The sequence below is a fragment of the Adiantum capillus-veneris genome, chromosome 30 (assembly GCF_014529385.1).
Source record: "Adiantum capillus-veneris isolate H3 chromosome 30, ASM1452938v2, whole genome shotgun sequence".
Lineage (NCBI taxonomy): Eukaryota > Viridiplantae > Streptophyta > Polypodiopsida > Polypodiales > Pteridaceae > Adiantum > Adiantum capillus-veneris.
Window position 1 is genome coordinate 42,901,173 of NC_140960.1, and position 72,089 is coordinate 42,973,261.

Below are 72,089 nucleotides of genomic sequence, written 5' to 3' on the forward strand. Positions count from 1 at the left end.
TACATAATATATACACACATACACATGATCAGCAGCAAAACCTCGTTTATTTTCAGAGGTTGGGCTGTGCATTTGAGCTTGTTGTTGTATCTTGAACTTTCTGTAAATGAGTTGTGCTGTACAGGAGAGGCCAGTTTTGGTAATTATAATAAGGCTTCATTATTACCATGGAGACAGTTCATTAGTACCATGAAGACATACTACCATAAGACAATTCATTACTACCATGAAGACAGTTGCATTCGATTTCCTTATAATCATTCTTTAGGGGTCATTTCATAACCCCTACCAAAGCATACCTTTTCATAACCAATATAAATAACATGCAGATGAAGGATATCTATCAATGTGAAATAGGAATGTCTATACGGTAACTCTTCAAAAAGAAGCACCTCTGGGGCTGATTTGATGTTCATGAATGTGGATTAGTGGAGATTGCTATTATGTGGAATACATCCGCTTGAAAGGTCAGACAAGAGGAGAGTCCCCACCTAGACATGGTAATCCCACTTCATGCCTGGTGATCTGCAATGCAACACTCGAGGGTTAAGGGGATGCTATGCCCCTTCCATTTACTTGCATATTTTTGCAAGCTTATAGAAATTTCTTTTTAAATCTGAGATAAAACTGTGATAAAACCTTTTCAAACACACCATACTTTCACAAGGGTTGATTTACTAGAGAGGAATAACTAGAACAAGAAATATTGATGAAATAGATTTGTCAATGGACAATGTCCCTTCAATGGAATCCTATCTTTATACTCTTACCACAAAAACCAAAGATTAAATTGATGGGGGTTTTAAGTATTTCCTTTGCCTTTCTAGATACATGTCATTAGTGGTCAAATAACTCAATATATAATATGATGAGTTGTAGACTGAAATCATCATCAAGGTAGTTGTTACAGATGAGCATGTTACAACATCCTAGAAAAAGATTTGTTTGTGTTTACAAATTCCTGTTGCATAATTTCCAATGATTTGTTCATGGCCATGTTTCCTATGCCATCATCAATAGGAGCAAACCCCTCTCAATGAGTTCTGTGTGCATGTGCATGCCACAAACAACTCACAATGAAGAGCTAAATGCGAGGCTTACACAATCAATTGCATCAGGCAACAAGTATAATGTGTTAGCATTTAGAAGAGAGCTATCTCACTTTTGTTATGTTAGAATTATTTTAGCCTTTGGTCAAATTATTGCCATATGCTAGATGTGGATAGATATTGGAAAATATCAAGCACATTCTCTTGCTATTGACTTGTTGTCCTCCACATTCTATAAGTTGGTTCATGCAATGGTTAGTATTGCACAATTGCTATGACAACATACTAACAATGTGCAAAAGTTGTCGATGCCTTTTGTTTTTTAGAAAGAGGCTATTACTTGTAAGAATATTTAAAACATGTTAGAGACACATTGGAGAGATAGATAAAAAAAAAAAAGAAATATACTACACTTCACGTGCATCTCACACAACCCTTCAGCTTTGAACCTAGGGGAAAAAAAATTTAAAGTGGAAAATTCAAGAGAAATTGGGCATATTTAAACGTTTTAACAACTTTCCTCAAATTTTTGTAGGAATTTTCACCTCTTGATTTGACATTGAAAGATTAACTTCAAAATCTTGGGCTACACATGGTGCACACAAAGCTTCAATGTCGGCCGATTAAGGATGACTTTGCAAACTTTCTTGGTAAATCCCATATGAGGACCTGCATTGTAAGGGTGCTTTTAGCTTGATAAAAGTAGCAAAGCAAGTCCTCCAAGTTTAATTCAATCAAGCAATAATGATATCAATTCCTCTTTAATCGGAGATTATTGAAACTAGTCCTCATAACACTTGTGAGGTTATGCAATAGAAGAAAACTCATTCCTTACCACACACAACAAATTAAATACATGGTTTGTAACTTTAATGTTGATCTTGAGGACCCACAAGTTGGGATCTTTCTTGCTTGCTCACATTGCCTATACTAAGTGGTTCCGACCGGCCTACCAACCAGTTTGTCCCTCTCTATCCCTTGCGACATTGTCATGATGGTCCGCGTCCACTAGGAGAAAGAAAAAAAAAAGGGTTCTTTTTTGGCAAAAGAATATCATTTTGAATATGGTGATTGTAGGTAATGTTGATATGAAATTGGGAGAAGGGATATTTAGTGGTGCCTTGCTTGCTTGTACGCCAAATGTGTGGTCTTAAGATGCAGTGCTATGCTATAATTTAGTAAACATGACGACGCTGTTTGGAGTACATTGAATGCGGGAAGTGCCAACTTGGAAGTGACAAGAAAGCTTTGAGTTGTTTTTTAATGGCGCTGTGGACCGCGGTGCTTGGGTCTATAAGCGAGCTAAATGTAGTACTCTCATGAATCCACAAAAAGTTCGGCCGCATTCAGTTTCTCTTGGGATCGTTCCTACGACTTAAAAACTTTTATATTATTATTATTATTCTTTCCTCTTTCAACCTTTGACCTTGGTGCCAAAAATGTGAGGTACAAAATGTTAAATGAGATCAAAATCTCAACATTCAAGTATGGTATGATGTTTAGAACTTGCAAAGGACATATTGTGCATACATGAAGGGACTCTTTCTTAGTGCCCCAATGTCTTGTCTTGCATTCAAGGAAGTGTGAGCTAAAACCTAAGTTGGATCGTCACTATGGTGTAGATTGTATGTGAGGAAATAGACCAAAAAAATATCTAAAACATACATGCTATTTGAAGGTATAGACAAAGCCATGCATAGAGTGCCTTGTGCAACCCATGCAATACACAAATTCATGTCAGTTATTACCACATACACAAAGAGAGAGAAAGAGATAGAGGCAACCAAAGAATGTAAATATAAGTATTCATGGAACATGATCACATTTTGAGAAACCAAAAATTTCATATTCTACATCGCTATATCATCATTGTTTTCTCTAGGCCATTCACTTTTTTTGCTGTCGAAGATGGCTCTATACCCTTTTGAAGCCTAAAATTTTAGTGGTGATGCTCATGGCACTCTTTTGTGCATGAGGGTTTGTTGTTGTTTATTTTATCTCATATATATATATATATATATATATATATATATATATATATATATATATCCCACAATATGTGGGAACTAGTTAGCTCAACAACCTATCCTCAAAGGCTGTCTTTTCAGACCCCAGATAGTAGCTTCACGGCTAAATGCCCTCTTCTAGCTCAACACAAATACCATTTTGAGTTTCATTAGAAAGTTGAGAGCAATCTTCTTGGCTGCTTGGAAAGTAAACCAATTCAATGTGTTCTGCCCTTATTATGAGTAGTGTGCCTCCAACCCTTCAACTCCAGCCAATATCTACCCTGACTCACCATTAAAGCCATGATAAACCATGTTGGTGCCGGGTTCAAGCCCGTGGGAATAGTTTAAGTAAGAACACACACACACACACACACACACACACACACACACCACACACACACACATACAAACACACACACACACACACACCTCCTTTTTAAGGAGCCTGCATGCAAACCATAATGGTCAGTTTTAGTTTATATATATATATATATATATATATATATATATATATGTAAAATGATTCATCAACAATAATATAACATGATTTTTCTACTCTCTCTCTCTCTCTCTCTCTCTCTCTCTCTCTCTGATCATAGCTTTGAAGCTGCCGTCGACTCTGTGTGTGTGTGTGTGTGTGTGTGTGTGTGTGTGTGTGAGAGAGAGAGAGAGAGAGAGAGAGAGAGTGTTAGCTTCATCCTGGCGCTACTCCCCGCTCGTTCATCACATTATAGATCCGACTTCACCATTGCCCTAGCCCCAGCAAGAGCTACGCGACAACGCCAAGCATTCCTTGCGGAACGGAGTGAACGCGCTCACGTATCTACGAGCTATTTGCAGTTGTAAGTATATCAAACGATGTCCGTTTTCTGCTTGCAAGTAGCCGTTAGAATCGTAGCGACATAAGCTACACATAGGCACTCATAGATTTCAGTTTCGGGTACTTCTTCAAATCTTCTATCTTATATGTGACTTAATGAAGCCTAACAAACAAAAGGGACTAACAATACTGACAAGAACAAAAGGGACAAAGATGAGAGTTCAATCATCTATTGTGATAGATGTCTGCAGGAGCAACCAAGGGTCAAGCCAAATTCTAGTCATCACCATTGGTTCTACATGTAATGTACAGCTAAAAGGTGCCAGAGATATCTATCATCCTTTCTTGAGACTAAAATCGAAAAAGTTAGCTTGGACAACCAAATACAAAGCCAGATCAAGCCAAACTTTGTCAGGAGGCTATGAAAAGAGGTTACAAGCTAAGGGCTTAAAAAAGAAAAAAAGGAATCTATCCCTTAGCCAAAGCTACAATTTTTTCAAATCTAAATCCGTGATAGCCATCCACATACCCTGTACATCATGTATATGAGTTTTGGGGACAAATGGACAATGATAGCTCATTGATAGTCATCTATCGCGAATCATGTCAGATAAATCCCTTTTGATGCAAGTTACTAACTTGGGAAAATAACTGGGTTTATTGGGCTTTCATTAAGTCATGTATCAAGTAGAAGCAATATAATGATTTACAAATCACACAAAAGCTCACAGTGGAAAATGCAACTTTGATCACCTTGATGCAGGAACAAAGGAGTCGCCAACGAAGAAGAGCAAACACAGAAGTAATCAGCGGATCTCAAAAGACTGTCCTTGATGAGACAGATTGAATGCTGGACATGGGTCTTGAACCTCAAATCAGAAAAAATTATCTACCAGATTCGGCCTGACAGACAGACTTTGCACTGGAGTGCAACTTGGCCTAAAGAAGTTGAAGGTTTAGACAAACAATTTCTACAGAATCCTTACAAAGTTGTCATTGGCTCACAAAATCTGAAATCCAATCACTCAATTCTACAAATCGTAGAAGTTGTTTATGAGAATCACAAATACTCAGAATTGACAGATTTGCTGGAACAAGTGATAAATGGAGCTTTCTCTATCCATGATGATAAGAGTCAAGCTGAACGAGATTGTGTTCTTTCTGAATTTAGATCTGGCAATAGACCTATAATGACAAAAACACATGCTGTATCTGAGCATGGATGTGAAGGACATAAAGTTCGTCATCAATTATGACTTTCCTGAATTATGTGAAGACTATGTACATCGGATTGGACGAACAAGACTAGCTCGTGTAAAGGCTACAGCCTATACTTTTGTTACATCAGTAACATGGCAACAAAGACCGCACCGACATTGACAACCAGGTCATGTCAGGTACGACGTGAACACGGAAGGGGGGAGTGTTGACGGCTGGGTCAACAGAACGACATAACTCAACAAAGCTTTATTCTCTGAGAGTTATGGAATGTTGAGGATTATGGTTATAAACATCATTTGTAATAAGTAGGTAGTCTAGTTGCAGAAGCCGGGGTGCAATGGCACTTCCAGATTGTAAATACAAAGCCATTGGACCCCTCAAACTCTATTTTAGGTTTAACCTAAGGTGACCTTAGTATATAAGGTACCTAGGTCATTTTGTAAAAACAAGTTTTATCATAATCATAAGTTTAGCGCTGCCATCTACTATGTGTGAGAGAGAAAATCTGAAATCTATGAGTATCTATGCGTAGCTTATGTCGCTATGATTCTAACGACTATTTGTAGGAAAAAAACAGACATCGTTTGATATACTTACAGCCGCAAATAGCTTGTAGATGTGTTCGCACGTTCGCTTCATTCCGTGAGGAATGCTTGGCGTCGATGCTGCATAGCTGTTGTCGAGGCTAGCGCAATGGTGCAGTAGGATCTACAATTTGATGAACGAGCAGGGAGTAACGCCAGGATGAAGCTCACACTAGGGACATGTGTATCCTAGTGAGGGGATGGTGTTCCTTAAGTTTCGTATGATTCTGGCATGGTTTAGTGAGTTTCCTTCCGTTTGTGTGTATGTGGGTTGGGTGGTGTAGTTGAGAGCTGTGAGACTCTAGATTGTGGTTTAGTTGGCCTTCCAGAGTGTTGTATGTGTAGGATGGTCTCAACCTCACAAGCTAAAGAGATTTCTTTCGTGTGTCTATCGTGCCATCTGTGTCCTCGATTGACATTATGTTGATCTAGGTTGTGTTGCATGCACTTTATGGATGGTGTGATCCGCTCTTTTACAAAAAATACATACAAGACCAGAAGACTAGCCCAGCTATTTATGCCCCAGAAATCCAGCAGAGGTAATATCATCATGGAGTATCATCATCAGCTCTGAGTTTAAAACCAACCCATTGAAGGTGGAGAACTCTCTCTCTCTCTCTCTCTCTCTCTCTCTCTCTCTCTCTCTCTCTCTCTCTCTCTCTCTCTCTCTCTCTCTCTCTCTCTGTGTGCCCGTGCTCCCGTTGTGTGTTGCCCGCATGCGCTTCCCCCCTCCCTAGTGCTCCCTCCCACTCTGTGCTCCTGCTCATGCTGCTGTGCCCGTGCCCCCGCTCCTTGCTACTCCCTTGCGCTCTCCATGCAACTCCCTAACCTAGCGCGTAGAAAGAGAGAAAAAAATTCGGTAGAGAGAGAAAGAGGGGGAAAAACTATGTAGAAAGAGAAAGAGGGGGAACAAGTAGCGTAAAGAGGGAAAGAGGGGGAAAAACTATGGAGAGAGAGAGAGAGAGAGAGAGAGAGAGAGAGAGAGAGAGAGAGAGAGAGAGAGGGATGGATGAATAGCATAGAGAGAGAAAGGGTAGAGAGAGAGTCTCTGCCCGTATAGAGAGAGAAAGAGAGCGAAAAAAGCGAGCATAGAGAGAGAAAGAGCTTGCACGCGTAGAGAGAGAGAGAGAGAGAGAGAGAGAGAGAGAGAGAGAGAGAGAGAGAGAGAGAGAGAGAGAGAACCTCTTCTTCACTTCTGTACCCCTCTCCCTCTCCTATTGCGGGCTTTCAATCATGAGTAAGCAGAATGGCAAGGATGACCCGGTGGAGGATGCCATCCAAAAATGCAAAGAAGAATTGAACATGTCCACAACAGCAAGATCAACCGCCACCTCCTAGGTACTATTAAGGTACTCGATGCGTGCGTGGCAGCACATGAAAGCACGATACATACACTTGAGGATCGCGTGAAGGCCGAACATAAGAAAATTGCACTACTCAAGAAAGAGCTTGCAGAGGTGTAATTGCAGAATGTCCTCAAAGAGGGAGAGCTTCACCCCTCGGTAATTGAAGAGCTTAACATGATTAAGGAACAAGTGTGGGCCATCGAAGAAGGTGGGGAACAACAAAACAATGACGACCTCGTGGGTAGATGTCATCACACACAAAGACCCAACAAAAAGCAGAAAAGGCCAAAAATGGATCGAGATTGTCAAGAAAGGAAAAGGCAAGGAAATAAGCCCCACCCCCACACCAACGATCATCAACTTGACACTAGAAGAGTAGCAAAGGAGATGTGTGCAAGCCTTACACGTAAGGATATGTGGCCTCAGAGACCAAGATAATGTGGATGAAGAGGTGAAATAACTCATGACTGTGGTGGGGGTCAACGAGCAGATGTATACGAGGGCTTGGAGAGTAGGCACTAAGAAAAGTGGGAGCAACGGAGAAACCTCGAAGGAAAGGGCACTCATTCTTTGCTTCCCCTCCATGGAAGCGAATAAGGACTTCTTGAAGGAGAGACTGACTCTAAAGAAGACTGGCATCTTTCTTGGAGATGACCTCACCCTCTCGCAGATTGCTCATATGCAACAAGTAATGCCGGAAATTAGAGCAGCAAGGGAAAAGTGGAAGATTATGTTTTACAGGGATGGAAAGTTGGTGATATTGCAATGATGCCCCGCATGACGGTGTGAGACCTATAGGACCACACTAAAGATGGCAACTTGGAATTGTAATGGGTCACTCCGTCTTGATGTAGGGGCCTTTGAGGATAGATTCACAAGGAGAGACATTATTTTCTACTCCGACATGCATCAAGCCCCTGGGCAATCCATGCCACAGGTGAGCGAATATAGATGGGGGACAGCCTGCAGACAGAAGACCAGATCGGAACATTGAGGACGGGGCTCAGGGGGAGTGATAGTTCTATTCAGGGAGGAGTTGCAACCATTGATATATATAGCATGCAAAGATGAACATGCTAGGTACATGTGGGTGAGGCTCAGGGCAGAGACGGGTAGATACCTCTACATTGCTATCTATTACTTTCCTTCCGAGTATGTCAGTATATGCATCACCTAGAGGACAATTCCCGTTTTCTATTTTGGATAATGACATATGGGAGTTTTCCAAGGATGGTGACATTATCATACTAGGGGATTTCAATGCTAGGACTGCTCACCACCAGACAGTATTTTACGATACTTCCAAGGAGATGCTTAGAGAGCTGGATGTTACAGAGATGGGTCTATCTAGACTATCACAAGATGAGGAATAAAATGAGTATGATAGATACTTGATAGATATGGGAACCGCACATAGATTGGTCATTTTGAATGGCCTACAAATATTTTTGACAGCTGGAGGTTTTACTTGCGTTCCACACCGACATGGTGCCAGCACAGTGGATTATGTTATGGCCCGCCAGGTCTCATTCCATTCTTTCAGGATTTCATGGTGGGCACTAGGCAAGTTGGAGTAGTAGTTGATCATGCTATCTTGACTTTCACCCTGACATTTCAGTTCAGCACAGATCCATTAGGAGAGGTCCCCACACACTCTCGGTATACCTTCATGAGGGAGACGGATTCTGTGTATATGGATGAGATATACAGGCAGCTATGCACCCAAGAGCTGGGACGACCACTAGATGAACTCACTCAGATACTGACAGAGACGGTCCATGATGCAACATCAGAGGCATACCCCCACAACCAACCTACACGAAGATGATCTGGGAGCATGCCCCATAACAACTCGTATGATGAGGAGTGTAGAGAGATGAGGATCAAATTACAAAGGGAAGTGCCCATGGGAATTACCACACATAAATAGTGGGCTATAGTCTTGTGAGACACTACTGGCTCCAATGCCAATCAAACCTTCATCTTGTAGGTCATCAGAAGCTATATGCATTGCTTCTAACATATTTAAGGGTACGAGTGATGGCATTTGATCCCCCTCAGGTGTTACCCACGTTGTCTCCCTGTTTTCCCAAGTGTCTATGGTTGCTGCTAAGTGGACCCAATCCACATTGTCCGACTCAGTCATCCCAAGTGGTACATCCATATAAGGAGAATCTTCCCCAACATCAGTGTCCACTTTACATGTGTATTGCAATGGGGCCGAGTGAACTATCTTGTTAGATCTATGATCAATTATAAACCTGTTTCCTAGAGGATGTGCTCGACCAATTACAAGATCCACTCGAATGACAAAATCTTGGAACTGCAAGTAGACATGGTTTTTAGACCAGTCATGCACCATTTTTGCTTCCCTCATGAAAGGACGTCCTAAGATCATCTCAGATGCCATAGTGTGCTTAGAGAAATCCATAATAATGAAGGTGTTTCTTATCTTATGTCCAATCTTGAGATCTTCTAGCATCTCAATAGGTTTAACAATAGACCCATTGGCCATCTTTACTACTATGGTTGTGGTCCCAAGGTGAGGTCTTCCCATAGTTTCCCATCAATTTTTAGTCACAATGCTAATCCCAACGCCACCATCAACAGGTGTCGGCCTCTCTTCGGCTTTGTTTCCCTTCCACCACTTTTTATAGATGATTTTGACTTTTTGGGACGCTTCAATCTTCGCAATCTCACTTCGCAGTCTTTTTTGCTTGAGTCAAATTTTTGGGGTTCTATGGGCCATCTGGCACCATTGCAACTTCTTGATGTTTTCAAGGGATTGATGTTGCCTATTTCCTTATTTTAAACTCTCACTTGGCCAAGTGTTGCATTTCACTTATGAGGTTGGGGATATTACTCTTGATGCATATATGATTAACTTTGACTGTTTCTAGCCCTCTGAGCATCGTAAAGCTCCGCTTTTTGTACTTATTCTTTTCCATGGGTTTTCCTCGGTTTAAGGTTTCCCACTTGTAAATTAATCAAATCCGATTTTTCTATTTAAAAAATGTGTGTGTGTGTGTGTGTGTGTGTGTGTGTGTGTGTGAATCTAAAAAAGAAGATCATGATTAATCTAAGATTCATGACAAATATTTGGTTTTACCAACGAAGACCCTTTGCATTTTGCCTACATACAACCTTAGTGAAGTATTATTGAGCTCTTGGGAGCAATTGCGGACCATGAACACAAGCAGCTGATTAGAGCCATGTGGCAAGGTTAATGAAAGCAATTTTTTAATAAGGGGCATTAACGTTACATCATCTTATTTAGGCCATTGTAGTTGACACGTTTTTCACGCATAAGCAAATAACCTTACTGTGTGAGATGCCAAAAATAACCTCAAGCTTTTCAAATGCCAAATGTCATGAAGCATTAGCTCGACTATCAACTTCCTCTATTAATCAAGCACTCCTTTGGTTGAGTCTTTTTTGGACAAGCTGCTTTATTAGTTTTAGAGCCTTACTGGTCCATCCACAGATAAAAAGATGGCAATATACGTTTTTCACATATGGAGGTTGGAACGGAATTGGGTGTTCTGTGTTTTACGTGGATACCTGGACGAAACAAACATCCATGCCTAATCTTGATAACCATAATCTTCATAATGACAACACATACCTTCAACTCAACGTGTTTTAGAGGAAAGGGAAGGACACTTTCCTCATGATTATATATTTTGGCATAACCATATATTCCAAGCACACTTGCAAAAAACAAGATCACGCTGCAAAATACATCATAGAAATACTTAAGAGTGACATTATTTATTCAAATGACGAGGAAAATTAGGTTTTAGGAAACATAGTTGACCAAACATGCCAGCTCCTGTGAGGCCATTCAAGCAAGGTCGATTTTTGCCAGGGACCCTTGCCCTTTAAATTTTGAAAATTTAACGATTTTAGTATCATTTTCTGTAATTTTAAAAAGAGTATCACATTTTTACCCTTAAAGATGGGCAAAGTACTCCACTATGGGTTAAATGCCTGACAAAGGGGACAAAATTCACGATCTGCAAAGAACCCAATCTAAAAGATCCAAGCATGCCTGACAAGATTTAATGTGTGTCAAATGGCTGAGGCAAAAACCTCGCAGTAGCCGATAACCTCATGGCGATGAGATATGGAGTAATGCCAGCCTTGAGTCAAACAGAACTATGCTTCTTGTGAAAACCATAATAAAGGCCACTGCTGATATTACTATAGGTTGCTACCGCCGGCTGAATTTTGATAGGAATTTGAATTGAATATACATTACATTAGCACCAGCTCTGATAAATGTTTTGTGGATCGATGGTAGAGGTGTTATGAAAAGGGAGGAAGTGGTTTTAGCTAACGTCGTCAAAAAACCTCAATGATCTATCCAACATGAGAGATGACTCAAAACGCCATTGCCCTCAACTTTCCTATGGGCTAGCCTTAATATAGGCCAAACATACACTTTCATGAATATTACCATGTGATACAGAGACTTACGTTTAAGTTCAACTTCAATGAATAGTTTATATGACAAAGCCCTTGGCAGCAAACAAACAGTATATCTTGAAGGAATCTAAATTACAAACTATCCATGCCAATATCAATAAATCGCCTATCACCAGCACTAATGGCTAGTTTTCTACCAAAATCCTCGTTAAGAAAAGAGAGATGCTCATTCCGAGAAGTAACTGTAACCCTCCAACATTCTAGACCAAGGCTTGTGTCTTGGAGAGCACTCCTCCGTAGTCGAGCATGTATCTGTGTCAAAACCTAGAGCCGAGGTCCTCGAACAGGCATCCTGCTCCACAAGGGCTACTCATTGCCCAAATGACTTGACAGTCCAGGAGGCCCAACAGATGCATTACTTCCACTTTTCTCTAAGCTCTTTCCTTTCCGCCAAGATCCATGTGGTTACAATGGCAATAATTAATGCGAAAATGGTAATTAAAAGCAGTGCATAATTGAATTCGTCGGTCAGGGAATCATAAGTTTTAGAAGGAGCTGTATGTGTGTAGAACAAATCCACACCATAAGCAAAAACTAAGCTTGTGGACTCCAGACGAGCAGGCACCGAGATAATCCCCCGCAATCCTTCAACTTGATGAGCATGACTTAAGTAGAACTGCAATGACAATACAAACGGATGAGAATTCGAGGTCCAGCAGGTACCTTTGCCATCAAACCATACCTTCCATACAGCAAATCATATGGCAAACGCATATGGGTATGGTAGTATGCAAAACGTATAGTTAAGACCCCCCAAGAAACTCCATGTGTGAGATATCATCCCGTACCCAAACGAAACATGCTAAATGCAACAACTATACATACTGTTTTTTGCAATTCAAAATCTTGATAACCACTACTAAAAAAATCTTGTGCACACTATTGGCTATTGACCAAGATTCAACAGAGAATTTTTTTCAATTAACCACAGAGCCTAATAAGTATGCTTGATGCTAGCATACGCATATCATTCCGAAAAAAACATACGAATTTACCATAAAAGCACCAATAAAGCTATACACCAGCCATGATCATGCAGGCAAGGAGAAAAACGCACCTGTGGGTGGATGGGTATCGCATCAGTCAACGGTATAATGCCATCTTCTTTCTCCACTTGTGTGGGTTCTGGGGTTCTGCGAGGATCGAAGAACCGCTTGTCAAGAGCCAGAAGCTGCAGCCAAAATACAGAGACATTAATCAAAACCATACATACTTATGCACAACAAAAATGAAATCTACTTTGTAGGACGGAAACAAACCTGATCCCCTACATTTCCAACCAAGATTTGCTTTCCTGTGATCCCACGGGCAGTTGTAGTGACGGTAAGCGCCTTAACAGAATACAAAAAGAAGTAACTCTGTGTCTTTATGTCCAAATCCACACGAGAATATGAAGACAAGGGAGCAGTTGCATTATGCTTGCCCAGCATAACTTGTAGCACATTCTTATTATCCTGAAAAAGACAATTTGCACAATAGGAGTTTTATGAGACGTATGAATCTACACGAAGTCCAATGGTTAATACTTGAAACAATGAAATCTTCAAAGTCTTACAACACGATTCCTGTCATACATCTCTATGACAGAAAATTCAAAGCGGTGAGCTCGAACGTTGAAATAATGGTAAATGATCCAGTTTTCACTGCAAACCTGAAAACTTGCAGGTATACCAACATTATACATACAAATTTTTCTATCAAAATTGAAAGATATCTGTTAAAAATTACCGCATGTACAGGGCCATGCATGCTGGGATGCTTCAAACGGTACAATATGCGCCCTGTGACTGTATCTATGACATAGGCCACTAGCCAATTTTCTTCAGGGGAGGTCTCACCAAAAGTTCCAGACCCCCTTGGTGCCACAGTTGCCACAAAAAGAGTATTTTTATTCAAATACTTGTATAAAACATCCTGATTGGTCAGGACTTTAGCTTGAGTATGCACCGCCTGACCAAAGCCATCAAATCAATTTCAATATCAAGCAAATTACCTTCAACTTGAGCACAAAAAGTTTACTACAGAGAGACTCAAATATAAAAATCATCATAAATACTGAAGCAGGCAGCTGAGCACATACAAGCACACGCACACCCCACCACTAGGTTAACTACATAAGACTTGTTTAACTAAAGCTTAAGTTCTATAAAGGTACATATGCACAAGCAATAGCTAGTCAGAACTTTGTAAAACGCGTCAATGGTGCCGAATGAGCATGGACCAGCACCAAAACAAAAACCACGACATGAGCATCACTTTTTTCTTTGTTCTGAGTTACATCAGAAAAAGATAACAGAGGAGCACATAGACATGGTTACAAATATGAGAGACACAGAGAGAAATGAAATGAAATGAAAGGTTATATTAACGTCTTCAAAAGGCCAAAGTGACCTATGAGACCAGAAAGTTACAATGTGGTGGATCTGATACAAAGTCAGAGTAACAAGATGACAAAATGACAAAATAAAATATTATGGAATCCTAGACTGCTGGGTGTGGACTAAGCAGCTAAAACAGCTAGCTGGGATAGCTAGATCATAGGAGATCCAGCATCGGTCGCTGGCAGATCTCATCGATCTCCTCCATGGTCAGTAGTCTGACCGGGCGTTGTGCATGTCAAGCCAAAGTGACCTGGATCCTCTGATGCAGCCTCTGTCTATGTTGTGTAGTCCTCCGCAGTCGTGGGCGTCTAGATCTCCCCAGCTCAGTCGCTCGTTCGATCAGTATGCCTCTGGTGTAAAGCGATGAGCTCTGCTGTGGTAGTAACTCCTCCGGGTGTCCAGTGGCAGCTCTAAAGAAGTCTGTGATCTGTCTCTGAGACTGGCTAATCTATCCTCTCATCAAGCTCTCTCTGTGTCTGCGCAGCTCGAGCAAAAACAAACCCAGGCATCTCTGATCCTCATACCGCATGACTCTAGAGAATGGTCCAAAGCCCTCTCTGAACAAGCAATGGAAGCGGCCTCGTATCTCGTAGTAGACGGGGCAGTGGCATGTGTAGTGCAACTCTGTCTCAGGCTCGATGTCACACAAGGGGCATGTCCTAGCCTCTGCTGGTACTCCGCTGTATCTCCCAGTCTCGATCCGCAGCTGGTGTGAAGATGTGCGTATCTGGCCAATAGCACATCGTACCCCATGAGACAGGTGAGTGTCCATGTATCTTGGCCTCGTCACAAAACCATCCTCCGTAAGCTGGAGGAGATGCTCTCTGTAGAAAGCCATCTTCGTGCCTAGCTCCTGTACTGGCTGTATCCATGTCCTCTTGGTGTCTAGCTGGGTCAAGTCCTGGCGAATGAGCTTGGTGATCTCGGGCTGCGTAAGAGTCAGAGAGGGCGCATCCAATGAATACTGGAGAGGAGGCAATCTGTCTATGCTGAACCCATGCGCCTGAAACCATGACGTCATCTCCCCATACCAGCATGTTGCATCTCCCTGCACGGCTAACTGTCGAGAGGACTCAAGTCGTGCATATCTGTCTCTGGGGAGTTCCCACATGCGGTGTATGAAGGAGACCGATCTTGTGAGCACCTCACCCACTAGTGGGGAGGCAGCTAGCTATGCTCGTATAATAGCACGTGGTACTGAAGTCTTTGGCCCTAATGAGCCGCAAGATCATAGAGACCAGAGGCTTCTCCATGTCCCCCCATCCATCACTGCGGCCTGTCCTCCCGTGATGGTCAAGTGAAGGTCCCCAAATCTCAGCTCCATAGAGCAATACAAAAGCCACCAAAGTGTCAAAGAGCCAGAGCTTCGTCCGAGGCTCCTGAAACTGGACCTGTGAACACATCCTTTCCAATTTACCCAATGCTGCATGGGCTCTGGTCAATCGAGTCTCTGCTGCCCTCCTCAATGAAAATGCTGGCCCACTAAAAACCACTCCAAGGTAAGTGTAAGCATCTGTATACTCCACCTTAGAGAGAGAGAGAGAGAGAGAGAGAGAGCGAGCTTTATTAACACCTTCTAATGATTCTACCTATGAGACAACACGGTGTACATGTGTCTTCTTGGGTATCCAGCAAAAAAGACAAAAAGTGCTGAAAATACAAAACAAAATAGATTGACATGGAGGTGTATGTATATGTATATGAGGGAGGTTCGAGCTCTAACTTTAATGGATGTGGAGCTATATGCATAGGGGAGTACAACCATGACATGCCGAGGGCCCTTGGCTAGCTAGCTCCATCCGGTAGTAAACCCTTTTCTTTTTTTTTCTTTTTTCGCTTTTTTTTGGGGTGGGGTGCGGGGAAAAACATTTGAGTTGGTGGTAGGATTTACCTGTCCTTGCATTCTCCCTTCAATTTATCCTCCCACATTAGCACAAGGTGCTTGCCCTCTCTGCCTCCCTCTCTTGCTAGCCGCCCAGTGCCCACAACCTGCCACCCCCCATTTTGATCTTTTGTTTCGTTTGAGCTTTAGTTTTTCGCATTGTTTTCTTCCGTATATATTTCTCTCTTTTGGCACTTGTTTTCTGTGTGCCAATGTTTGCCTGCACGAGATGGGTGAGTGGTGTCTACATGTGGGTGGGTGTGACAATGCGGCGCATGTGTGCTTACATATAGGGTGTGAGGGTGTGGGTGAATGGTGTGCATAACGTGCAATTTCCCCTATTGTTTCTTAGTTTAAATGGTTGTTTGATTACCAATTTATCGAGTACGTCTCTACAGTTTTCTATTAGCATGCTCATCTACATGCAAAACCTATGGAGCCGGCCCCATAGGGCTGTTGATTGCTGCCAAGGAAAGTTGGCTGACTTGTACGAGCAGTGTTCAATGTTGCTGTTCCTCGGGCCTCTCTCACATGGTACAGATTTGTCATATTCCACAGTTTGGCCATTTGGTGGTTTGGTGCCTTATTCAAAGAGATATAGTACATGATTTGTAACTTGTAATTGTGGTGTTGAGCAGGCTGTTTCCTTAAACCGCACCTTCAGTGTTGCACTTTCATCCTTTTTTATATATGTGCCGGGTACCTGCCGATAGGGCCCAAGGGACACAAGAGATTAAAAAAACGCTGACTGGACAGATGCACGGACGCCTAGAAATCGAGTTGACATGCTGATGTGGCAAGCTGTACGGTAATCCGGAAAACGCGTTGACTGAGCCGATGTGGTAGCCGTACGGAATTCCGTAATTTGCACTCACTGGATTCAGCCCCCAGGGCCACTCTCTAGCTCAGATTGCTGATGAGCTTTCGTTCATAGAAAACCCGCAGGCATTGTAACTTTGCTCAAGCATTAATATACAAATAAATACCGAAAGAGGGACACCAATCTTTGGGGCCAATCTCTCTGGGCACGGAACTACGCGGGCCGTGTCGACTCAATTGGATTGTGATTAAAATGTGAAGTATTTTTAAGTGATTCTCTCCTGTGTCGTGTCAAATTCTCGACTTGGGGTGCCAAAGTCTATTACAGTGGTATTAGAGCAAGCCGATTTCTCTTCTACTGGGAAATACAATCCCCTTTCCCGTGACACACATGGATTCAGGTGAAGATTCTCGCAAGAATCAGACGAACCCTGTCACGAGGACGTGGCAATTGTTAACTATGTCACGAGGACGTGGCAATTGCTAACATTAGTTGTTGGTCTCTTTCCAAGGGGTTTTGTTTTATTTTTGAGACCCTCTTCTTGAAGTAGCAAACGGTCGGACACCAATGTGAACGGTAGTTTCACCCTGAGATGGGTAGTGGTCGGCACTGGAATTCGTATGGTAAGAGGATGTCTAGGCTCAGAGCAAGATCATATAGGTCCCCCCGTCGCACTTAGCAAGTTGGTGGATACTAGGAAGTGAACTCAATAAAGGCCTAAAGTCAAGGTATGACTACCAATAGAAAGTATCCGACAATTGGGCCACATTACACTTTTGGATGCGGTCCCAATGAGGATAGATGGTCAGATGACCACAGGGAGCCCAACGGAATCATTTCCTAAAATTTAGGGAACTGCTATTTTGGGCCGTGAAATGTGTTTGCGTCATTACCTCCGGTATGACTAGGGGAACACTTTACAACTCTACCGCGAAGTCAACTGGGCGACCAGTGGGGATATTTTTAAGCGGCAAACCCGAAACGGGCAAATGCTTGTAAACGTGCCAAGTGTCATTTTTTCATGAACCTGCCTCATGCAAAAAAAAGGGCGCTGAATTTTATGCAAGGAAGGGGCTTCATTTGCAATCTGCCCCACAGGTTAAGAGCTATGGAGTGCTTCCTTTCCCCCTTATGTACAGTATGGTGCCAAGAGTGATGCCCTGCAAGCTACACACTGCTCTCTCTCTCCCCTACGAGCAGTATGTTATGCCCCACTAGTGGGCTTTTCATTTGACCAATGTACAGTTATGTGGGTTCATGCGTGATTGCCGAGGCAAGAGCCTCTTGCACAGGCACTGGATTAGCTAGCGGCTAATCCCCCGCAGGTACAGGTGAATTCAGAGAGGTTTCACGTCAGAAATCTCATCCGATTCAAAGGGCAAGTAGCCCTACAGGTGCGGGAGCTCAAGGTCTTACTATAGTTGCGACCAGCACGCGAAACAGAGCACAAAACAGGGAATTACAGCCTGCTGTGTATTTTTGCAGGTTTAGGGTTTCGGCCCTAAACGGACCCTAATACCCCCAGGAGGTTCGGGGACGCGAGGGGACCGCTGTACAGGTGAACATGCGCATTTTCAGGGCAGAAAAATAGAATTCAGCGTGCTGCAGATTCTTGCCAGGTTTTGCAAAGTGTCCGTATGCGTCAGGAAAGTCACCTATTGCGCGGGGATACTGACTGTGAAGCGTCCTAGTACAGTTATGCTACCAAAATCGGGCCGAAACAGGTGTTTTTAAAAAACCTAGATTGTGCGGGGCAGCTTGTAGGAGATCACAAGTTTTATTCCCTCTGTTAAAGAATAAAGAAATACCGAAAGGGGCGCCAATTTTGGGGCCTACAGGTTGTCAGTGTCTGCTCGGAGCATTCTAGCTTCCGAGCCGTGTGTACTTAAGGTGTTAATCCCCGTTACAAATTACCTTTGCAAAGTACTCTGTGTGTGTCTAAAGTAAAGAATTTCGGGTGAAAGCCAATGCCTACCGCCCCACGGGCCGGTTTCAAACCCTCTTGACTGCTATGCATTTGGGTAACCTACTTATCCCACAGATCAACAATTGATGCCAAGGACCGGACAAAATTCAATGTCCCCGTTTGACGGAGGATCAGAAATCCGAGCATCTCAAAGAAGGCAAGTGTTTTGATCGTGGCCAACAAGGGCATATTGCCGCACAATGCCCTAAAAAGGCACACAGAGCACTATCAGAAGATAGCCCAAAGAGTTCCATTGCAGCCGAAGAACGTGGCAGAAAAGGAAAGATGAAAGTAGGACTGGTACCATATTGTGTGGGGACCGACTCATATCAGATGGATGAAAGCACAAAACTTCGTCGCGCATGGGGCAAAGTATGAGACCAAGAAGCCCTCATCTTCTTTGATGGAGGAGCCAAGGCCAACTTCATTTTCACCAGAATTGGCGGCTCGACTTGGAATCACACCCGACAAAATGGGGCCACAGGCAAAAGCTGTTCTAGCGGCACCCGGACGGGATGTTGACATTACACCTGTCATTGGCAAACTTCGTTTGCATTGTCAAGGGTATTAGGGCACGTGGACTTTTACATCATGCCTTTGGGAGGGTCTATTGTACTCCTAGGAATCCCTTGGCTCCACAAGAACAATGCAATGGTCGATTATAGGGCCAAGAAAGCGACTTTGAAGAATGAGAAGGGCAGAGAAATTGTACTTGATGTAAAATTGAAGGACGAGTCCGTCCCACTTGTATCGGCTTCGACCATTTTCAAATTAATGAAATCCGGTCTTTTTGTTTACTCGATCTTCTTGAAAGAACTCAATAATGAACAACGATCAAATATGTCTGAATTGGAAAAGAAACGACAAGAATTTTTGCACACACAAGCTCACTGTTTCTCTGAAGGCCTACCAGGCGAGTTACCTCCACTTTGTCCTGAGGACCATACGATCGATTTGATTCCCGGAAGTACACCATTGAACCGGCCACCTTATCGAGTTAGCCGAGCCCAAAATGAAGAAATAATGAACCAAGCAAAAGAACTTCTAGAAAAGGGTCTCATCCAACCTAGCATTGTGTAAGGTGCAGCGGAATGAATGATGAACTTTGCTCAAGATGAGTGCTCCGAAGTGTGCTCAAGGTTCCTTTTACTTAGGGAAGGGAGAGCCTTCCATTCTTAATGAGAGAGTGCAATGGACACCAACAAAGTGAATGGACACTGTGAGTGAAAGTGCATGAAACTAAGAGATAGAGAGAGAAGAGAATACGACACCAGAATGTTGTCAAACCATCCTCCGAAGGCCTGACTCTCTATGGCGAGAGCGGTTTACTTATGATTGCACAAATCTCTACAATGCTTGGACTTGCCGACGATGTCGACGACGATGAGGACGACGACGAGACGACGGGCTGAAATCTGAAAATGCAAATGGCTGAAATCTGCAAATCTTTATCTGCTGAATTCTAACTCTATGTCGATGACGACGACGCGCTGAAAACGCAGATGCTGAAATCTCCGTTTTCCGGGCTGAATCTGCAAACTTCGCAGGATCTGACCGTGCGGCAAGAATCTGTTGCGGGAAGGTGAGATCTGCGAGGTTCGGGGGTTCTACTACGATGTTTGACTGCTGAAAACTGAAAACGCTGGTGCTTAATGAGGTTCCATCGTGATGAATCTGCAAAACGCTGAAGTGTGATGCAGATGCAACTGCTGCCGGTGGTTTGCAATGCAAAACGCTAGGCTGATCAGATGGGGTTCTGTCGCCAGGATGATGCATATGCAAAAACGTTGGCTGCTTTGGTCCAAAAATGCTAGGTGTTGCAGTCTCTGGCAAAACGCTAGGCCTCTGTGGGGTTCTGCTGAGAAGTTGCTTGTTGAGCAAGGTGCTCTTGCTGCCTCTTCTGCCAGAAAGTGCTAACTCTGGTTTGAAAAGTCACTAATAAATAAGTGAAAAATGTCAAAAATAGGGAAAATAGGTCTATGTACTGTAAAAATGCTCCAGATGGGTTCTTATGGGTTCTGATGGAAATCAGATGATCATGTTGTGTGCAACCGGAGGATATGCGTTTAATCTAAGTGTTTGGACATGCACGGTTTGCGAACAGACTCACAAAAGTGCCAGATCACTTCCTATTCTAGACTGACTGAACCTTGGTCATGCTGTAGCTTGTCCACGGACACATAGGGTTGGATGTGTCAGCTCTCCGATATTGCTAGTATTAAAGAAAGACAGATCTTGGAGGATGTGCATTGACTATAGAGCTCTCAATAAAATCACCATCAAGAACAGATTCCCTATTCCAAGGATCCATGATATTCTCAGGCACGGAGCTGCGTCGGGCCGTGTCAACTCAATTGAACTGCAATTAAAGTGTGAAGTATTTTTAAGTGATTCTCTCGTGTGTCGTGCCAGATTCTCAACTTGAGGTGCCCAAGTCTATTACGCGAGGTGTAGGCATTGGGGAGTGTTTCCATACAGTTACATTAGTAATTTAGTACCCAGCCTAGGTATTTACCTGCATGTGAAGCACCTATTACAAGTGAGTTTATTAACTCATTAATAAGAGACATTTTTAGAAATCCTGGGATTTTTATTTCCATTGCTCGACTCAGCTTTAATCCCATATATGAGTGACCCTACGGGTCACTTCTCAAGCATAAGTCATTACCCTCAGAACCAGCACCAAGTATCCGCTGCACCTTAGCATCTCTAGCGTTTTTGTACCAGATCATCTTATCAAAACTAGCAATTCAGTTTTCAACCATAACCTCACCATCAAACACTTCCGCAGCACATTACAGCGGTATCGGAGCTCTTTGGCATTGTTCGGTATCATCACTCAAGAAAAGAACCCACAGAACCCCTCTCTAACTAGCCACTCGCACCCTTAGTCCATCGCATGTCGGGCACACTCCTGTCTTCGTCGTTCTATCTTAAGGGCCATTAAGCCATAAAAGAATCGCATAAATTTATTTTTCTTGTTTGAAATTGCACATAACCCAAGAACACTTGCATGGGTCGATCTCTCTAATCTCTGTTTTTGAAGTGTGACACATAAACCAGAAAAGAAGGGCTTGCCTATCCTCCCCTCGTTCCCCTTTCCACTCGTTAAGAGTGACCTTGCACATTACGGCATGCCAATCGACCTGCGGTAGGAAAAAGCAACTTTGGTGCGAGCGCAAGGCCGCCAAGGGATACACCCGCAAGAAGGATGTCATGTGCACAGCTAACCCTATGTGCATATGGACAAGCTTACTCCTATTTCTAGGGTTTAGGACAACCTAGGAGTGTTATGGCACCCTTGTAAGCCTATACACACGACGTGCATGTCCACGCACTTTAGATTAGCTGCAGACCCTCTGGTTGCACATGAGCATAGCCAATGTCTGCTGCGTGTAGGCATTGGGGAGTGTTCCCATACAGTTGCATTAGTACTCAGCCTAGGTATTTATTTGCATGTGAATCACCTCTTATTAATAGTTCATCAACTTATTAATATGTGACATTTTTGCATCATTTTTAGAAATCGTGGGTTTTTACGACCATTGCCGAACCCAACTTTAAGTTTACCACTAGGGGTCACTTCTCAAGCATAAGTCAGTACCCGCAGTACCTCAGCACCCCTCTCTGGCATTCTTGCACCATATCAGCCCACCTTTTCAAAATTCAGTGCATCGTACCAAATCAGCCAGCGTTTTCAGTTTTCAGCCCATCGTCGACATCGGCGTTAGCAAATCAGTCCATAGCCTTGACGTCAGTTGTTTGCAGATCCCATCGGTTCCCCTAGAGCTTTTGCATTTCAGCCCTTAGCCTCCCATCAGCATCTCAACATCTAGTACCATTGTATCAACATTTATGCAGTCTAAAGCAAATATGTCACAAATTGCTGACGTGTCAAGCATTAAAAAACGAAGCCGACTTGCAAATCCCAACCAAGGGGCCTAAACCCTAAGCAGAAGAGCAGAAGAAGTAGAAGCGGCACAAGAACTTTTACCAACTTACAGTCTTGCCGAGAGGCCTATTGTTTTAAAAGAAGAGTTCCCCACCAATGTATGGGACCCCGTCCGATGAGGCCCAAGTTACCCAATATAAAGCAGGACCAACACACACACACAAATTTCTTGCGTAAAAGAAGATGACGTGGCAGCTGTACGGACGCTCACGATTTGCACTAACAGTGCCACGTGGCAATCTGTACGGATTTCCCTTATTTTGTGTTGGTTGCTTTTGGAAGGTCAAATGCTTTTAAAACTTAAATGCTTTTCATGTAAATTGCTTTTAGAGGCCAAGGGCTTTTTAATATTGTTAGGGTTTTAAACCTACTTTCATCCTATGCCTATGTGAACTACTCCTTATGGTGCTACTCCCACACACTATAGTGGGAAACATGCCTACACCTAGTACTTTATTTTTATGCCACATGGAGCATACACTTGTCCTAAAACTCCTCATGCACACAACACCTAGCCACATATGTGGATGCACTAGCATCTACCACTTCTATACTTGCATGTATCACTCCATCAATAAATGGAGTTCCATTGTACAAACTCACGCTACCTTAAATCAATGCAAGCTATCCTACTTCTCTACATTGTGTATTAATCTTGATTAGCCAATGGATTAGTATTTGTGCACTTAATTAGTCATTGTAATTATGCTTAATTAATTATGAACACTACGTTGGTGTATCCACCATAGCCTTACAAATATGACCCATGGGCTCTCACTCTATCAGTCTACCTGCGGGCGATGCGGAGCAGAGCCATGGGAGTTCTACTCAGTTCCAACAATATAAAGAAATATCGAAAGGGGCGCCAAGGTTTGGGGCGAGTGCTTCTTGGGATGGAACTCCGCCACTCCCATCTCGTGTCATGCATCTCTTTCTTTTTAGTTGTTATTTGAAGTGCTTAAAGTTGTTCAGTTTGTTCTTTTCCGTTGGCACATGGTGCCCGTCCCCGTGAATACCTCTCTATCGCTAGAGAGGGACCCTTGGAGGGGGTTTTCATATGGTGTGAGTCTTCTCTCTTTATCTATCTATCACTCACGGCACCTTTTCTCACAGTATCATTCTCTCTCTTTCTAGTCTATTGCACAACTCTCATGAAGTAAGGAAGTCTCTCATTCATTAAAAGGACTCAAGAGCATACACCATGAATCACTTCTGCTGTACATAACATTTGTATCACAGCTCTTTGGCAATGTCCGGTATCATCACTCAAGAAAAGAACCTTTCCAAGATTTTATCTCAAAGAATCTCATGGCCCGGCCCGCCCCGGACTTATTAGGCACTCCCACCCTTAGTCCATCGCACATCGAGTGCGCTTCCGTCTTCATCGCTCTGTCTTAAGGGAAATTAAGCCATAAAGAACCATAGAAAAAAAAAACTGATTGTTTAAGATTGCACGTAACCCAAGACCACTTGGGCATGTCGATCTCTCTAATCTGTGTTTTTGAAGAGTGGCAGGTAACCTAGAAAAGAAGGGCTTGTCCAACCTCCCCTCGTTTCTCTTTTCCACTCATTGAGAGCAGACCTTACACATTCCACATCTTCTGTTAGTTTCATAAAAGAGAAAACTAATGTGCCCCAAACTTCTAATGATCATTTAGATGAGTCTCTCATTAAGTGTTATCGTCATGTGAATAGTGAGCGCATAGTGATCTTCTTTGATCCTGGCAATATGCATAATGTGATTAGCAATTCTCTTGTGAAGAGTGTACGTTAAGAAGCTATTCTAGTGGACCCTATAGTGGTTTCTGGATTTGCTCCTGGCATGTACTCTTCAATCACGCATGAATATCCTACAATAACAGTCTCACTTCAAGGCGTAGGTTTTCATCGTAAGTTTGTAGTTTCTTGTCATGTGCGCATGGCTCTATGTTGTGTACGAAGCCTCAAAGCTCATACAAGTCAAAGACCACCATCATGGGCACTACGCGCACACCATATGGCATAATTCCGATCATCCTACCATAGATTTTTCTATACGTTTATGGTAGATCCCATAGGTTTGCAAACGCTTGAAAAAAGGGAAGTATGGGACGCAATACCATACATCACCTGCAATATTCAATAGAAAAAAAATTGAGGCCAACTTTGGATGATTTGGTCGTGAGCAACTAATTTGAGGCCTTATTCTCTTTGCTACCGAAATTTTGACAGAGGAAATTGACCCCACTACTGGTGGGAAATTGCAGTCCACAGTCACAGACTCAGGGGTACACACACAGGTGGAGACTCCCAACCTTAGTGCCTCTTCTCTAGAGTCTACACACAACACATTCTAATGCCAATTTCAGACACACTCCCCTCTCTCCTTGTCTACTACAGCCTACATATTGTCGTTGCCGCGACTCGTAATGGAAAGGAGGAAAGGGGAAGAGTGGAACTACGTGATTATTTTCAAAAACCGTGGCAAGGTATGTGCACCATGAAATGCAAATTCTGTGATCACATATGGGATGGTGGTCCAGCATGTCTTAGAGCACATATTTTGGGATTGAAGGGATTTGGGGTGGACAAATGTCAGACTCCCCCAGGCGATGTCAAAGAAGTGGTGAGGACATTGCATGTTGGTTTGCAAGCAAATGCACCAGGGGCTCAAATTGATGCTGATTTATTTGTAGATATGGGTGATGTAGGTAATGCATCTACAAGTAATGATGCTACATGTGGATTGTCCTTTCCAGTAAGTATGCAAGCTGCCTTTTCTTCAAAGAGACGAAAAGCTAGTGGACTGCATGGCAGTCAAGGGAGTTTTACCCAGGCTCTGAACTTACAAGCAAGAAAGAATGCAAGCATGGCTGTGCGCAGTTTTTTTTTGATGCAGTAGACATCCCACATTTCCATGTAAAATCTCCTTATTTTGCAGATATGTTGCAGGTAGTTGGGGAGGATGGACCTAGCATTTATGGCAGCCATAAACAGAGACTTTCAATGTATCCTTGATTAGGCCATATCAGCTAGCCTGTTTCAAGCAAAGTGTAGCAAAAAAAGTGCATTATAATCATACATACACACCTCATCCAACCTTCTGGTTGCTGTTGTGATAATCTTTTCAGAGTCACCAGGAAACATGATGGTCCAAAGCTTTTGTGATTGAAACAAGATGCCATCAGATGGACCTATTGGTGATGCAGGTTGAGGACCTTTGACAACAAAACCTGTAATGATTCCTTTTTCTTCATCAATCATATAGAAGTGCGTGCTTGGGGCATGCTCCATAAATAGTTGCAGACTCTCCTCTGTGGATGGAAACAAATGAACATTTGCATGGTCATCTATAATAATATGCAGCCTCTGCTCTGCAGAATCTGTGTAGGGTAATGGGATAATTTGCTCGATGAAATAAGTTAGCTTAGCTGATCTTATCTCTTTTCCGCTAAAAGCATCCACCCAAGCAAGCAAACCAACCTGATTGTCTCCAGTAACAAGTTTTGCAGCAACAAGAAAGACAGGATTTTCATCCAAAGCATGTTTATGAGGAACTTGCCAAGGTAACAGCTTCAGCATCGTCAGCCTCCCTCCTGACGATGATGAATAAGTTTTTAACCCAGGAATGAATGAAGACCACACTATCCTGCCATCTCCACTATGAAGAGCATAAAGCTTTCCTGTCTGTGTCAAAACAACCAAGAGCTTTCTGAATCCATTATGATCTCGAGACATCTTAGTTTTATCTGCACTCTTCAACCGCAAATTTTGCACTACCGCAACTTCCTCAAGGCTGGCTAGCATTAGAGTTGCCTTAAGCTTGAGCCAATGGCCCTTCAACCACTCAAGCAAGCCATGCTCAACCTTGGCCACTGAAACAACATCCTTCTCTACCGGAAGCTCTGCAGTAGATGCCTCAATAATGCAAGCCAATCCGTCCTCCCTGTTCCATACAACCTCTCCCTGTTGTAGAAGGGACAAGGAAGCATCTTCAGCTACTATTAGAACACGAAACCCATGAGACCGGTCATGACGAACATAAGTATTCAAGAAAGCCTTTTGTATGAAACCTTTCTGTATATCGGAATCAACGAGCTCACTAGAAACCTCGATCTCACCACCTTCATTCATTACAATGTGCAAAGCAATCTTGTCAGCCGTCACATGCTGCATCACTGATAATGCAGCCTTCTTTCCAGGAAGTTCAACAGCCTTGCTAATTACTGAATAACCCTCATAGTTTTGAACAAATTCTACATCATTACATGAAGAACCTAGCTTCATCAAAGCCATTTGATTGCTAAATTGAAGAGCAAAAAAACCCTCCAAAGTTCCTTCAAGTAAACGGGGTCTCCCAAGTCCACTTGAGATGAGGTCTTTTATACTGGCCAGATGTGGAGCCTGCTGATCCATATGGTAGATGGAACTAAAAACAATGTTCTCGCCCTTAGAGTCCAAGGCAACCACTGCAGAGTCAGTAACCACTAGTTCTTCGGACGATAGCTCCCCCTGAAAGCTGATTATTTTTTTAGAATTCAGGTGCCCTGTCTTTCCATCTATATCCCATATGAAGAAAGCTGACGTTCCCACCAAACCAACACCATATATACTCTTATCATCATTGTGAATAATTTTCTTGATGCCCATTTCTCCATTATCACTGCAATGACAAAAAACTTCAGGAAAAAATGTATCAAATAACTAAAGACATCAGTAAACACACCTTTGCTCCGAGGCTTCAACAGTCCATAAAATTGCACCATCAACACTAGAAACACCATGTAAAAGTTTGTTTCCTAGAACCACCACAACCTTTCCCTTCCCTGCGCCGGTATGTAGATCAATCTGCAAAAGTGGCACTGCTTTAGCAAGCAAGTCCTGTGCAACTAAACATATAGTAGTAAATTTAGAGCCGCTTCAGTTGATCTGTGCATCAAGCCCAACATTACACAACACAGAATGATGAGCAAAGAAGATTGGTGGCACTTCACAAAACTTATGCCCTAGGGGAAGATAGAGTGACAAGCAGCTGGACGCTACAGATGGCCTGCTTACAAAGCAGACTCCATGCCTCTCCACATCAACAGAACAAGCTAGAGACCAGCTGAAAATTTAGGAGCATAAAAAGGAAGATGCTTTCTTTCAATAAAATCCTCGGTCTACACTAAATGAGTCACTGACAAAGGCTGCAAGTAAATTTGTTCGCAAACTCAGTCAGAAGTAACTCTTGAGATTTTGCCTGGCCCCATGCATACCTTATTGCACATAGCACATAAAATTCACAACAGGAAAACAACGGAAAAAAAACTCTCTAAGCAGAAATACCGATGTCAGAGAAAGCATTTGATTGGAGCCTGGAGACTGCAAAAATGTTTCCCAGACTAATTGGCCATCTGGAAGATGCCATGCTCTTAACATGCTTCCTTGCTGTGACAATGTAAGAACATCTAAATCAATTCAACAAGTATTGTGTTAGAGCTATGGTAGGGATGAATTTTGATACTGCAAACAAATTAACAGTGCCCAAGCTTCAAAATAACCTTGCCCTACAACGTACATTTTCCAAGCACTAATTCCAATCCATCAATGTTGTCCAGCTCCCCAAAGACATGCTTCCAAACTGCAATCGGTTGCCATCTATAAGAAGGCATTTTATCTCATTGCTTGTACAAAACCACCAGGTTTGATATTTTCTACTCACAGATTTCGCCGCTTCGGAGATTTAGAGAAGCTATAACCTTTTGATCAGTGGCAACTACTACACGCTTTCTTCCAGCACCTTGAGTTTGAAAAGCTGCATATTTTACCTTTCCAATGTACTGCTGATGCCTGCATTTAGAACCAAGAGTATTTCAATGTGCTGCTAGCAAAAATGAAAAACAATCCTTACTACAAGTGCAATTGTAAAGTGCAGCAGAAGTGATTTAAGGTAACTCAAGATGAGTGCTCAGTGCGTACTCAAGGTTCCTTTTACTTCATGAGAGAGTTGTGCAAAAGACAAGAGAGAGAAAAGAGTGTCACAAAATGATGACGTGGCATGACCAGTTGGATAAAAGATTATTTTATAAGTTGTTCCCAACTTATGGGGTCTCGTTCGATGGGGCCCTTGGGGACACTCTATTTATTAATAAATAATCCAAATCGCATGGAGTGCTGACATGGACAGGCTGTACGGACGCTGCAAAACGGGCTGGCTGGCTAACATGGGAGGCTATACAAAAATCCGCGATTTGCGCTAACCAGGGTCTCTCTTCAGCCAAAATCGTCTGGGAGCACTGAGCAGAGAGGACCCGCGAAACTTGTACTTTGTTCAATTGTTATTATAAAAATAATGCCGAAAGGGGTGCCAAACTTTAGGGCCAATACCTCTTGGCACAGAACTACGTCGGGCCGTGTCGTCTCTCATTAAATTGTGATTGTGTCAGGAGCAGCAGAAGTGTTTAACGATTTAGCTCAAATCTAGTACTCCGGACAAACACAAGGGACTCTTCACTTCACTTGAAAGAACTAAAATAAACTGAAAGAAAGAGAGAGAGAGAGAGAGAGAGAGAGAGAAAAGAGACGACACCGAATGTCGGGTCCCAAACCCTCAAGGCCCCCTTGCTCTGTTGCCAGAGCAAGTACTTTCTTTATTCTTGCACAATACTAATACAATGTCTAAATGTTGAGATGCTGATGCTAATGGGTACTGATGCTACCGATGCTGGGTACTGCTGAGGTCTATGTCAAAGACGACGAAGTCAACGGGGAGAAGTTCTACGGGTCTATGTTGAAGACGGTTAGGTCGACGACAGGTCTATGGCTGAACGCCGAAATCTGCTAGCACGGTCGACGGCTCAGGTTTGCAACTGTGACAAGGCTAGGGCTGAAAACTAAATGCTTCATGCCTGTGCTGGTGCTGCAATCTGAAAACGCTGATCTGCTGGCCTCTGAAACGCTGGACTGAACTGATGCTAAACGCTGGCCGGACTGATGCTAAACGCTGGCTGGACTGATGCTAAACGCTGAACTGTCCTGATGATGAACGCTGGTCACAACTAATCGTCGCCTTCTTTCCTTTCTTCTTGCTTTCTTCAGCGCGCAAGGCTGGCCTTTATACGCTGGTCATGCTGAGTCAGCAGAATACGTACGATCCGCTACAATTTCTTTATTATACTATAAGTCACTTGTCACAAACTGGTGACATGTCATTGGCCCTCGACAAGGGTGGCAGCAGATACACACACACCCTGGCCAGCTCCCGGAAAACCCACAGACATGCTGACGTGGCAGTGTACGGATCTCCGTGATTTGCGGCGAGAATTGCAGAAAAGCAGGCTGATGGTAGAGCGTACGGAATTCCGTGATTTGCAGGACTGTACGGAATCTGCTTTTGCGCAAGAAATCCTACACAAGCTGAAAATAGATATACCTAGATGAATCCAGGATAAGCCCAAATTCACCCTTAAAGGAAAGTGCAAGGTATAGACCCATGGTAGTCACCCACAAGACAATATAACCATCATAGGACCAAAAACGCTAGGCATGGGGATCCGCTGGCGATGGCAACTGTTGCAAAAACGCTAGGCTGTGGGATGAGGAACTCTTGGCGATGAGGACCTTGTTGCTGAAAACGCTAGGGACTGCAACCTCCTGGCATTAGTGCTGGGAAGTGAAAACGCTAAGGCTGCTTGGGGAAAAACGCCAAGGACTTGGGAGTCTTGCTGAGAGAGAGGGAACCTGTCGCCGAAGCCTGCTGTTCTCCTTGCTCATCTACCATTTAGTGCTAACCTTGGTTTGCTTATATATTATCTTACCCAATTTGGCCTACCTACTTTCCAACAAAAGTCACTTAAATTAATAAGTGAAAAATGTCAAAAATAGGTAAAATAGGCTAAATGCACTGGAAAATTTCCCCGAAGGATTCTGATGGATTCTGATGGGAATGCTTATGATCATGCTGTGTGCAACCAGAGGATATGCATCTACACTAAGTGACTGGGCATGCATGGTCTACGAATAGACTCACAAAAGTGCCAGATCACTTCTAATCTAGACTGACTCGACTGACGGAACCCTTGTTATGCTGTAGCTTGTCCACGGACACATAGGGTTGGATGTGTCACGTGACAACCCAAGAATCCCAAGTACCCAAGTACCCCAAGTATCGACCAACCCCAAGAACCCCAATACTCAGTGCATGGTCATCATCTAAAGTGGAATGGATACTTTGTGTGAAGGTGATGTGTCTGAAGTTCTGGTATAACAGGGAACGGGCGGTATGTTGTCACAAATTGATGACGTGGCTGGCCCCCGAACACACCTGCAAGCAACAGATGGCGTGGCAGCAACCCGCATTATGCGCCGCCAAGTTGACATGTGGCAGATTGTACGAAACCTTCGGAATTCGCGGCGCAGAAAACGCTGACAGTGCTGACGTGGCATTCCGTACAGATCAACGGAAATTACGTTGGCTGATTTTATGGCAGCTTATGGGCCCATTGCTTTTGAGTTAAAAGATTTTTAAGTTAATGATTTTGGGGCTCTGCTTTTGGGCATCCCTTGTACCAATAAATAAGTTGGTTGGGCCTCACTTCTTAGAGCATCTAGACGTAGAGTCTGAGAGTGAGCACCCGCCCACTCTCTTGTACTTTGGACATAGATTAATATAAAAAGAAATACCGAAAGGGGTGCCAGTCTTTGGGGCCAATACCTCTGGGCACGGAACTACGCTGGGCCGTGTCAGCTTTGTGAAATATTTTGAAGTGAATCTCTGTTGTGTCGTGGTAGAATCTTGACTTGGGGTGTCTAAGTTTGTTACATATGCAGCCTAAACGTTCTAAAACGGCATTTCAGACGGGTTCGGAAAGTGGGACGGAGTAGGGAACGGAACACCGTTCCGAAACAATCTGAAGAGGAAGATTAAAATTTATAGAAAGAGAGAGGCCGAGGAGAAAAGCCATAGGTTTGATCATGGATGTAGCTCTAGGGTTTTCGTTGGAGCGGCTCCTGTTTTGCTCTGCTGCCTGCAAGGCCATGGAGCTGGGATGCGCGCGTATGGTGCTACGACAGGGCGGTTCGCGTTTTGCGTTGACATGCCACGTGGCAGGTTGTACGGATTTTCGCGATTTTCGTTGGCTGCTTTTTGGGTCAATAGCTTTTGAGTTGGCAGCTTTTCATGTAATTGCTTTTGATTTTGAGGCCAAGGGCCTTTAAATATGAACATAAATATCGAAAGGCATGCCAGATTTTGGGGCCAATACCTCTGGGCACGGAACTACGCCGGGCCTAGTCGACCCTCTAATTTAAAAGTGTGATCAAGTTGTGAAGTATTTTAAGTGATTCTCTTGTGTGTCGTGCCTGATTTCCAACTTGGGGTGTCTAAGTCTGTAACAATGGTGTCAGAGCTTTAGGCGTGTGCTTTTCTGAAAGCATACCGGTTTTACCAACGAGCAGACGGAGCAAGATGGTGCTTCCAAGTTTTACAAGATATTTTATTTTATCAAAGAATCTTGGTGTCCCGACCCCGTACTTATTAGCCACTCCCACCCTTACTTCATTGCGCATCGGACGTGCTCTTGTCTTCATCGCTCTGTCTTATAGGGCATAAGCCTTAAAGAAATTCAAGATCACTTGCAAGAGAAAAAGGGGTTTGTTTTTGCCCTAAAAATGCTTTTTGACGCTTTTTTTTGTGTTGCAGAGACCATAGTTGACACGTACGGTCACGTACGATGGTTACACGTACGAAGACGTGCGGTACTAATCGAACTAAAAAAAATTAGACGTACGTTGACGTAACGTACGATGCAAAAAAATAAATCATATATTTTAAAAAGCTTTTACTCTATTATGAGTAACTACTTAGTATTAAGTACATACAACTCAAAGGAGATGTCTTACAAGTAAGAACATTAAAGATTTGGCCATGGACATTGAAAACGGCAATGTTCGAAAAAAGATGATCATGATTGCATTTGATTTCATAATTCATTACATAAGTAGAGAGTCGAGGCTCGAGAGATACAAGTGACAAAAAGTAGTACAAAAAAGTAGTGACACAACTCATAGTCTCATGGCCCATGGGTACAAACTTTAAAGCATAAAGAGAGAGTTCTAAGTGCTCATATCGCTCTCATCACCGGAGTTGTGGTCCGAGCTTGAGCTAGAGGTAGCTGCATCACTACTTGCATCAGATGCACTAGATGCAAGACCATAATCTCCCTCACTAAGGATGTTGCCCTCATCATCAAACTCTGGCTCTCTAGGATCCGCAGGTCTAGAAGTGGACACATTCTCCAAAGTGGTGTCTGCCATAGTAGATCCGCTACCCGAGCCTCGCCGCACATAGGTCCTGGGTGTCCGTGCCGACGCTCTTCCACTCCCACGAGCAACCGAAGTGGAAGCTCCTCTACCTGTAGTTGCCAAAGCTCGCACAACCACCTTCTTGCGAGACCGTGTGCGAGAGACACGCCGATCAATCTCCTCCAACTCCAAGTAGAGGTCTCGAAATATTTGCTCCTCCTCTGGATCGTGATCTTTGTTGAGACTCTTAAGAGTCTCAATGGAGAGCTTGCATTCATCTACATTCACCTATTTGTCATTTACAACATGCAAGAAGATTAATGGAGTTAGCAATTTGGTATGCCAAAAATATGAGCACATGATACATCATACATATTACATCATACATGTGAAAGCATAAATAAAGAGTATGATGTAGCCAACTCAATTACCTGCCTAGCCATTGGCATCTCGTGCATGGACCTCAACATACGTAAATTGGAGAGACAATAGATAAGCCGCTCCAATTGCTTCGTAGAAAGCTTGTTGCGGATCTTGGTGTGTATAAGAGAATACGCCGACCAATTCCGCTCACATGCACCCGATGAGCAATCCTAGAGCACATAGATGATAGAAGAGAGGCATGAGATTTGAATTGTGGGAATTTTCAATTGAGAGGTGACTTATGTGACATGTCACATGAATGATGAATGTCAAATGATGACATGATTGAGATTATAAATTTATAATTTATGGTATGGTATTATGTATAATTATTAATATATATGATATACCTGTCCAAGAACCCTCAATGCCACCCTTTATAGGTGAGGCAATTGATAGCCAAAACATTCCCACCAAAAAAGAGGCTTCACTAACGAATCCCTCTTCCAACACACCGAGGAAGCAAATGCCGTGCCTCTTTGGTCTCCATAGTTGATGAGCTCTTGGAGAAACTCTCCATGGTGTTCTTCATTGAGTATCTTTGGAAGGTACTTGTCGCGCTCCTCTTGAAGTGCTTGATCCGCAAAGATTGATGGCTTTTTGAAAGCCGGATGCAAGAGGGCGGCAAAGCCATGGATTGGTCGCCTCATCCAATCCCACCGCTTTTTAACAAGGAAGAGAATGTCATCTCTCTTTGGAGAGTCCTCCAACACATCACTACAAAGAGAGAGAGAAAGATAGTCAAGCATGGAAGGGTAGAACCGTAGATAGAAAAAGACAACTTACAATGTACATAAATCATAAGGTGATATGTTTACCGTGAACCATCGGGTGCTCCATCAAGAATGGTGGATCTCTCAATCTCCTTGTAAGCCTCCTCCATGAAGTGGTAAAGGAGACCTATGGTAGACCCTTCCATGTTGGTCATCCGAAGCACCTTATACAATGGCAATACCACCATGACAAGACCCTTGACCTCTTGCCAAAACTCCTCCTTCAAGCAAAGCCGTTGGATGGCCTTTGCATCTTGTTGGGATGATTGGGTCTCTTCTTCAATCCATGCTTTGAACTCATCCGAGACCATTGTCTTTTGCAAGTTGGTTTGCACATCATAGAGGCGCTCAAGGAGGAGCCACATAGCGGCAAAGCGTGTTGCGGAAGGCTTCTTCAACTCCAAGCCGGAGTAAGTGCGATATATCGCAAGTACTCTCACCTTTTTGTTGATGAAGTTGACGATGGAGAGGGCTTGGGATAGAATGTCCTTTACCCAAGGTAGGTCGCCAATGTCCTCCAAGAGGAGGTCAATGCAATGTGATGCACATGGAGTCCATACTATGTGTGGATACTCCGCCTCTAGCTTTTTGGCCATGGAAGCACAATTGGAGGCATTGTCAGTGATTACTTGAATGACGTTGCTTGGACCGATCTACATATGGAGAAAGAAGGGAAAGTGAGAAGAGCCAAGGCAAAAGACAAAATTGAAAATAGTAGATACTTGAGAGTGAAATCAAAAATTTTACCTCTTTTATGGCTTGACGAATGTGGCGGTAAATGAAGGCACCCGTGACCTTTTTCCCCCTTGCTCCCGCATCAACCGCTCGCAAGAAGTAGGTGCCAAGACGGCATGAGACAAGGATATTAATGATTCCCCTCTTCTTGCGGTCACTCCATCCATCGGTGAGAATAGAGCAACCATACTTTTCCCATCCGGCACGCACGGGGTCAAGAGACTTGTCGATTCGTGCCCTCTCTTCATCAAGCTTTTTGGTGCGCATGTCATGGTATGACACTCCCGTCCACCCTTCACATGGACCAACCGCGGCAATAGCCTTCACCATGCGTTTCCAACGATCTGTGCGAAGAATATGAAAAGAGAGATTGCACTCAATGATGGTGCGTGCAATCTCTATCTCCGCTTGTCGTTGCCTCTCTTTGAGGAAAGACAATGGACCGGAAGTTCCACCCACCGTTTGTGCAAGAGTAGCTTGCTTTGGAGGCCGCCCACCATGACTTCTTTTGCTCTTCTTTGAGACGCTACCACCCTCGGTGGAGGCCATGGTAGCGCCGCCGGATGCAACGGACATTGATGGAGAAGCATCCTCTCCCGAATCGGAGAGATCATGGTCGGGCGGAACCACCTCCTCCGATGCCTTTGCAACCGCCTTGCGCGTCTTCAAGGGGAGATACTTTACTTTGCACTCTTGGAGAATGTCGTCGGGGATATTCAGACAAGGACCCGCTTCCCCTCCCACCTTGGTCAAGTGGATGATAAGGCGGGTGGAGCTTGAGGTCATGGTCTTCGGGCAATATTTGCAATACCATTTGCAAACATTTTGCTTGTTCTTCACCCTTTCAAAGTAGCGGCAATGCTTGTTGAAGGCTTCATGAAGAGCGGGCGGCATTATGGAGAGCTTGAGGGATGGGGAGTGATGAGAGAACTTTAGAGTAATGGAGAGCTTGAAGAAGATGGATGGAGATGAAGGGAGCTTAAGGAATAATAGAGAGCTTGAAGGAGATGAAGAAAGCTTGAGCCTTGAAGGAACAATGGAGAGCTTCAAGGAGATGAAGGGAGCTTGAAGGAGTAATGGAGAGCTTGAAGACTTGATGGAGTGCCAAAGCTTGAAGCCTTGATGGAGTGCCAAAGCTTGAAGCCTTGGCCCTTGATGAATGGAGAGAGCTTGAGGGAGCTTGAGTAGGGAAGGAGATGAATGAGAGAGCTTGAGGGATATATGGAGAAGAAGAGAGGGTGGGCAACCTTATATAGGTTTTGAGGAGAGAGGGAGAAGAGGGTTAAAGAGAGAGCATGCTTCAAAATTCAAATTCCATGTGCCATGGCCATAGCCCATGTGGCTTTGTGTGTGTGTGTGTGTGTGTGTGGATGTTGGGGGGGGGGGGGGGGGGGGGGGGGGGGCGGGGGGGGGGGATGGCACATTGGCTTATGATGCCCCAAGGGCCAAGGCTCCAAGGCCCCCAACGTTCAATTTTTAACGTTCAAAAACTGCCAGCACGTGGCGCTACAAAACGGCTGTAAAAACAGTCAAAAAAGTCCGTCGACGGTCACTTTTTTTTTATCGGACAGAACCCGGACGGAACGGACGGGACGTTCCGTTCGACGGACGTGGACAACCCTGGCAGAGACTTTCAAAAATTTCTTCGATGGTTGAGAATTTGGATATGTGACGGAAGGCAAAGTCGATCCCTCTCAACAAAAGCTGTGCATTGACGCGAACGGATTTTATATCCAACAACTTTGGAAAATTAGGGTTTCTGCAGAAAATTTCAGCATGTGTGAAATTAATGTTTTTGGAAGATCTTGTCATTTGTGTACAGATGACAGATCAAACCGAGAATGAGATGATGACGAATTTGCATCTGAATGCAATCGGGAGCAATGGCAGCTCCAGAATGAACTTGATTACGATAAGAATCATGAAACACTTTGAAATGGGAAATTCCCGAAGATGACTTTGGTTTATGTATGAAATTAATATTTTTGGAAGAACTTGCTTTTATGTGCATATAACAGGTGAAATCGAGGATGATAAACGCAATTGGGAGCAATGACAGCTCTAGAATAAACCCGACCATGAATTTTGAATGATGATGATGACCGATGATGAATGATCTGACTGGATACTATGGCGAGCACATCAAGAGTTCCCGAGGGATGAGTTGGCTACACATCGATAAGATGACTAGAACTGAATGATTGAAACACTTTGTTCAATATGAACTCAGTGTCTAATTAATGAACAAGAATCTTTGGAAATGATTACTCACACATGTGATTGTCTTTGAGTGCAGGATTGAAAGATGGAATGATTGACGAAATGACTGTAGCATTTTGGTCTTGAGGAATCTATGGACATGATTGCAATAAGGTTAATCCGACATCGGTGAGGTCCGGTGTGGATCTAGATGCGATTACTAAATACGTTGCCAAGAATCATGGTCATAGATCTGGATGGATTTAATGTGATATGATTTGAATGTGACATGATGTGACTGTTGTCTTTGTACAAGTTTGTGTCGTCTAGTCCGTATGTTCTTAGAGTCAGTGTCTATTGAACTGGTTTATGGCTCATGTCTGCTTTTGTAGGCGTAATCGAGGGCGATTATAAATCTTTCAAGAGGGGGGTATGTCACAAAGTGATGACGTGGCATGACCACCCGAGACAAAGGATGCTAACGTGGACAGCAATACGGATTTCTGCAGATTGTGTTGACATGTTGACATGGCAACAGTACGGACCTCCGTGTTTTGCTTTGACATGCCACGTGGTAGGCTGTATGGATTTCTGCGATTTTTGCTGGCTGCTTTTTGGCCAGTAGCTTTTGGGTTGGCACCTTTTCTTGTAATTGCTTTTGATTTTGAGGCCAAGGGCCTTTAAATATAAACCCTAGGCAACTCTTTCCTTCAGTTAGCTGATGAGCTTCTGAACAGAGAGGGCCTGTGGGAGTTGTAACTTTGCTCAAGCATTAATGTAACATAAATACAAGAAAGGGGCGCTAGATTTTGGGGCCAATACCTCTAGGCACGGACCTACGTCTGGCAGGGTTGACTCTCTAATTTAAAAGTGTGATCAAATTGTATTTTAAGTGATTCTCTTGTGTGTCGTGCCCGATTTCCGACTTGGGTTGTCCAAGTCTGTAACAATTACTCTCCTTGCTAAATCTTTAAGCTTGGACACGGAGCTCTAGCTTCTCTCTCTTCTTTTTTTGCGGAATGCACAACACCCTCAAAGAACAAATGTGGCTTCTACCTCTCTTTCTTGAGCTCCATCCCTCCCTCGTGTCTCAAGCTCCAATCCCCCCCCCCCCCCCCCCCCCTCTCTCTCTCTCTCTCTCTCTCTCTCTCTCTCTCTCTCTCTCTCTCTCTCTCTCTCTCTCTCTCTCTCATCAAACTCCATCCCTCTCTCAAGCTCCGTCATCGTAAAACATGCCTAAATATCGTTCTATTTAGAGCGGTAGAATTCAAAAGCTTAGCTTATAGTTTTCCACTAACATATGAGTTATAATACATATAACATATATCGTTTCTTTAGTTTACCATTTTGGCCCCGTTTGCATTCCGGTCCTCATCCTCCCTCTTGCAGCCGCCATTCTTGTTCCCCCGCTATTGTTTTGGGTAACTTTGCCCTACACGAGGAGGACCATTGAATCCTCCTCCATCCTTATCTATGTTGCATATTGCATCAAATTCTATGGAGGCTTTGGGAAATTCCATGATAAGGATGACGCTATAACAAGAGACTTAGCGGGGTAAAGCCGAAAGGGAAAGGGAGACTCAGCAGGCTGAAGTCGAAAGGCAAATGGAGGCTCAATGTGCCGAAGCCAAACATGAAAGGGAGCATCTGTCGCAAACGGGAGTGGAGTGCACACGAACAATTAATAAATAGAACTTGATTGAGAATAGGAAGGTGAATCTGGGCTTATCCTGGATTCATCTAGGTTTATATAGTATATAGACTTTATTGAGAATAGGAAGGGAGAAGTTCGACACAGTGTTGGGGACTAGAAGATGGGCTGGTCCCCCCCCCCCCCCCTTAAAGAGAATATTTTGTACGGAAAAAGGACCTAGCGAATACTCCTTGGATTTAAGAGCTTTACCTCCAGGGTTTTGATCTAGCTTCGACTATTCGAACAGTTACCGATGATCAGCGGGTGGAATCTGGTGCGGTGCGGATTGCACAAGAGGGGAGTTACTCTGCTCCTTTGTCATAGATTGCCCAAATGGAATAAAGTCACTGATCTCTTTTGAGATTTTAGGGGTATTGACGGGCTGAAAGTATTCTACAGTATGACTTTATGAAAAGAAGTACTTTGAAATGGAAATTCCTTAAAATGAATTTGTTATATGTGCTCTCTCATGTCACATGTGTGTCATATTTGAGTGTATGGTTGAAAGACGAAATGATTGTAGCATTCGGTCATGCTCACCTGAGGGGTATTGTGGATATGATAGTAACAAGATTTAGTCAATCAAGACATCCGCCCTAGAGATCGGTGAGATTTGGATGCGATTGCTAAATACGTTACGGTGATCATGATTCTCATCTAGGATCTCGACGCGGATAGTGATGTGAATGTCATGTGAATGTTCAATGAGTGTCGTCCTCGTGCAAGTACTGGATATGTGTTGTCTAGTGCATTGGTACTTAGAGTCGGTGTAGATTGAGCTGGTTTTTGGCTTATGTTGGTTTTGTAGGTGTAATCGAGAGCGATCACAATTCTTTCAAGAGACTGAACTGGTTTTTGGCTTATGTTGGTTTTGTAGGCGTAATCGAGGGCGATCACAATTCTTTCAAGAGGGGGTTAGTTATGTCACAAAGTGATGACGTGGCATGACCTAAAGAACAGACTCCGGAGGACGAGGGGTCAGAACCCTACTGAAAGATGTAGAAGAAGTTGTACCAACTTGCAGAACCTATCCGAGAGGCCTAAAATTGAAGGACATCCATTTTATAAGTTGCTCCAACTTATAGGGTCCTGTCTGATGGGTCCCTTTGTCTGATGGGGCCTAAGGGACCAAGGACTAAAAGTGGCGTGGAGGGTTGATGACGTGGCAATGGTATGAACGCCCAGGATTTTTGCTGATGATGTGGTAGGCCATATGGATTTCCGTAATTTGCGCTACGGATTTTCTCAAATTGCACTGGCTCCTCCTAGCGCTAGCTCTTGGGCCAGATGCTTTTAGACTTTAAGCTTTTCATAGGTACAACTTTTGGAAGGCCTAGAGCCTATAAATTGAGTGTCAGGGCCTATTTCAGGAGATGAGCTTGGGAACATTGCCTAGACGAGAACCCTCAGAAATAGTACTTTGTGAAGAATTAATAATAAAGAAATACCGAAAGGGGCGCTTCTCTTTGGGGCCAATCTCTCTGGGCGCGGAACTACGCAGTGCTGTGGTAGTTCCGCGTTGTGTCGTGTCTCTCTTAGTTTTGTTCGGTTCTTTCAGCTTGCTCACCTGTGTTGTGGTAGATTCCCGGCTTGGAGTGTCCAAGTCTGATACAAACTGTATTGTGCAAGTGAGAGCATGCAACTATGACCTCCCTGACCATGCACATCCTTCTAGAGGCTCACAAAATGCTAGGCTAGATTCTAAGCTAACTAAGACTCACGCTGATCTGTAGCAATAGCTTGTCCACGTGACTCAAGTGCAATGTGCACGTGAATGGTCAAATTGAAATTTACAATCATTTAGCCTTTGATGCCTTCAAAGTCATATGTACATGATCAACGATCTCGTTGGGAGCAATATTTTGGATTCTTGCTTAGTACAAGCAATTCCAAACAACTCTTATTCCAATGCCATTGGTAGAACCCCGTATGAGTAGCATTTGGTCGTTCCGTTCTAGTCTTTGTTGACTAGATTGGTTAGTTAGTTGTCTGATACCAATGCTGAGAGCTAGTCCTTGGACGAGATTATTGAGAGAGTGAAGCTTCGGCTAAGCAAGGCTCAAGAATCTTATTCAAGGGAGGCTAACAAACATCATCAGGATGTTACTATCAAGGAAGGGGATTTTTTGTATCTTAAAATCATGAAGCAACGTCGTAAACAAGTAGAAAACAAGTGCCCAAAGTTGTTTTCTAGGATGTATGGTCTATTTCCAGTCATGAAAAAGATAAATGATGTGTCTATGAAATTGAGATTGACTAACTCATGGTCAATGCACAACTTTCCATGTTTCTTGGTTGAAGTTTTTTCAAGGAGATCCCTTAAATGAGATTTCTGAAGAGGATGAACCCGAGATCGTAGACAAATTTGAAGTCATGGAGCCGAAGGAGGTTTTGAAGCATCGTTGTCGCTATGGCTCAAAGAAACAAGCACGCCAGTACTTTTTGAAGTTCAAGGATCGTGGAACCCATGAAGCAATGTGGGTCGACGAAGATTTCTTCATAGATTACCCTGAGTTGTTAGCAAACTACAAGGAAGCCATGCGCTCGGTACTAGTACCTCACCATAAAAAGGGGGGGATGTCACGTGCACATCTAGCCCAATGTGAATGTGAACAAGCTATAACTCCTACTTCTAGGGTTTAGAATAGCCTAAGAAGTGTTCTGGCACCCTTGTGAGCTTGCATGAAGAACGTGCATGACTAGGCAATTTAGCGTAATTGCATACCCTTGGATTGCACATGAGCACAATCAGTGTCTGTTAGGTGTAGGCACTGAGGAGTGTTCGCATAGTCTAGCATCAGTATCCAAGGGGGTAGTATCTGCATGTGAAGCACCTCTTATGAGTGGATTATTAATTCACTAATAATTGACATTAGCATATTTACCAAATCGTTGGATTTTTGGCATCCGCTGGACCTAGTAAGATTTACCTATGTATGGGGATCACCTCTTCAAGCAAGTCATGTACCTACAGTACAAGCACCGCAACACCAACACCCCCTTGGCTTTTACCCTTGGGCGTTTTTCTTTAGCATCCCTTCCACTTGTGTTTTTGCATCCAACCTCAGTCCTGTCCCCATCACAAAACGAGCGTTTTTAGTTTTAGCCAGCAGATCAGCCTTCTAGTTTCAGTTTTCAGCATATCCTCTACCTCGGCCGTGCCAGGTCAGCCCATAGCCTCGCCGAGTTTGCAGAGTCCCGTCAGCATCTCTAGCGTTTTCTCTTGCTAGCCATTAGCGTGTAGATCCAAGCATCTACACCATAATCCCATCAACATCTCAATATCTATGACCATTGTATCAGCATTTGTGCAATCTAAAGCAAACATCTCTCTAGTGATAGAGAGGGGGACCCTTGGACGGGGGTTTGGGACCCCATCTAGTGTTAAGTCTTCTTCTCTCTCTATTACTCACAAAACCTTCACTCGTATCATTCTCTCTTCTGGTTTGGGACCCCGTCTGGTGTTAGTCTTCCCCTCTCTCTATCACTCAAGGAACCTCTAGTATCATTCTCTCTGTAACAAACTTGAACGCACCAAGTCGGGAATCTGGCGCGACACACGAGAGAATCACTTAATAAACTCAATCTGTCACATGCGCACTTCACTTACGCTACGTGGATACGTTTCTACTACAGTCTAGCATGAGTCATTAGCTTAGGACCTAGCTTGGCACTTTGTGAACCTCCGGCAGGACGTGCATATTCAGGCAGGTTATAGTTGCATACCCTCTCTTACACAGTACTGTCAGTTTAGCATATAGGCTTTACAACATGGGAACAACCCCTTAAATTCATTTAATAAGTGATGTCACAAACTGGTGACGTGCGACACGAGAGAGAATCACTTAATAAACTCAATCTGTCACGTGCGCACTTCACTTGCGCTATGTGGACACATTTCTACTACAGTCTAGCATGAGTCATTAGCTTAGGACCTAGCTTGGTACTTTGTGAGCTTCTGGCAGGACGTGCATGTTCAGGCAGGTTATAGTTGCATACCCTCTCTTGCACAGTACTGTCAGTTTAGCATATAGGCTTTACAACATGGGAACAACCCCTTAAATTCATTTAATAAGTGATGTCACAAACTGGTGACGTGTCATTGGCCCTGGACAAGGGTGGCAAAGGGTGGCAATAGATGCGCACACACACCCTGGCCAGCTCCCGGAAAACCCGTAGACATGCTGACGTAGCAATGTACGGACCTCCGTGGTTTGCGGCGAGAATTGCAGAGAAGCAACTGACGGTAGAGCGTACGGAATTCCGTGATTTGCGAGATTGTACGGACGCTGCTTTTAAGGAAGAAATCCTACACGAGCTGAAAATAGAAGGTTTTTGGGCATTGCTTTATGTTTAAGCTTATTTTTAAAAGATGGTAGCTTTTGGGGCTCTGCTTTTGGCATACCTTGTAAACAAATAAATAAGTGGTTTGGGCTCCCACTCTGCAGAGCATCTGGACGCAGAGTCTGAGAGTGAGAACCCTCCCACTCCCTTGTACTTTGAGCACATATTAATACAAAAAGAAATACCGAAAGGGGCGCCAGTCTTTGGGGCCAAAATCTCTAGGCACAGAACTCCGCTAGGCCGTGTCGAATCAATTGTGAACTGTGAACATTATTGAAGTGAATCTCTACTGTGTCGCGATAGAATCTTGATTTGGAGTGTCCAAGTTTGTTACAATGATATCACTCCAAGTCAAGATTCTACCGTGACACAACAGAGATTCACTTCAAAACAGTTCATAGTTCACAATTGATTCGTGGTATCACTTCAAGCCGAGATTCTACCGCGACACAGCAGACAATAGAGATTCACTTCAATAATGTTCACAGTTCACAATTGATTCGACACGGCCCGGGGGAGTTCCGTGCCTGGAGATATTGGCCCCAAAGACTGGCGCCCCTTTCGGTATTTCTTTTTGTATTAATTTGTGCTCAAAGTACAAGGGAGTGGGAGGGTTCTCACTCTCAAACTCTCCGTCCAAATGCTCTGCAGAGTGGGAGCCCAAACCACTTATTTATTTGTTTACAAGGGATGCCAAAAGAAGAGCCCCAAAAGCTGCCATCTTTTAAAAATAAGCTTAAAAATAAAGCAATGCCCAAAAAGCTTCTATTTTCAGCTTGCGTAGGATTTCTTGAGCAAAAGCAACGTCCGTACAATCCCGCAAATCACGGAATTCCGTACGCTCTGCCATCAGCTTGCTTTTTTGCAATTGTTGCCGCAAATCACGGAGGTCCATACACTTCCACGTCAGCATGTCTGCAGGTTTTCCAAGAGTTGGCCAGGGTGTGTGTATCTGCTGCCACCCTTGTCCAAGGCCAATGACACGTCACCAGTTTGTGACATACCCCCCTCTTGAAAGTATTTAATCGCCCTTGATTACGCCTGCAAAACAAACAAAAGCCATAAGCTGTCTTAGCAGACACCGACTGTTAGTACCGACGCACTAGGAAAACACATCTAGCACATGTACCAATCGACAGTCACATCACAGGACATCACTTGACGTCACAGGACATCACATGACGAATCACAATTCATTTGGATCTCAGACCATGATTAATCGGCAACGTATTTAGCAATCGCATCTAGATCCACTCGGGACCTCATAGATACCCGATTAACTAATCCTTATTACAATCATGTCTATCGAGATCTTTGAGACTAAAATGCTGCAGTCATTTCGTCTATCAGTTCCTGCACTTAGACAAGTCAAGAACAAATCAGTATCATATTATCGGTACAGGTTCAAAATTTGAGGAGTATTTGCCAGACTCTCCTCCATCCACTTCGCATCCAATGCGGGATAGTTCTTGAATTTAGTCAAGAACCGCCTTATCATTTTACCTTTTACCTTTCTATCTTTATGTGCCAAAATCTGTTCTAAAACGAGTATCTCCTCGTTTTCCTCCACTTCGGGTTGCTCATCTGGGTCCCCATCATCGGACACATCGCCTTTAAAAGGCTTTAGGAGACTCACATGAAACGCATTGTGAATTCTTCGAGTGTCAGGCAGCTTCAGTCTAAAGGAGACATCATTTATCTTTTCGGAAATCTGGAAAGGTCCATAGTATCTCATGCTAAGCTTTGGCTCCTTTCCCTTTTTATTTCTCAGGCGTGCCTTCTCAAAACGTAAGAGCACCCAATCGTTCTCCTTTAATTTCAAATCGCGAGGATGTCGATTTGTTGCCTTTTTGTGTCTTTCTTGAGATTTCTGCAAAGCCTCTCGGACCTTGGCAAAAGCAGTGTCCAAGTCCCTTGTGTACTGGTTGGCTTCAAAAATCTTATCTTTCGTGCTTAGGAAGGGTAAAACCTTCGTAGGACCTTCAATAATCTCAAATGGCGCCTTCCTCGTCGAAGAGTGAATCGTGTTATTGTAGGCAAATTCCACCAAGGGCAAATACTTTTCCCATTGAGTCGTCTGATCTGAGATGTAAGACTTCAATAAATCCAGTACGACTGAGTTTGCAATCTCCAATTGCCCATCTGTCTGCATGTGGAAAGATGACGAGAACTGCAACTGCGTGCCAATGTTCTCTCAAATAGCCTTCCAAAACAAACTCGTGAATTGGAGATCTATGTCGGAGACAATTGTCTCAGGCATGCCATTGAATCTGAATATCTGGGCAATGAACAGTCTTGCTAAGTAATCTTGCTTGACTGTCTTCTTCATTGGAATGAAATGAACTTGCTTGCTAAATCTGTCAATAACAATCCAGATATCATTGTGCCCATTATGTGTTCTCGAGAGATCAAAAATGAAATCCATGGCAATACTTTCCCAGGGGCAGGTGGTATGGGTAAAGGCTGTAACAATCCTTGTGCTTTATGCCTGTCAAACTTGACCTTCAGGCATACCAAGCAACTGCGTACAAAATCGTCCACGTCCTTCTCGGCCAAAAGAAGTATCTCTCCACATCTTTCAAGGTGGTAGCAATGCCGCGGTGACCCGTAAATGGTGGACAGTGGCATTCGGTTAAAACCTTTTCCCTCAACAACTGTGTAACGCACAACATCGTTTTCTTCATCAAGTAGGCATTCCGAATGGAATATCCCGCTACTACCTCCTCATTCTGTATCCGAGTGAAAATATTTGCAAAATCTGTATTTGTGGCATACTGATCGACCATATCCTCGAAGCTTCTATGGTGTATTGCGGAAATAGCCAGAACCAACGGCTTCCGGGACGAAGCATTCACCATCAAATTCTTCTGTCCCTGCACATGGACAACCTTGAAGCGAAACTGTGACAAGATGTTTGCCCACCGCATCTGCTTTTCCGATAGCTGCTTCTATGACAAGTAGTGTAAACTTTGGTGATCTGTGAAGATCGTAAAATCGGCTCCGAGTAGGTAATGTCGCCACTAAGTAAGAGCATTAATAACCGCCAAAAGCTCTTTCTTATATATCTGTGCTGTCAATTCCGGCCTTGAGAACAATCGGCTCTCGTAGGCAATGACATGGCCTTCTTGCATTAAGACCACCCAGACTACGACCACAAGCATCACAATATACTTCAAATGACTTCTCCAAATCCGGCAAAGTCAAAACTGGTCCTGTAGTCAATTTCTCCTCTTTCAATGTCTGAAAAGCAATCACCTCTGTGGGTCCCCACGAGAAAGGGACTCGCCGGTAGTAAGAACATAAGCCCAAGAAGCTTCTAACTTCATGGACATTCTTCAAATCGGGCCAATCACGGATAGTCTCTATCTTGGCTGGGTCCATCTGCACTCTTGCTGTTGAGGCGATGTGTCCCAAAAATCGTATCTTTGGAAAAATTCACTCTTCTTTGCATTGATCACCAACTTGTGATCCCGCAATGCCTGAAAGACCTGTAGCATATGTGCTCTATGATTTGCCTCATCCTTGGAGAAGACAATAATGTCATCAAAGAAAGTGCCCACAAAAGATCTGTACTCTCTGAAAAACTTGTCCATCATTCAATTAAAGGTCGCTGGAGCATTGGTAAGCCCAAAAGGCATTACCAAAAACTCGAGTAACTTGAAAGTTGTCCGAAAAGCTGTCTTGTAGACATCTCCTGGCGCGATTCGGATCTGATGATATCCACTCTTCAAATCGATCCTGTTGAAACAAGAGGATCCCTGTAGTTGGTCTAGAATATCATCGATCCTAGGAATCGGAAATTTGTTCTTGATGGTGATTTTGTTGAGAGCTCTATAGTCAATGCACTGTCACGTGACACATCCCAACCCTATGTGTCCGTGGACAAGCTACACCACAGCAGGGTTCAGTCAGTCCGATCAAGTTAGATTAGCATATCCTCCGGTTGCACACAACATGATCATCGGAATTCCCATCAGACTCCATTAGCATCAGTTAGGGGAATTTTCCAGTGCATTTAGCCTATTTTCCTATTTATTGGGATTTTCACTTATTATTTTTAAGTGACTTTCCTACAAAAGTAGGTAGGGCAATTTTGCTAAGTTAATATATAAGCAAGCCAAAGTTCACACTTTCTGGCAGAAGAGGCAGCAGGAGCTTCCCGCTCAACAGGCAACTTCTCAGCAGAACCCCCCTCGCGCAGTAGATCCTCGCCATCTCCATCCCTCCCTTGGCGATTCCTACCACAGCAGCTTCCCCCACGTCCCTTCCCTTGCATGATCGCCCAAGCAGCCCCTCAGCCCAGCGTTTGCAGCCATAAAAACGCCAGCCCTTCAGCCAGCGTTTTTCATCCAAAAATGCCAGCAACTGCAGCAGATCTCAGCGTTTTCAGTTTCAGCAATCAGCGTTTTGATCATCAGTTTCAGCAGGGATAAAAGCGCAGGTTTTCAGCAGCAGAACATTAGCCGATTCCCCCAATCAGGTTGCAGATTGTCCCCCAAGTTTAGCCTCGAAAACGCAGCCAAAACAGTCCATTTTCAGCCTTGAAACAGTCCAAGAAATTCAGCATCAAGAAGATCCCAGATTTCAGCCCAAGTCGCCGTCGTCATCATCGTCGTCGTCGTCGGCATAGTCCCATTGCACCAGTCCATTGCATTTGCATTGTACACATTTGTGCAATCAAGTAGACCACTCTCCCCGACGAGAGTGGGGCCTTCAGAGGAGGGTTTTACAAACCTCTCGGGTGTCGTATCTCTTTTCTCTCCTTCTCTCAGTCTCATTCATTTGCACGCACAATCCACTCACTTTGTTCGTGATCATAGCACTCTCCACAAGACGGAAAGCTCTCTCTTTCCCTAAGAACTAAAAGGAACCTTGAGTAGTAAAGATCACTAATCTTGAGAAAATACAACATTCATTCCGTAGCACCTAACATGCACATTCTCCAAGATCCGTCTTTCTTCAAAACCAACAACACCGGAGAGCAGTAAGGTGAAGTACTCGGCTGGATAAGACCCTTTTCCAAGAGGTCTTTCACTTGGTTCATAATCTCTTCATTCTGGGCTTGGCTCACTCGGCAAGGTGGGCGGTTCGGTGGTGTGCTTCTAGGTATCAGATCAATGGTATGATCCTCTGGACGAGCTGGTGGCAACTCGCCTGGCAGGCCCTCAGAAAAGCAATCGGCATGAGTGTGGAGAAAATCTTGGTGTTCTTTTTCTAGATCAGACATATTTGTCCTATGATCATCATTCAACTCTTTCAAAAAGATCGAGTAAACAAACAGACTGGATTTTATTAATTTCGAAACGGCCGAAGCCAATACAATAGGGACAGACTCGTCCTTAAGTTTCACATCAAGTACAATGGTTTGGCCCTTTTCAGTAGTTAATGTCGCTTTCTTTGCCCGATAATCGACCACAGTGTTGTTCTTATGGTACCAAGGGACTCCTAGGAGAACATCACAAGCTTCCAAGGGCATTATGTAGAAGTCCTCGTGCCCAAATACCCCTGACACTGCAACCGAAGTTTGCCAATGACAGGTGTAATAACCACGTCCCTGTCGGGTGCCGCTAGAACTGCCTCTACTTGTGGTCCCATCCGATCGGGTGTAATCTCGAGCTGCGCCGCGAATGCAGGTGAAATGAAGTTGGCCTTGGCTCCTCCATCAAAGAAAATCAGGGCTTCTTGATCTTTCACTTTGCCCCAAGCTTTGGCAAAGTTTTGTACTCTCATCAATCGTGCTTGGGTCAGTACCCATGTAATCTGAAACTAGTCCTGCTTTCATCTTGCCTTTCCATCCACGTTCCTTAGCTGCTTTTGAACTCTCTGGCCTTTCTTCATCTTGTTCTTTCTATTCCTTTTTAGGGCACTTCGCGGAGATGTGTCCTTGTTCCCCGCATCCAAAACACTTCCCCTCTTTGATGTAGTTGGCTCTCTCCCGAAGAGTGAGACGGGGTCGTGCATCCTTATCTTTCTGATCTTGGGGGCTCTTCTTCTTTCTACTTTCATTTTTAGAACTCTGTTCGGTTTTCAGCATCATGATCTCATCTGTGGGGTAAATCAAACTGCCAGAGTGTATGGCAAAGCCCCGTTTCGCATGACTCATCAGTTCTTGAATAGAATCTGACTTTTGCTCTAAGCAGTGATCTCCGATCTCCGTAGGAAGTCCGCAGCTAAACCGCTCAATCTGTTCTTTAAACGAGATCTCCTTAAATAAAGAAGCGGGTAGAAAAGAGCTTCAAAATCTCTCGCAATATGCGTCCAAAGTATCTTTCTTGGTCATCTGGAGATGATTCCAAGCAGTTAGTATGTTGCGTTCGTACTCCCGAGTCAACCAAAAAGAAATAAAAGGCCTTTTAAATTTCAGCCATTTAATTGGTGTTTTCTTGTTCAATAGAAGAGTGGACCACCATGTTCGAGCATTTCCCTTGAAGTAAGAGGTAGCCCTCCGAATCTTGGAGTGCTCTCAGTAATGTCCTCTAGAGAAAGTTATATCAAATTGCTGTATGAAGGCCAAATCCCTTGAAGCATCTCGGGATCCAAAAAAAGTGTCAAATTTGATTGACTGTCTTTAAATTCTTGAGTTTTCTTGCTTTTATCCTCCAGAAAGTCATACTAGTTGGCTTTATAAACATTCTTCTTCTTTGCATAAAATCTGTGATTGTCGGAGTCCGAACTATCTAAGAGGAGTCCTTTGTGGAACTGTGAGAAACTGGGCGAAACTTAGGCTTCTTTGCCTTTTTCTTGCCCTTTCGGAAGCTTTGCTTTTTGCTTCGCTTTTTCTCTTTTTTGTCTTCTTTGCTCGAGTCAGAAGAGCTAGAAGAATTGTCAAAAGAAGAAGAGGAAGAAGAACTGGATACTCCTTCAAATCGCACATGCTTCTTCTGCTTTCGTGCCGAGGCAAAAGTAGATTGACGACCCAAATAACCCGGGAAGTCAGTTCCTTTCTTTTGTGCTTTTTGGCTTTGTTGGGTGCCTCAAAAAGCTGGGTAATTTGTGTATCAATCACCTCTCCAATTCTTGTTCTGTAAACATCCTCAGAGTAGGAGGTTTCTTGAGTGCCGGTTTGAGGGGTGGTTCTGTGGCCTTCCGCCACTCAGAGTGCACTTCGTTGAAGGATGTTCGAGTCAAAAATCTGGCAAATTTCGGATCCTTCGCAAGATCGATCATCATCTTTGTCGCATCGTCAACCAATTGTCGACGCTCCATCTCTTCAATCTCCGCCTGAGTAGGCCAAGGCGGGCGTACTCCTCGTGAGAATCTTCTTCGTGATCTCTTCCCGCATCCCAGATGCAGAGGAAGTTGACTGTTCTTTGTTTGAATCCATAAGTGTCGCGAGAAAAGGATCTGATTTCCCGGTAGAAGAGAAATCGACCGCGCTCTTATACCACTGTAACAAACTTGGACACTTCAAGTCAAGATTCTACCGCGACACAGCAGAGATTCACTTCAAAACAGTTTACAGTTCACAATTGATTCGACATGGCCCGCCGGCGGAGTTCCGTGCCTAGAGATATTGGCCCCAAAGACTGGCACCCCTTTCGGTATTTCTTTTTGTATTAATTTGTGCTCAAAGTACAAGGGAGTGGGAGGCTTCTCGCTCTGAGACTCTGCGTCCAAATGCTCTGCAGAGTGGGAGCCCAAACCACTTATTTATTTGTTTACAAGGGATGCCAAAAGCAGAGCCCCAAAAGCTGCCATCTTTTAAAAATAAGCTTAAAAATAAAGCAATGCCCAAAAAAGCAATGCCACGACGTTAGTGGGGATGTCGTGGTATTTAGTCAATATTGTGCATGATGGAACTGATGGTTATATTGTCTTGTGAGTGACTACCATGGGTCTATACCTTGCACTTTCCTTTAAGGGTGAATTTGGGCTTATCTTGGATTCATCTAGGTATATTTTTTAGTCTTATAGCGGACATGCAGACTTCACATTGTGAAGTTTTCGTCCGAGTTACGACCAGTTGATATTGTGCTAATTCTTTCTATCTTTTGGGCTGCGTATGTCCTATCAACTACCTCATTTTTGTGCTCATTTTTTCGATTTAATGCTTCTTTAAGTGCTAGGCTTCATTTTGGCTGAGTCTGCCCTTGATCTCCAGAGTCATGACAGAAACTCAGTACGCTGAACTTTTGTGTTGATGTATGCTCATGTGTGTGTGTGTGTGTGTGTGTGTGTGTGGTATGTGTTGTGTTTGGGAGCATATGTTAGTATCTAGTTCTACACCCACTATTGGGCACTGACAACGTTAGTGGGGATTTCGTGGTGAATTGCAGCCTCAGATTTCAGCCTTTGGATAATTGCAGTAGGTGAATTTCAGCCCTCTTCTCATAGCCATTTCGGCCCCGACACAACAGCAGATTTTCAGCCTTAAAAGACAGCAAATCAGCGTTTTCCCCTAGCGTTTTCAAGCAGAGCAGAATTCAGCCATCAGCGGTTTTGGACAGCAGATAAAAGATTGCAGATTTCAGCCCTTAGGTCGGTCTCGCCATCCCCGTCGTCATCACCGACATAGCCTCGAATTGCATCATTCACATGCATACACTTTGTACCAGTTTGTGCAATCAATCGTAGACCACTCTCGCCAACAAGAGTGGGGCTTTCGGAGGAGGGTTTTACGTCTCTGGTGTCGTATTTCTCTTCTCTCTCTCTCTCTCTCTCTCTCTCTCTCTCTCTCTCATACACTTGCACGCACAGTGTCCATTCACTTGTTTGTGATCATAGCACTCTCTCATTAAGAACGGAAGGCTCTCCCTTCCATAAGAACAAAAGGAACCTTGAGAACAGTTCGGAGCACTCATCTTGAGCAAAGTTCAAACATTCATTCCGGTGCACCTAACATTGGTATTAGAGCTTGGCAGTGTTCTGTATCACTCAAGGAAAGAACCACAAGAATCACAAGAATTTTTTTGCTTGTTGCGGTCGCACGAACCCAAGTTCGCTTGGGCGTGTCGATTCCTAATCGTGTTTTTGAAGAGTGATGATAACCCAAGAAAGAAGGGCTTGTCCAACCTCCCCTTGTGCCTCTTTTCACTCATTGAGAGCGGACCGTGATCTTAGCAGCCGGCCAATCGACGTGAGGTGGGAAAAAGCAAACTTGGTGTGAGAGCAAGGCCGCCAAGGGGTGCGCCCGCAGAAAAGAGTAGAACTCGGGTGAAGAGAAGATCCTTCTCAAACACAGATTGCAAGCGAAAGAAAACCTCAAGACCCTCAAGAACCCAAGTTCCTCGTGAACTTAAGAACCAAAGATCATAGTGCATGGTCATCACCCGAAGCGGAATGGATACTTCACATACAGGTGATGAGCATGAGAGAGGCGACAAAGAGTTCTCCCCACCAAGAGATTTTTCCGACCCTCCCCCTTCTCCATCTACGCCACGACTTGTACCAACTTCCATGGAGGCAATGGTCAAGTCGATGTTGGACATGATGGCCCAACAACAAGAAGCGAATCGCGAAGCGACTCGCCTTGCGCTGGCACAACAACAAGCGAATCGAATTGCGCAGGCACAACAAGAAGCGACTCGCATTGCTTTGGAATGCGAGCGCGAAGAACGAAATGAAAGAAATGCAATAAAACAAGAAGCGACTCGCATTGCTTTAGAACGCGAGCGCGATGAACGCAACGAAAGAAAAGCACACAAAAAAAGGAGGAACAGGAGACTCAAAGAGCGACCTTGGAGGCCGAGCATGAGGCTCAAAGAGATCTCCGCACTCAAGAATTGATTCGACAAGTACTTGCCTCGAAGTTCGAACCAGCCAAAGATCGTGGGAGTTCCTCAAGTGGCGCAAGCCACGATGCAGACTCCAACAATCCAGTCACAGAGAAGTTCCAGTCACAGAGAAGTTGACTTTCACTAAGTATGATGGTAAGATGGATGCTACGGTTATTCATTCTTGGTTGCATCAATTTAATGCTTATTTTGCAACAACTAAGAAGACAGGAAATAGCAAGGTTTTGATGGCAACTATGTACCTTGCCGGTGATGCCATCAATTGGTACCACGCATGGCAAGAGGCACAGTTAGCCGCGCACCTAGAGGAAGCCGACGAATTCACACCCCTTTCCTTCAATTGGGCTGATTTCCAAGACAAGCTCAAGGCGCGGTTTATGCCACCTCAGTACCTCACACGATTGAAGGACGATTGGCGCGCTCTCAAGCAAAATGGTATGCCGGTTATGTCTTTCTCTAATCGTGTTTTGCAGCTAGGTACCCAATTACGCAAGTCGGATGATGAGCGCAAGAGGCATTCCTTTATAGATTGGACAAGTATATCAAGTACGATGTAGAGGTGCTCGATCCAATCGATCTCAACAAGGCGGTAGCAATTGCTCTCGCACAGGAGATGAAGCACAACAACGGAAAGCCTAAGGAGAACAAGACTTCCACAAGTACCTCGCAGACTTCTCAGAACCCTCAGAACGGTAAGAACGGTATGACTGGTAAGAACAGTAACTCTTCTAACCAATCTTCCAACAGTATCTCAGAAAAGAATTCTTCCAATGAACCTAAGGGTAAGGCTAACACAATTGCTAAACCTAAGCTTACTCCATATGAAAAGGTAGCACAAGGAATTTGAGGAGGATACATCACGTCGGAAGAGCAAAGCACTTATTCTAAGGAAGGTCGTTGTTTTCATTGTCACATTAAGGGTCACATAAAAGAACATGTCCTAAGCTTGAATCGAATGAGTCTAAAGAATCCACAGAACCCACTTCCTCTGTCAATGCAATTACTGATAGCACGTGTGCCCCAAGTTTCTCATGACCCTCCCATTGATGATTCTCTCATTAAATGTTATGGTCATATGACGGGGCAGCGTTTTGTCATATTGTTTGACCCAGATAGTATGCATGATGTGATCAGTCCCTCTCTTGTTGAGAGAGCCCGCCTAGAGGTTAGTCAGAAATCTCCTCTCGAGGTCTCTGGCTTTGTTCCCGGTATAGACTCTCTCATCACGCAAGAGTGTCTTGGTGTGTTGTTTACAATTCAACAAGCTGCTTTCCGAAGAAAATTTTTAGTCTCTCCTCTCTCAGGATGTGATATGATTTTGGGCATTCAATGGTTTCGTGAGCATAACCCTCTCATTGATTGGGAGGCTAACACTTTCACTCTCAATGCCAAAAGTGACTCTCCCATTGTCATTCGAGGAGAGGAAGTTGTTCATTCTCCCTCTCTCATTGCTAATGTGCAGGACAAGATTGAACGGATTAAGAAGAAGGAGACTCTCTCAGTCTCTTCTTCTCCAAAGCATGACACACAGGATTTGCATGATTATGAGAAGCATGATGATGATTTGATTGACAAGGATAAGCATGATGATTTGCATGATCAAGATGTGATTTCTCACAAGCAAGATGAGTTGCATGAAGAAGATATGATTGTTCACAAGAAGGATGATGTGTTAGTTGATACTTTCTCTAGTGAAGCTAACCTCATTGCAGAGACGATCAATCACGAAGAACCAATCTTGGCTCTCGAGCCTAGGTCCAAAGCACCCTTGCAGGAAGTATTATGTGTTCGCATGATTGATGCGCACGCATTGTTCGAGTGTTTCATTCGTGATCGTTTCCTATATTTTAGTCAGCGTCTTTATGTGATCCCTTTTCATGACATATTGTACGTTGAGCACGTTTCACTCATGAATGAGCACGAATATATGCGGATTGTTCATGAAAAGCTGAAAAGTATGCATTCAAGGAAGTCACATTCCATGTCTCTTCCTTGGCATGACACATTCATAGAACGAGCACATGAAAGTATGAGCACCAAGCATGGGCATTTCCGATGTGAATTGCCACAGTTGATTGCTTTAGATCACACGAGCAAGATTCGATCTCATTGTTTGCGTGTGTGTGGTGAACGGTTTAGCACTCTATCTATTTGTTCATCTACATTGCATGCACAGTCTTTGAGGAAGACAAGATTTTTTCCACTCACTTTACATGGAATAGGTATGTTCATGGTTTTGTGTTGAAAATAATTTCAGGAATTTTCAGCCATGGAAATTCTTGAAGAAGAAAGAAGCATGACTCTAGACGAAGTTGAAGCATTGAAGGAGCCATAGAAGACTTTGTGTCGCTTTCGGCGCGGCCTAGAGAAGAAGACTTTGCAAACCTTTACGAAGTTCAAGTACCGCACGACCCACACATCAGAGTGGGCCGGCGAAGAGTCCCTTCCAGGATTCCGGATACTATTGGCGATCTCCCTCGACGCCATACAGTTCGGTACCAGTACATCACTTTGAAAAGGAGGGGATGTCACGTGACACATCCAACCCTATGTGTCCGTGGACAAGCTACAGCATAAAAAGGGTTCCGTCCGTCCAGTCAGTCTAGATTAGAAGTGATCTGGCACTTTTGTGAGTCTATTCGTAGACCGTGCATGCCCAATCACTTAGTGTAGATGCATATCCTCTGGTTGCACACAGCATGATCATAAGCATTCCCATCAGAATCCATCAGAATCCTTCATGGGAATTTCCCAGTGCATTTAGCCCATTTTACATATTTTTGACATTTTTCACTTATTAATTTAAGTGACTTTTGTTGGAAAGTAGGTAGGGCAAATTGGGTAAGATAATATATAAGCAAACCAAGGTTAGCCCTAAATGGTAGATGAGCAAGGAGAACAGCAAGCTTCGGCAACAGGTTCCCTCTCTCTCAGCAAGACTCCCAAGTCCTTGGCATTTTTCCCCAAGCAGCCTTAATCTTTCACTTCCCAGCACTAACGCCAGGAGGTTGCAGTCCCTAGCGTTTTCAGCAACAAGGTCCTCATCGCCAAGAGTTCCCACAGCCTAGCGTTTTTGCAACAGTTGCCATCGCCAGCAGATCCCCATGCCTAGCGTTTTTGGTCCTAGCAAGAGCAGCCTCAGATTTCAGCCTTTGGATAATTGCAGTAGGTGAATTTCAGCCCTCTTCTCATAGCCATTTCGGCCCCGACACAGCAGCAGATTTTCAGCCTTAAAAGACAGCAAATCAGCGTTTTCCCCTAGCGTTTTCAAGCGGAGCAGAATTCAGCCATCAGCGGTTTTGGACAGCAGATAAAAGATTGCAGATTTCAGCCCTTAGGTCGGTCTCGCCATCCCGTCGTCATCACCGACATAGCCTCGAATTGCATCATTCACATGCATACACTTTGTACCAGTTTGTGCAATCAATCGTAGACCACTCTCGCCAACAAGAGTGGGGCCTTCGGAGGAGGGTTTTACGTCTCTGGTGTCGTATTTCTCTTCTCTCTCTCTCTCTCTATCTCTCAATCTCATACACTTGCACGCACAGTGTCCATTCACTTGTTTGTGATCATAGCACTCTCTCATTAAGAACGGAAGGCTCTCCCTTCCATAAGAACAAAAGGAACCTTGAGCACAGTTCGAAGCACTCATCTTGAGCAAAGTTCAAACATTCATTCCACTGCACCTAACATGGGTACTTGGCACTGCTTGCAATCTGCATTTACGAAGGCTTTTCTCTTACCCAAGCTCAACTCCTTCCTACGGGTGCACCCCTTGGCGACCTTGAGCTCGCACCAAGGTTGCTTTTCCCCACCTCACATAGATTGGCTTGCCACAATGTGCAAGGTCCGCTCTCGATGAGTGGAAAAGAGGAACAAGGGGAGGTCAGACAAGCCCTTCTTTTTTTGGGTTACTTGCCATTCTTCAAAAACACAGATTAGAGAGATCGACACGCCCAAGTAGTCTTGGGTTACATCCAATCTCGAACAAGCACAAAAAAATTCTCTGTGATTCTTTATGGCTTAATGCTCCCAAAGATCTGCGATGAAGATGGAAGCGTGTCCGATGTGCAATCGACTAGGGGTGAGAGTGGCTAATAACTTTGGGACAGGACACGAAACTTCATTTTTAAAAATTCCGAGAGAGGTTCTTTAGGTTCTTTTTCTTGAGTGATGATACTGAACACTACCAAAGAGCTGTAATATCAATGTGATGTGCAACAGAAGTGATTTAAGGTGATAACTCAAGATGAGTGCTCCATGCGTACTCAAGGTTCCTTTTAACTCTTGAGAGACTCGAGAGATGTATAAAAGACTAGAAAGGAGAGAATCATATTGAGTGAAGATTCTGTGAGTAATAGATAGAGAAGAAGACACACCGGATGGGGTCCCAAACCCCCCTCCTAGGGCCCCCCTCTATCGCTTGAGAGGTATTTTCTTTAGATTAAACAAATGCTAATACAATGGTCCTAGATATTGAGATACTAATGGGATCTTGGTGTAGATGCTTGGATCTGCAAGGCTTATGGCTGAAATAGAAAACGCTAGGGATGCTGACAGGACTCTGCAAACTTGACGAGGCTATGGGCTGATCTAACACGGCCTATGCTTTGGCTTTTACATAAGCTATGCTTTGGCTTTGGCTTCAGCATATGCTTTGGCTTTTACGCATCCTTGCCTTCACCATCAACCTCAAGTGCTCAAGCTCTCAATTGCTCCCATCCACCCTCACATGCTCATTGCTCAAGCTTCTAACTTCTTTGCATCAATCCACACTCCAAATTCCATTCTTTCTCCATCAATCCATATCTAACCTCTAAGTTTTCTATAGCTTCTCTCCATCAATCCAAAACTCCTCTCCCACCTCCCAAGCTCTCCCATCTAGCCTCTCCATCTCTTAACTTTGCTCCATTCAATCCATCCCTCTCGAGCTCTCAAGCTTCCCAGTATCTATTCTCTACCCTTGTCACAAACTGCTGACGTTTCAAGTCAGTAAAGAGCACAGCCAACCTTCAGATCACGGCCAAGGAGCCTAAACCCTAAGAAAAACAAGTAACAGAAGAAGAAGTCCTACCAACTTATGGGGACCCCGTGCAATGGGCCCCAACGACATAAAGGAATTAAGATAAAGCAGGACCCACACACACACCAAGATTTGCGCAAAAACTGATGACGTGGCGGTTGTACGGCTAGCCCGGATTTTTGCGCTTACAGTGCTAACGTGGCAGTTGTACGGATTTCCGTGATTTATGTTGGCAGCTTTTGAGCATTGCTTTTGGACCAGATGCTTTTGAGTTTGAAGGCTTTTCATGTTAACTGCTTTTGGGCCTAGGGCCTTTAGATATAAGGCCATGGGCTCATTCTCTGGCATGCTTCCTGAAGAAGGTGCAGAGTCTGGAGTACCGGCTTGTACTAAGTTGATGCAATATAAAGAAATACCGAAAGGGGCGCTAAGGTTTGAGGCTAATACTCTCTGGGGTGGAATTCCGCCACTCAATGTCGCTGCCGTCTCTCTCATTCAGTTCAGTTATTATTGAAGTGCTAAAAGTATGTTCGATCTGTTCTTTTCTATTGGCACGTGGTGCCTGTCTTGTGACACCCTCTATCTAGATTCTACTCAAAACTCCCATCTCCTCTCAAACTCTCAAGGGTCAACTCTCAAGCTCTGAGCCTTGAATCTTGAAAGTCCAAGCTCTATCCCCTCTCTTTGCTCCCTAACTACTAAATATAGATTAGAATGTCGCCTGCCACAAAGCGGGAAGTGGCAGCTTACGACCAGACAGAAGAGGGAGAGGGAAAGATCCAGCGCCGTACGCACGACCGGGATTCACACCGCGGAAACACAGGTGAGCGCATTTCAGGGGGGGAAAATCAAATTTTAGTCCTGGTTTGTTTGTTTCTAGCGCCAATGGAGACCGGTACTGTAACTAATTCTCTGTCAAATAAGTTCTGCTCGACTTTGAGTTCTGTCAATGCAATTTGCTTTCTGATCAACCTCACTCAGACTATCCCTAGAGGCACAAGGGGATACATAAAGAAAAAGAACACAAAAGCATCAGAAACAGAAGCGAGGTTTTCATCATGCCGACATTAGATATAATTTCTGCCACACACGCACAAAGTGCGGGTGCGAGCGTGTGTGTGGTGTGTGTGTGTGTGTGAAAGAGAGAGGCATTTCGCCGATCTCAGGAGCGAGAGAGAGAGGTGGCTACCAGTCCCACACGCCGACTTGATCTTCATAGACGGCAAAGCACGAGATGCAGAAAAAAGCCGTAACCACGAGAACGAAGAGGAGCAACTGCTGCAACCTTGGCGTCGGCATCGCCATCGCTACTCTCCTCGTCTGCATTCTTTACATAAGGGCTGTACAAACCAAAAGTGTTCGTAAGTGCAAACCCGCGCTCTTCCCTTTGAGAATGCCGAAAGTACGAACTCTCTTGTAATGAGCAGAAGGTGGAGTGCGCTCCGGCCGACTGGCTCACAAGCTGACGTGGCGTACACTTTTTGGCTGGCCGCTTGCCGAGAAAGTTCACAACCTACCTCTTCGGCACAAAACTGGCCGGGCCAATGAATTCACTGCAACACAGCTCTTCTTGTCCTGATCTGGTTCTCCCACGAACGATGGTGTTTTTTTCTGCCTTATGTTCTCCGGCTGGGTTGTTCATGTGCTCACTCACCTCGATTTCAGCCGACCAGCAGGTAGCTTCATTAGCTGGCCGATCCGACGACCTTCCTCTTCATGTGCTAAGGCTCTCTCTCTCTCTCTCTCTCTCTCTCTCTCTCTCTCTCTGTCCTCTGTTGGCACTTCCTTTCGGAAGAAAGAGAGGGTGTATGTCGAGGGAGTTTCACCCCGTGTACAACAGAAAGGTATGTTTTAATTTTCTAATCTATAGGAATTGTCTGGCTTATTAGCCTCCTCCTCTCTCTCTCTCTCTCTCTCTCTCTCTCTCTCTCTCTCTCTCTCTCTCTCCATCCAATCGAAGTGAAAGACAATGCCAACGTTTGTCTCCAGACGCATTGTTTTTATTTTTTGGCTCGCACAAAGGGCACATACCCAAGAGTTTCAACTTATCTTTTTGCTAATGGAAAATACTTAAAATTTCTAGAGTTCTATTTTTTGGCTTGCCAAAGGAGATAAGATAATGGTGGCCCGATGGGTAATGATCTCTTGGATTTTCTTCAGGATTCTATGGTTATTTTATCCACTCAAAACAATGATTTATCTTAGTTCTTCTTTCGCATCATATGAGCATCAGCTGGAGACTCGAAAAAGGTTGGAAAAGGAAACCTTCTTGCAGGTGCACATGTTGGGTGTGTAGGCCAAAGGGCAGGTTTTGACTGTCACGCGCGCTCCCTTTCCATGCTCATTGCAATTCACACTAAGGGCAGAAGACATTATGTGAGACTAGCTCGCACGACCCGCCTACAAAGCAGGTCTCGCTTGCTTTACCATTTATTTACTAACAATATGTAACTAGGTTTTATGATCTTACTTTTGAAGTGTCTCAACCATCAACTCTTTTGGGGTGAAGGCATGCTAAACATAGCCAATACTAATCCAAAAGTCTCTCTCTCTCTCTCTCTCTCTCTCTCTCTCTCTCTCTCTCTCTCTCTCTCTATCACCCAAGTGTGGTAGATTGGTTATGCCATTTCCCTCTTGAATAACAGGTCTTGAGTTCAACTCCTCATTGGCTAGATCTTCAAGGTCTCTTGGGATAGTTTCCTACGACGTTAAAACTCTCTTCTTCTCAGGTGTGTGGGTGGGTGTGTCCGTGTGTGTGCTAATAAAAAGAGGAAAATGGTATAACCTTTCTATCACGCAAGTGTGGTAGATTGGTTATGCCATTTCCCTCTTGAATAACAGGTCTTGAGTTCAACTCCTCGTCGGCTAGATCTTTAAGGTCTCATGGGGTAGTTTCCTACGACGTTAAAACTCTCTTCTTCTTCTTCTTCTTCTCTCTCTCTCTCTCTCTCTCTCTCTCACACACACACACACACACACACACACACACAAAACACCCAATTATGTGGATGTTGTACCTCACAATTTTGGACTCATGTAAAGGTCAACACTTTGCCATTATATTATAGTATAGAAGTATAGATTATATAATTATAGATTTGTTAGGCTAGGTTTAGACGACCCGATAGAAAACAGAGAGAAAGGTGTGTGATGCCTAGGTGGCGCAAAGAGGTTGGGGAGAGAAAAGCAGAGATGCTTCCAGACCCGCCGCTTCATGGGCAACACCCCCCCCCCCTCCCCCCCCCCAAAACGCACTGCTGCTGAGAGCTTGGCAATGCAAAATGCGAACTACAATTATGATTGCACATCGACGGAAGCTGATTCATATGCTTTATGGCTTGGATGAAACCTATTTATTGCTCTCGACTGTCGTTTTTATATCTTGATCTTCCTCCACATATTAATGGAGGCACAACATAGGCTCCTTAGTTGTCGTCGGGCTCGTTTGAACCTAGCCTTAGCTTCTGTCACCTCTCATCTCTGCTCTCAACTTTCAGATATCAGATATCTTTCCTCTCTCTCTCTCTCTCTCTCTCTCTCTCTCTCTCTCTCTCTCTCTCTCTCTCTCTCTCTCTCTCTCTCTCTCTCTCTCTCTCTCTCTCTCTCTCCCCTTCCTTGCACCCATGCCCGCAAGGCGCAAACTAACTACACGCTTCTTATAAGTACTCGAACCCCAAGTGAGCATCGTGGCACAAGATCTATTCCTTGTCTCGATCTCTTTCCACGGCTCTCTGTTGTCTTCTCTAAAGGTTGCTGCAATCTTTGAGGCAGAAGAGCTAACTCATCTCTCTCTCTCTCTCTCTCTCTCTCTCTCTCTCTCTCTCTCTCTCTCTCTCTCTCTCTCTCTCTCTCTCTCTCTCTCTCTCTCTCTATGTGTGTGTGAATGGTGGGAATTGCCTCCAAACAAATACTCAGATGGGCGACTAGGCTGATTGGATTGGCAATTACCAAGGCTAGTTACATCGATAACTCATACAGTGCACAGTCGATCAAAGTCTAGCCTGAGGGCTATAAATAGGGCCCTCTACTCAATTTTAGACACTTCACTATCACTTCCTTGTATCTTAGATCTCTTCACGCTCTTATACTTTGTAACTCTAATCATTAAGCCCACAACAGGCTTGGTTCAAATGGTTGTACTTTGCCTGTACTAATCTGATTATGTTCCAATTTTAGCCTCTAGTCTCAATTTTGAGTATTATATTTCAGTTCCAGTGTCGCATTTCATTCCAGTCTTGTCTGATCTGATGTTTGAAGTCGTGACCTGATCTGAACTAACTCTAATTGACCAACATGGAATAGATGTCATAAGTGTCTAGCTCATTCCATTTTGGTGATCACAATGACTTGAGCTAAGTTGATCTTGACAAACGAACGATCTCCCAGTTGGTGTTAGAGCTATAAGAGATTAACCATGCCACCCAGACGAGCTGCATGAGGCAGAAGCCCAGCTACTAGATTCATGGATGATCCGGACCGCGTCAGGACCATTCTAGAATAGTAAGAGCGAGGCTCTAATACTAAGAGAGAATTTGGGAATGAGACAGATGTTCCTACAGAACTGGGAGCAGCTATTGAATCAAGGGATTCACAGCATTCGACCCATTCCAGGCAAAGACATGCAGAGAGAGCGGAAAGACGGACCGGATCTCATGATTCTCAGCGAAGCCGAAAACCAACTGATGAAAGTGAGCAAGACATAAATCAACAAAGCAGCATGAAGAGGATACAGTGACTGAGATTGATGATAACAAGGACTTGGGAGCTGATACATATCATTATGCTAAGAGACAATCCAAAGACAGAAAGCCAGTTCACAAAACCATATCCAGTAACCAAGACCATTCTGCTAACCTGAAAATCTCATTTCCAATTTTCAAAGGGGAAAAGAAAGATGACTAGATGTACACATCCAAGCCTTTGAACAATATGTTGAACTCAAGGACATGGATGAGGATGAATGGGGGGGATATTTTCCCCATACATTGAAGGAGGCAGCTAGAAAATGGTACTACCATTATCAAGCTTGCCGGCTCAGATCCTACAATAAGTTGATTAAGGCTTTTCTCTTGGAATATTCACATAATAGGGGTGATGAGTACATATTGTGTGAACTAGATAAGATCAAGCAAGGCAAATTGTCGGTCGGAAGCTATGTAGAGAAGATTAAGGAATTGACCAAACAACTGCAAAAGCCTCCATTACTAAAAAACGATGCGAGCGTGGTTCCTTAATGGTTTTAAAACGTAAGTAGTTAAGGGAATACGAGATTCCAGCACCCACAAAGAAATTTAATGATCTGGTTCAAAGAGAACTAAAATTCGAGCAACGAGCCAAAACGGAGAAGGGCCGCAAGAAAAGACAATCCAATGACAGTGATTCATTGACTAAAGGGTCGTAGTCCAACACTACTTCCAATTCATTTGAGAGTGACTCAAATGAAAAAGGCAACGCCAAAAAGAAGGGATCGTGGACGAGAAAGCTCTAAGAAATATAAAAGCAAATTGTTGAATTGGCTAAGACAAGGTCTTTAGTCAAAAAGGTGGAGATCTGGTGTTCACAATGCAGATCGGGAGACCATAGATCTAATGAATGTTGACATTGCATATATTGCAAGGCTTACGGGCATGTATGGAATAACTGTAGCATTAGGATTCATCATTTCAAGAAGGGAAACAAATTATCAATGATTGCACTGATGAATCTTGAAGCAGTGAAAGCTTATGTAGCAAGTGGCTCCAAGGAAACTGAGACCAACATGGGTACTGGCAATGGCAGGGTAGATACCAAGGATTCATCATTTCAAGAAGGGAAACAAATTATCAATGATTGCACTGATGAATCTTGAAGCAGTGAAAGCTTATGTAGCAAGTGGCTCCAAGGAAACTGAGACCAACATGGGTACTGGCAATGGCAGGGGTAGATACCAAGGGGTATTGATCGGGGCAGAGGTAGAAGTAACTTTGATAAAAGAAGCTTAAATTGTCACACATGTGGAAAATATGGTCACTTTGCAGCTTAGTACCCAGAGGATGCCAAAGCAGAGGGGTCTGAACACAAACCACATGAACCAATGTCAGTAAGGGTGGTAACCAAAAGTAAAGGGGTTGTAATTGAAGAAATTTTAGATGAGTCTAAAAAGAAGCAAACTGTCGAGACTAGGAAGTGGGAGCAATAGAGAGGCGTATGGAAGACAAAAGGCAAAGATACAGTAGTAGTTGATGAATGGAAAGAATAGAGAACAGTGTAAACCAAGATCATAGAGAACTTGGCAAAGAAGATGCCAGAACAGCCAGAGTGTTCAGATGATCGAACCATTCAGAAACTACAACCCCAACCTTCAGAGGCTCGGGAAGAAAAAGTAGCATCTGGATTGAATGAATCTATGATTGTTGTAGTTCAGAGTTTGGCTGAAGAAGTACGACAAGTCAGATATGACTTAACCAAAGCTGGAGGAACTAAACTGATGAAGGATCAGTTGAAGAGTCCATCACAGTGTGTGCCAGCTACTAGACCCGGGAAGTCAACCCAATGGAACTATGAAGACAGTTAATCAGAGCAGAGATCTTTTGGTTCATATTATAGTTCTGGTAATGAACAAGATGAAATATATGAGAAGGTCTATGAAAGAATCCAGAAGTTGATAGTAGAGTTGGATGATATCAGACGCACATTACCAGAAGCTGCAAAGTTCATCAAACAAAAGAGGAAGATAGAAGCTGAAGCAAGAGCAATAAACTTGGCAGTCATAAGGGATGATGAGGTTCTAGTTATTCAAGTTGATTACAAATTAAGGAAGCAATGGGAACCATTATCTAGAGCAATATTGGATGGACGAGCTGGAGTTAACATCCTCGGTGAACATCTGAGGCAGAAAATTGGGATCACTGATTTAAAACCAGCCCATTCACAAAGAGAATGGCTGACCATAGGGTAGTCCAAGCTATAGGACTATCAAGAACATGCAAATCAGAATGGGTAAAGAGAAATTTAAAACCAACTTCTTGGTTCTAGATGTACAAGGAGCGTATGTGATGCTTCTAGGCAGACCATGGCTCATAACTGTTGGTGTGGTGCACAACTATGCCAACCAAACATTGACAATTCAAGGATCCAGCAGCAGAATTCAGATAAAGACAGATAACACAAGAAGCTGCTTTATTTACTGGGGAAGTTGTTTCACTTTTTATGTGGATCATCAGGGACCCCTCTTCCTAATCAACAAAGTGATTATTCAAGGAGGGTTGATTAGATGGATAATGTTTCTAATGGAATTCGAATTCAAAATATTCCATAAGCTAGGAAAAACCCATTTGTGGTGTTGATTTTCTTTCAAGAAGCACAGATTGTAGTTCAAAGACATCATTGAGAGATGAACTAGTAGATGCTGAACTTTTTCAGAGTACAGCTCTAGAAGGATCAAATCCTGAATGAAAAGACACATATGACTTCCTTCTACTGGAAGGATCTCTAGATGATTTGTCCCACTCAAAGAAAAATGCACTGAATATAAAGAGCTTGAAGTTTACCATCATTGGAGGAGCTCTTTACAGATTGGTATCAATGGTGTGCTTCCAAGATGTGTGCATATGCAAGGAAGGATGCAAGTAATCACAGAGGCTCGTAGTGGAGATGCAGGTGGACATTTCTCTACTAACATCACTTGTCCTGCAACAAGCAGGCCTCTGGTGGTAGACTATGATGGTGGACTTCATAGCATTTTGCAAACCTTGTGACAGTTGTCAACGGATGGGAAGGCCAACAGTAGCTGACATGACACCTCTGACTCCACTACAACCATTGGAGTATTTATGAAGTGAGCATTGGACTTCATGGGTCCATTCAAGAAGATTACTCCTAGGAAAATAGGTAGATCATTATGGTCACTTGTTATGTGAGTGGGTTGAAGCTAAGGCCCTACCAGATAATACTACTAGATCAACAACGGTGTTCTTGTATGAAAATGTTATCTACAGATATGGATGTCTTATTGAGATTATCTCAGATCAGGGTACACACTTCATGAATGAAACAATTCAAATATTGACTGAGATAATTTCAGTTAAGCACCAAAAATCAACGTCATATTATCCAAGGTGCAATGGTCAGGCAAAAAGCAGCAACAAGACAATAAAAATCATTTTGTCTAAAATAGTCCAAAAAGAGCCACATTAATGGGATGCAAAACTCCAGACAACATTATTGGGCTTATAAGACTGCCTACAAAGTCAACTACTAGCATGAAACCCTTCAAAATGGTCTATGGGACAAAGGTAGTAGTTCCAATGGAGTTTGCAATTCCAAACCTCAAGCTGGCATTTAAACATGGAATGGATTTCAACAAGAATCTGAAATACAGGTTAAATGAATTACTGAATTTGGATGAAGTCAGAAAACGAGCTACATTGGGACAAGAGGTGGTCCACCAAAGAAGGAAACACTAGCATGATAGTAAAATTAAGGCTAGGGAATTCAAGAATGGTGATCTAGTACTGCTATACCAATCAAAGCTGGGACCGAAGAAACCTAATTTGAAGATAGCATGGCATGGACCCTATGAGGTTGACTAGGTATTCTCTAATGGCAAAGTAAGATTAAGAGACTTATTAGGATTACTATTGCCCGAAGTCTATAATGGGGTTAATATCAAATTGCATTATGCTAGTTCAAATGAGATCGTAGTAACACTAGTACCAAAGACCCATTCAGAGTCTGAAAATGAGCCATTGGACTTGTTTCATATCATATCAGTTGAGGAAGGAGGCCAGGATTTGCTGAAACGAGTGGACTTTAATTCTAGTTCAGACTAAGATAAATATAAAACTAATACATCCTGACAGTCTTAACTGTCACAAGCAACCAACAATCAAGAGTAGAATCTTGCAAGTAATGATTAGGTGACTAGACCAATGCATGGCTACCGCGTGGTAGGCGGCTGCCCTAAAAACCAAGAGAGCATGAGTGTGGAGCATTCATGGTGCGTATAATAATAACTATGCAAAGGGTGAGTGATCCTACACTTTACTCTCAAGAAATCGTGCGACTTGCTCCTCAACTTGCGAGCTCTCTGTACCCTCACCGTCTACACAACCCCCAAACTGTGCCATACCCTCACCTTTGCCTTCTATTTCCATAGCCTTCGTGTCTAAGCCTGACATTGGATTTCGTGTATCTCCTTCTCCACAACCATAGGTGAGTCGTCTTCCTTGTAGGGTTCTTCAGAGGAGTTCGACATGGCAAAGACCAAGAAGCTATCCAAACAGATGAAGGAAAGCATGAATCAACCAATAGAATAGATGGATAAACAAGTTGAGTAGATTCAGTGGGCCTATTTGATACCCCATAAAAACATAGGAAAATATGTCTTCCATCTCGATGAAAGAGCACTTTTGAAGCTATGGGACTTACAAGTGGTCATGGAGGCAACCATAATGGAATTTGATGCAGGGATCATCCAACAAATACTCAACACATTATACCTCAACAGAAATCCATGGCAAAGAAGTCTAGGCCACAATAACAACCAAGAAAAGAAGAGGGGAGCTCAAGGAGTTCCAGTGGATGCTTTGCAGTACAAACCAATGTACAAATTCATTGTTGAGGCCATTAGCCTAAAAAATAATCCTACCTATGTTGCCTAGAAGTTATTTGAGATGTTACTGGCTCCGAATTAGAGATTCTAAGGCAAAAATTAATTTGGCCATGTTTTTGCATAACAATCTAGTTCAATAGACAACCAAGGTGAAGAGCCGAAGTGTATTCAAGGCCTGGTATGCATGACAATTTTTGTATTGGGCAACTTGTATCCCAGTGCACCCCAATGCAAACAAAGTCTGGGATAAAGCAGCTGGGGAAGTGTCCAACACCAATCAAGTTATTGAGAAACAAGACATTGAAGGTCAATAAATAGAACATGACACTATGGATGAAGCCAATGACTTGGATATAGTTAAAAGGTGAGCAAAGAGGACATCACCACAAGCAAACATTGGCACAGTAGGAGCTGGCACCAATGACAGTACCAAGTTACTAGAAAAGAAACAAAAGAAATTGCTTTTTGGAACCAATTAAAGCTGAAATAGATGACTCCAGTTAAGTCAATTGAAGGGGGACACGTTAAAGGAAATTTAACAGATCAACCCATTGAGTTGGCTTAAACCTCACCAATTGAAAAAAAGAAGACTATCGGTGATTAGGATCCACCAATTGACACTAGGAACAAGGATATATCACAATCCTAGTAGCTTTGGTCGCCCCTCCTCCAATACAACCAACTCAAGTGGATAGACTACATAGGCTCCAAAAGAGACCCCTTCATGGGAGAATGGTAGTTCAACAGCCAAATAAGGCACTTGTGCCTTATCCACCCCTCTTATTGTATATAAAACCTCTCAGAGTGATGTCGATACCATCACAAATGGATGTACAGCCACAATGATGTATGGATGGAACATCATTGTAAACGCCATGGGAGAGATGATAGAAGCTCACCAAATAGCTCCCAGTTTATCAATAAATGCCTTGCAGATGCAACTTCAAAGCACTAAGACTGAACTGGAAAAAGTAGAGCTCTCTATCAAGCGCAACACGAATACAAGGCTGCTAGCCTCTCAGCAAAAGAAAATTGAAAAAAGTGACAACCAATGACTAGTGGACGAGAGGCGATTCACAAAAGAGGCTAAGGAGGAGCTTCAAGGGGGGATGGATGAAAGGAAAATTGCTTTAAAATCATTACTTGCCAATCATATCACCCTGAAGTAGGCTATCACAAAGAATATATATATCAATCCCTGATAGATATCGTTGATGTTGAGTTTGAATATGGAGGACCTACAAAATTTAGTGGAATCAATAAAATCTTATCTTGAGGATAGCTATGGTGAACCAGGTGCTAGTGGAATACATCGAAAACTAGGATGCTGATGAGGAGGAGGAAGAGAATGATGAGTAGGAGCAAGGCGATGACATTGGGGCGGATCATGATAATGATGATGATCAAGCCTCTTCGATTTTAGTGATTGGCGGAGACTAGACAACCGCTAGCATTGGCTTAGACAGTCAGAACAATATACCTGGTAGCTAGACTCAACAGTAGGATCAGACTTAGTTTGGTAAAGATAAGCAGCAGAAACAGTAACAAGACTCAATCTAAAGAACAAAGATTGTGATTATAGGGAGCTGACCACATAACAAGCCATTGTTCTATACATACCAATCAATCAGCTTCAGGACAAGGGGAAAGGCATAAGGATAAAGTCTAGTTCAGACTCAAATTCGGATACAAACCCACACCATTTGTCTACCCTACTAGCCTTAAACAAGAAGCTGAAGAGGCAAAACTCTCTTCAAATTCAAGAATTTCTCCATGATGAGACAATCTATACTGATTTAGAGAGATTTGAGATGTTTTTTGTAGGAGCCCGCAAAATGGTGCAAGACTAGAAAATGATACACTTCCATGATCAACAGACCTACCGGTTACCACCTCATCCCATTTGTGTCTAGGTTTTGGATTGGGTACCTGAATGGTTCCTTACAACTGAAAATGTCATGGTAAATCCCCACATTAAGGACCCATCCACAATGGATCTCAAGAGTTTGGGACTACAATTGGAGATGCTACTGGGAGATAAGCCAACTTACAAGTGCATGAAAGATATCAAAAATGATATTAAGGAAATGATGGTTAAGCTACAAATTGCAAGGGGAGTCCTGGATAACAAAGTCGAACTACTTTTACAATGCAATGCCACCAGTGGCAAAGGACCACGGACAAGAGTGACTCTCAAAGAGCAGGAGATGAATCTCAAGAGTCTTTTTCACCTGGTCCGTATTACTAGAAGGATGATGCAATAGGAGAATCAGATGGTTATGAACTTCATTGAATTCGTTCTAGATTCTCTTGTACTCATGTATGCAATCCTTGCTAAAGAGGCTAAACTCCCTAGATTCTTCCTAGTGTTATATCCCAAGTAGATTGAACCAACTAATCAACAAACATATATTAAGATAGTAGATGAGCTAAGGGACCGGTATAAAAGAGCTACAACTAAATGGAAAACATGGAATTAGGTTTTGGATGAGAATCAAGTTTTGGATGAAGCTCTGAAGAAAGACCAAGCAGACAATCTGTTAAACGCTTTGTAGAACTTCAAGCTGAAGATGGCGCAGTGGCGTATTCAAATTTGCCAGCTCATGAAGATCACTAATCAACTTTTCCAACTCATAGTGGAGGCATCCAAGATCCCCAAAAAGAAGTTGACAAATAGAGCTGCTTATGAACCCCAGTTCAGGGAGATGGCTGAAACTCTTTTTGAAGCCAGACTTAAATGTAATCACCTTCAGCTGCTTCCTGAAGGTTGGATTCATACAACCTCATACTGTCACAAATTGGCTAGGGCAAGACTCACCAAAGGCAAGAGAACTTTTTATGATCCTGATACTAAAACCTGGAATGCTCTCACTCCTTACGAGGTTGAAATGAAGAATAATTGGAAAGAGCAGCTCGAACAAGAAGTGCCATATTGCATCATTTAGAGAGACAATACTGGCTCCAGTATTCAAGGAGGTTCTAGTGCACTGCTGAGAGTGATTTACAAGACTACAAGCAAGAAGGTGTTACCATATACATGTGGTAGTGATGTGTGTGAACACACTTAGGACCGTCGGGGAATTTTTTTCCTTATTAGGAGGTTTCCCCCCCGTGCATTGTATATACGCCCATCACTCTAGTGCTATCTTATCTTTCTATTGCACACTAAGTAATACACTCTCTGTTGTGTGCCTTGAGCTTCCTTCGTGTTCTCCAACATTTTCCCTTTAAACGATAATTTCCTTTATCTGTGTGTGTTTTCCTGCAACCCTAATTCCAAAAATTGGTATCAGGGCAGGTTGCATCCTCTCGGGCTTAGTCTCGCAAGCAGCTCCAGCACATGCCTGCTCCTTTCTCCGATTTTTGTGAGCTTTGGTGAGTGTTTGCAGATCAACAAATATTTTCATTTGGGTCATTTCGGTCTCCATTTCCACTACAGGCAGTATTGTGCTGGCTATTTTGTCTTTGTGCTCTAAAATTCTGTTAGTGTCGTTTTTTGCGTAGCAGGTCCCTTACAATCTTCTCTTTTTTAGCAGTTTTCACATCAGGTGCAACATTTACTATGGCTGACAACAACACAAATGTGTTCAAGATGTTTGTTGTTGAGGATAGATTAGATGGGGACAATCACCCTATGTGGGCTTATATGATGCAACATGTCCTTGTTTCAAAGGGAGTTTGGAATATTATGTAGGGCATTGATGTACGTCTTGGTTCTGAGGATGTAGGCGATGTTGAGGATGTTGCAGGTTTTGGTGGCAGGATTGCTGCTGCTAGAGTTGTTTTGCCTATGATTGATCAAACTCGTTGGGATGTAAAAGATGCACAGGCGCATGCATTGATTGCATTGTCTATGAAGCGCACTACTACTCCTCACATTCGTTCATCGAAATCTGTAAAACAGGCTTGGGATATTCTGGCTGGTCTTTATGCAAGTCGCAATGAGGCAAAAATTGCATTGTTGCATAAAGAGCTAGAGCCGAAGATTATGTATGAGGAAGATGATATGGACACTTTCCTTGTTGGTGTCAAGGATATCAATGAGCAACTTATTTATGTAGGCGAAGTCATTTTTTACAGTTCCCTTGTGCATACTATTCTTGATGCTTTGCCATATTCTTACCAAATTTTTGCTAGTACTTGGAGACTGGTAAGAAAAAGGGGTCCCGCACCAAGAAGATCAAAGAAATGTCCAGACATATCGCTGAGATAGAAAAAACAAGACCCTCATTATAGAAAGCCAAAATATGGTGTTCCAAATATTAATCAAAAGATCACATGCCTAATGAATGCTCTCAATGCACATATTGTAAGGCTTTTGGACATGTTCGAAACAAATGCGGAATCAAAATTCACCATTTCAAGAAAGGAAAGGATCTATTGATGATTGCACTCACCAATCTTAAAGCATCTAAGGTAGATGGAGCCAGTGGGCCTAAAGAGAATGAAGCCAACACAAGTATTGGGGCTGGTCGGGGACGATACCAGAACAACGCTGGTAGGGACACAGGCAGGGGAGATGTTTCAAAGTGGAATATTAACTGTTACCATTGTGGTAAGTATGGCCATTTCGCGGCTCAATGTCCACATTCACCCAAGCCAGAGGTGACTGACCAAAAAAGACCAGAACTAGTACTAGCGAGAGCAGTCAGTAGAAGTAAGGGAGTGGTGATCGAAGAGCTTCCAGATGAAGAAGATAATCAGACTACTAAAACCAAAAAGTGGGAATAATAGAGAAGGGTATGGAAGGCTAAGGGAAAAGAGAAGGTTGTAGATGAATGGCAGGAACAAA

General features: G+C 43.5%; 2 protein-coding genes and 1 pseudogene across 3 annotated transcripts in view; 1 reads left to right on the forward strand and 2 right to left on the reverse strand.

The window, feature by feature from the left end:
- The window catches only part of LOC147417860 (pesticidal crystal cry8Ba protein), a 10,387-nt gene extending 10,222 nt beyond the window's left edge, over window positions 1–165 (forward strand). The window contains exon 22 of the mRNA XM_086507639.1: window positions 1–165. This exon is cut by the window's left edge and continues 270 nt beyond it. The gene's annotated coding sequence lies outside the window, so the exon portion shown is untranslated.
- An 11,339-nt stretch (window positions 166–11,504) lies between these two features.
- On the reverse strand, window positions 11,505–59,100 carry LOC147417861 (uncharacterized). Its single transcript, XM_086507580.1, has 11 exons — window positions 58,895–59,100; window positions 28,202–28,329; window positions 28,058–28,120; window positions 27,826–27,947; window positions 27,224–27,345; window positions 25,588–27,160; window positions 13,246–13,467; window positions 13,073–13,168; window positions 12,777–12,971; window positions 12,575–12,688; window positions 11,505–12,133 (listed from the first exon to the last, which is right to left on the reverse strand). The coding sequence occupies exons 1-11, from the start codon at window positions 59,029–59,031 to the stop codon at window positions 11,873–11,875; spliced, it is 3,033 nt and encodes a 1,010-aa protein (XP_086363706.1). The 5' UTR covers window positions 59,032–59,100; the 3' UTR covers window positions 11,505–11,872.
- On the reverse strand, window positions 32,302–36,067 carry LOC147417862 (uncharacterized; annotated as a pseudogene). Its single transcript, XR_015187360.1, has 5 exons — window positions 34,725–36,067; window positions 34,023–34,630; window positions 33,555–33,921; window positions 33,213–33,374; window positions 32,302–33,069 (listed from the first exon to the last, which is right to left on the reverse strand). The product of XR_015187360.1 is annotated as an uncharacterized LOC147417862 (transcript).
- Window positions 59,101–72,089: the final 12,989 nt, after the last annotated feature.

Bases quoted from the DNA above. Each gene is read 5' to 3' on its own strand.
- LOC147417861 (XM_086507580.1), bottom strand. From the start codon at position 59,031: ATGCAGACGAGGAGAGTAGCGATGGCGATGCCGACGCCAAGGTTGCAG. The intron at 27,346-27,825 runs GTATTTCTGCTT...CCACTTTTGCAG, and splicing joins AAATGCTTTCTCTGACATCG to ATTGATCTACATACCGGCGC. The intron at 12,689-12,776 runs GTTTGTTTCCGT...TTTTGGCTGCAG, and splicing joins TTGGAAATGTAGGGGATCAG to CTTCTGGCTCTTGACAAGCG.